This window comes from Akebia trifoliata, chromosome 7 (assembly GCF_017979445.1).
Source record: "Akebia trifoliata isolate Shusen 1 chromosome 7, ASM1797944v1, whole genome shotgun sequence".
NCBI classification, from domain to species: domain Eukaryota; kingdom Viridiplantae; phylum Streptophyta; class Magnoliopsida; order Ranunculales; family Lardizabalaceae; genus Akebia; species Akebia trifoliata.
Window position 1 is genome coordinate 3,806,296 of NC_141381.1, and position 72,089 is coordinate 3,878,384.

General features: G+C 33.4%; 3 protein-coding genes across 4 annotated transcripts; 1 reads left to right on the forward strand and 2 right to left on the reverse strand.

Moving 5' to 3' along the window:
• The first annotated feature begins 613 nt into the window (after positions 1 to 613).
• LOC147398025 (hydroxyproline-rich glycoprotein family protein) lies at positions 614 to 15,304 on the forward strand. 2 transcript variants are annotated; one of them, XM_086447142.1, is made up of 8 exons: positions 614 to 1,954; positions 3,681 to 3,794; positions 4,918 to 5,036; positions 5,161 to 5,278; positions 12,282 to 12,380; positions 12,513 to 12,625; positions 12,707 to 12,861; positions 14,273 to 15,304. In XM_086447142.1, the coding sequence occupies exons 1-8, from the start codon at positions 1,327 to 1,329 to the stop codon at positions 14,976 to 14,978; spliced, it is 2,052 nt and encodes a 683-aa protein (XP_086303268.1). In that variant the 5' UTR covers positions 614 to 1,326; the 3' UTR covers positions 14,979 to 15,304. The 2 variants fall into 2 exon arrangements, with proteins under 2 accessions (XP_086303268.1, XP_086303267.1); XM_086447141.1 differs by having other exon boundaries at positions 615 to 1,954; positions 12,282 to 12,401.
• Positions 15,305 to 16,671: 1,367 nt separating this feature from the next.
• On the reverse strand, positions 16,672 to 21,542 carry LOC147398026 (protein OBERON 3-like). The gene is made up of 2 exons (XM_086447140.1): positions 19,584 to 21,542; positions 16,672 to 17,413 (listed from the first exon to the last, which is right to left on the reverse strand). Exons 1-2 carry the CDS (start codon positions 21,424 to 21,426, stop codon positions 16,830 to 16,832), a joined length of 2,427 nt encoding a protein of 808 aa, XP_086303266.1. The 5' UTR covers positions 21,427 to 21,542; the 3' UTR covers positions 16,672 to 16,829.
• A 13,745-nt stretch (positions 21,543 to 35,287) lies between these two features.
• Positions 35,288 to 39,935, reverse strand: LOC147398027 (protein C2-DOMAIN ABA-RELATED 4-like). The gene is made up of 3 exons (XM_086447143.1): positions 39,693 to 39,935; positions 37,943 to 38,038; positions 35,288 to 35,845 (listed from the first exon to the last, which is right to left on the reverse strand). The coding sequence occupies exons 1-3, from the start codon at positions 39,858 to 39,860 to the stop codon at positions 35,555 to 35,557; spliced, it is 555 nt and encodes a 184-aa protein (XP_086303269.1). The 5' UTR covers positions 39,861 to 39,935; the 3' UTR covers positions 35,288 to 35,554.
• Between the last annotated feature and the right edge of the window lie 32,154 nt (positions 39,936 to 72,089).

A 72,089-nucleotide genomic window follows, 5' to 3' on the forward strand; every position in this document is an offset into this window, starting at 1 on the left:
AGTTCTCAGTTTGAACCAGACTAAATTGCACCCTTAATCCTTAAAAGAAATGAAGACTAATAATTATCAATTTTTTGATTGACTTGGATTCAATATGGTGTCACATTCCCATAAAATAGGTGTCTAGGTAACACATTTTAGTTGGTGTTTAAAACACCTCAACTCATAATCAAACCGTTCATGCAGCCCAACGTGTTTGAATTCTTAAAAAAGAAAAAAAAAATGCCACCAAACGTTTTTATTAATCATTTAAATAGTAGGAGGTTGGTGTGGCAATATAAAATTGACTAAAAAAAAGTCAGCAATGACGCCGATGCTCGTTTCAAAGTCCAAATTCGCCGATTGACATTAACCATTCTGCGCGAGCGCGTGGAACCAATACTTCACGTTAAAGAAAATGTTTTTGTTGACCGGCTATAACCGGTTACATTTCGAGATCTATATCGGGATTGAGATCTAGAATCCAGATCGAGTACTATTAAATCCTCGTGAACTAAGAAGATTAAATGTGGTTAAAATAAAGAACTACTTGTCTACCAAATTTCCTAAAATGCCCCTCCAACTCCAAGAATATTCCATTTTTGCTTCTATTTCACAGTTCACACACTAATAGTCTAATACTCAAAAACTCAAGAGCGAAGCCTTCCTTCCGCCATTTAAGAACCAGACACCGTGCTCAACAAGTCTTCATCTTTAACCCTAACTTCCTCTCCTCTTGACTCCACCTGAAACTCTAGATCTCGAATCAAGCCTTGTTACTCAAACTCGAATTCGAAGTTCTTTGCATTTTGAAATTCTGTTGTTGTTGTTGTTGTTCGAGATTCGACGATGATCCAGATCTGGAAAATTAACCTTTAAAGGATACGTTTCTCTTCCTGCATTTCGAAATTTTAACAAATATATTTCTAAATCTCTGCTTGTTTATTAAACATTTTAACTTATTTTTCGCGAATCTCGTCTTTTAGAAGTATCTTCATTTGATTCTGCTTTTGGCAATGAGATCGGATGAAGAAACTGCAGTATTTTAGATAGTTTCTTCATTTTGATTTTAATTATTTGTAGTTTTAGGCTTTTAGCTTGATTCGAGCTTATTTATTAGTTTTTGTAGATCGAAGTGTAGATTCATCTGTGTTTGTCTTTAAGTACAATTGCAAGAGTCGTTCATGTGTTTAATGGTTAATTTTATATGAGCATTGGATAGATCCTTCATTTTGAAATACTTTTCTAATTAAGAGGTTTCTCATTAGGAGTTTATAGATCTAAAAATATCCATTTTTAGCTAATTATGTGGTAACGCCGTAACGGAATCAAGATTGTGAGGATTAAATGGCGATGCCATCGGGAAATGTGGCGATCTCCGATAAAATGCAATTTACAAGCAGTGGCAGTGTTGGTGGTGGTGAGATCCAAAATCGGCAATGGTTCATGGACGAGCGAGATCGATTTATTTCGTGGTTGCAAGGAGAGTTCGCGGCCGCAAATGCCATTATCGATTCGCTGTGCCACCATTTACGGTCGATTGGTGAGCCAAGCGAGTATGATTTTGTTATGAGTTGCATCCAACAGCGGCGTTGCAATTGGAATCCTGTTCTTCATATGCAACAATATTTCTCGATCGCCGATGTCAATTTTGCACTGCAACAAGCAGCTTGGAGGAAACAACAGACACATTTTGATCATCGGGTGAAAGTTTCGGAGAAGGATTTGAAGAGATCTGGTTCTCAAGGTGTTGGGTCTAGACAATGGTTTCGTGTTGAAACAGCCAAGGAAAACCACAACTCCAATTCAGAATCTCGTAATCGTGATACCATCTCTTCTGCTCAATTGGTTAATATGGGTTCTGATAAAGGAGAAGAAAAGGGAGAAATAGGTGAAGAAGTTAAGCAGTGCCAGAGGGGCGATGTGGTTGAAAGATCAGATGGGAAAAGTACAGTACTTGCAGAGGATAGTGAAGGTAACAATGGGTTTTAATAATTTTGTAGTCTATTTTAGTCGAATGTTCTGTTTCTTTTTATTGTTTTATGAAGTATTTATTGTTTCTAGCTTGACATGCCAATGCCATCAAAGTTCCTAATTTCTCAAATGTGAGGGATTGTATTATTGAGAAGATAAATTCCCTTGTTGCTTAATTGGGCTGTGAAGGATGTTGCGTATTTACTCAATATGCATTTAATGATTAGTGGTTTTTGTGTAACAATGAAACTCCGTTTTCTTTAAAATTTATTTGGTTGACAGTCTGTGAACTTCAGCATGGCTATTAGGACAAGGAAATACTTATACGCAATTGTTTCATGGGATTTTGGATATTTTATTTATTAGCAAAATGCCAATTATGAGATAAAGAAGTGGGGAAGGCCGAGAAGACCATTGTGCATAGTACAAGATACAAATAATGAGAGAGCTTATCACCAAAGCAGGCCTAGAAAGACCTGAAACAAAAACTACAGCTGATGAATAATTAACCACTCAAGCTTTAAAACCGTGTTGATTTCTTTGGCTTTAATAATGCCTTTAGTGCTCTTGTTATAAATGCAAGCAATTTCAAAAGAGAGATGCTGAGGAAAAAAAAAAAACATAGGAGAACCATTATTCGATGAGGCTAAAAACACTATGCTTGACCCACCTCATCCCAAACTTAAGTAGAAATTCATCCCAATCTTCCTTAGAGAAGGAGCAATAAGACAAGGTGATCATCTGATTCATCATGACCTTTGCACAATGGCACCAGTTCTGGATGGAAAACCCTATATTTCCAAGTGGTCAACTGTAAGGATCTTATTGTGCATGGTCATTAAGATGAAGAAAGCTATCTTAGAGGGTGTTGGTGCTCCCTAACAATCTTTTTCTTGGAAAAAGAATGTGAGCCATGTTTGATCTCGTGTCTATTTTGACCTCTGAATGAATCATCTTCTACTGCATTGTAACCTGGCTAGAGATATTTGGTGTGGTTCTTCTTCATCAGTTTGGCATTTGTTGGACTATGACAACTTTTGTGAGGAAGCTGTTTAAAAAGTTGGCCCATTTCTGTCTTCTCTCCTAGAGGACGTATCCTTTACAAAATGCTTTCATTTGTGAGTTTTGGGGCATATGGGAGGAAACTACCATAAGGTTTTTAAGTAAGGAAGATGGCTTTCAAAACATTATTCTAACTTTTGAAAGGGCTTCTTTACTAGTGGTTGTCAACCTTTACAAAATTTAGAGGGATTTTTTTATTTATGATGACCATATTCATGTGGGATTATGTTCTAAATGAGGTGGGGTAATCTCTTCTAGACCTTAGCTTGATCTTGACCTATAAGTCCCTCTGTAGTGACATAGTTGATGAAATTTGTACGCGTGGTGTAAAAAGAAAATAGAAACCCCTTGAGTTAAACAACCATGGTTATTATGTTTTGAGTGGTTGAGGTGGAAAATATGACATGGGAGGATTTTACGGAGATACTTCTTCCAGTATCAATTCTTCATAGCTTTTTATGTTCACTTACTTTAATAAGCCTGATTGAAATGGTGGTTATTTCTATCTTTATAAAAATTCTATGTCGGCTTAGTTAAATTTGATTTTAACTCTCATCAAATCAACAAACTTGAAATTACTGAAATTATGGAAGTACTCTACCAAAGGAAATAATGCTTGGCATTAAGAATTATAAATCCACATTGATTTGTTGTGCTGGGTGCAGGGGTGGTTGGTACCACGAACTCTCATGTGGATGGTGGCTTAAGGAGTTCTGGAATTGAGTGTGACAATTTGAAGTCTGGGGCAGTGGATGGTGGATGCAGCACAAACTTGAAAGGTATATTTGCTTGCATTTTCTGAAGGAATTTGGTATCGAAATTTGTACTGAAGTATATAATATTTAATTCTTATTGCATCCTAGAATTTGGCAGTTACCATTTTGTTGACCATCTTTTACTGGGGTGATGTTTTAAAAGCTCCATGTCTGATTTTTTTTTTTTTACATTGCCAAATATCAAAGGCAAATATTACTTTTCAAAAAAAATATCAAAGGCAAATACAGTGGATTTGTTATTGGCTGATATGTCCGGAATGTGACTGCAATGCATTTAATGTTCTTGTTTATACAGAAAATGTTCTGGGGAATTTCTTTCAATTACAGAATATATGGCTCTGGACAGAGTGGAATGGAGTAACAATCTTTGGGGTAAGGCTTTGATGATGATGATGGTGATATGGAAATATCACCTCCCATATCATCACTGTCACAACATTTTCCAAAAATATAGAAAAATTCACGAGTAAGGGATCAGCCAAATCGGTGAATCGATGAATTAATCGGTGATTAGCCGATTAATTGTTGAATAGAGTAAATTGGTGAATCGGTGATCAGCCTAGTAAATCGTTGAATCGATGAATTAATCGGTGATTGGCCGATTAATTGTTGAATAGAGTAAAATATTTATTCTTTAAGCACAACATTTCATCTTCAACCTTAAAATCTCAAGAACAAGATGGGGTTTTTAGGGAGGTTGAAGATGAGGGGTGGGAAGAAACCCAAAACATCCAATTTTATGATGACTGGAATTTTTCCAATTTTTTTTTTTAAACTTTCCCAATTTATTTGAATAAACCGTACAGACCCCTTGCCGAATCTGAGCTTTGTTACTATGCATCTCAGATTTCACACCTTTGGAATTAGGATTAGCTTGAGATCATAGTTTTTCATTGCAAAATCTGGCATTCCCTTGAACTTCTAGAAAAAGCTAACTCTTCTTCTCTCTTGCATGCTTTGAGAATGTGCACCTTTTGTGTGTATATATAACATGAATTGTATGTGGTGATGTGCCATTTTTGTTGTCTTTTCATGGTTTTTAGTTTTAATACCAGTTATGGGCATATTGTCGTTTGCTTAGCAAGAAAAGGCACCTAATATAAAATTAATTTTTCCTTTGAATCAGAACCTTCTAATGCCCTTCTGAAGAGTGGTGGAGATGCCATCCAAAACCAGAATGAGGCCGAGAATGTTATTCCTTCTCCCAAACCTCTTGTGGGTACCGAGATAATTGATGGAAAGGCGGTAAGATCTTGTAAACTCCTAGGATCATTAATATTGTAGTTTTAGCTGGAATAAGTATCTTTCAAAAGAGGACATGAACGCTTTTGTTTATTCTACTTTTGAAGTGTGGATTTTCCCTCTGTAGGTTAATGTAGTGGAAGGACTAAGAGTTTATGAAGGACTATTTGATAGCTTGGGAATTTCAAAGCTTGTTCAATTAGCAAATGAGTTGAGAACTGCTGGGCGAAGGGGACAATTTCAAGGCAAGTTCACTTTTTTCCATTTTCTGTTTATCTACGTCAGAATTTATGAAGTGTATGTATGTGTATTTCTATACGATCCATGAATTTTTTTTTCACATTCTTAGGAAGTGTGTAGTTTATCTTACTCTATTGTTATTACTAACTATAAACTTTTAACTAGAAGCATTTCCAAAATGCCGCATAACTCACAAAACTAAGGAAAATTATTTTTTCAGAACTAAATTTATTAAAATGTAAAAATAAGGTTATTTCTCATGGTAGACGAAGTAGCATGGGACACAGAATTCTTATAGAACTTAGTAACTTTCACCTCTATCTCTTTCTCTCTCTTTCACACACTCTCTTTCATCTTAACATGTTGCTGCACAAGGAGTGTGGGGCAAAAACTTGCTACAACTAATAATGCAATTCAGAATCCCAAGTGTAGCGTGTGTAGCGGAGTAATGAAGAATTGGGAATCCGAGGTTGATCCATAAGGATTAAGTACACATAAAAACTAATGGAAAGGGAAAAAATTTGAATTCTAAGTTCTGAAAGTAAAGCAAGAATAACTTTAAAACTAACAATAATCAAGAAGGGTTAAGGCATAGAAAATCCACCATTGAAAAAAATGGAATGTTGATTTGTTTGACCAATATTTATCTCAACTAGAATCAAATAAGGATTCATTCTAGTCAAAATATCTGGCAATGGAATTCATACACAGTAGTCCAAAATTATGCATTTGATTAACTAAAGATTACGTGTAGCACATTGTTAGATTAACTCAAGGAATTCTAAGAATTTTATGTAGTCAGAGTTTACACCAAATCAAAACAATCTTACCTCAATTTTTTGATCAAATAAAATCAAGCGTACAATTCGTCGTTACTTCCCCTCTAGCCTTAACCAACAGTTTAGCCAATTATATGCATAGAATCCATGACAATAATTACCCTAGAAAACTAGAAGAAAAAGATCCAGAGAAGGAGAGTTGAAAAAATTAGGAGGTACAAAATTAGAAGATGAAGGAGAGAAGTCTAAAACCCTGGGAGTGAATAATAAAAATAGAAGAAGAAAGGTCAGAAAGAAAATAGAGGAAGAGATGAGGGTTAGGGATGTGGATAAGAGAGAATTAAGCAGAGAAAAAGTGAGTCTCGTGGGAGAGATACGAGAGAGAGGAGAGAAAAAAGTAGGGGGTGGGGGAGATAATATGGATAGAAAGAGAAAATAAAAGGAAAGAAAATATGAGAAAATAGAAAAAAAGAGGGAGAGTATGTATGGGAGAGGGGGACAAGAGAAAATAGTGAGGAAAGAAAATCCCTCTAGATTTTCTTTCCTTCCAAAAATTTCCCTTTCTTAATTCTTTTAATTCACAATATCTTTTTTTTTTTTGTTTTTTCTTCCGAAAATTCCCTTGCTTGAAGATCTTTTCGAAGCTTCTTTCCACAGGTTTGGGCTTTTCTTTGCACTGTGGACCTTAAACACCTAGAATAAAAAAATATCAATTATGCCCATGTAACTATGTCAATGTAAAGTAATGAATTAAGTAAAGAGAAAATATCGTCATTTTAATATGATTATCACACATGCATGGTTATAAATATGCTTCTTTTTCAGTTAAAAGGCTTACTTAGTTTAAGAATATAAACTTTATCTGAATGTAATGATGTGATCGCACAATGGAAGATTAGATAACAAGTCGCCTCTAGCAAGCAGTTGCTTTATGTCTGTCCAAAAAGCAAGGGATGCTTTGGTTGAAGAACATGAGAATGATGAAGTCATATTTTTTGTTTTGTTTTGGCAAGTAATCTCAAGTAAGTTATTAGAAATAACACTCAACATAAATCAATGAAGATATTAGGACACTTATTTAAATAATTAAATTTCTTTCAAGATTGTTGGTTAACCAATATAATCTCAAAACTAGTTTCTTTTTATTCTTCCTTTAGTAGATTGATGACTTAATCACTTAGATATTTATGAAAGATTGGTGTTAGGTCCCAATTATGATTTGTTGTTTGACATCCAAGTTTTCAACATCAACTGAATCCATATTGTCCATGTATTTTTCAAAGTTATGTGGTGCTCCCCGATCTTGAAAATTTGAAGATAGCCCAAAATGTGAGAAAAAAAAAAAAACAAGAGTATTCCGATCTGGCTAGTTACCTCAAGGTTAATAAGAGTATTCCGATCATGAGCACCTCATGAAACTTTTTCAATTCTTCCTTCTAAAGCTCTCGAAGAAAGACTTACTTTGATTCCACTTGATGTAGATGGGAATTGAATCCCTTTTATGTATCCCATGAAAGCCAAAACCATGATCTCCTTTGAAATTACGATTTTTAGGACTGAAATATGAGAAATCTTTTGCATAATGCTCATCCAAGCAAAATCCCAAGAGTTCCCAAGGAACTAAACAATCCTAAAGGCAAATATCATTTAAAAATAAAAAATTATCTCATTTACAACATTTTCATGCACGCTTTTATAGTAAAAACAAAACCTGGAAACCTAACTTAAGATGGACAAAAAAATCTCAACCATCCATCTAGGTTAATTTGCATTTTTATTAAAATGATTAAATAATTAACCCAAAATCTTGTCTATACCATTCATTATATTATTGATATTTCCTTGATTAACGCAAAATTACTATTCATTTTATTGATATTTCTTTTTTGTACATATTCGAAGGAAAACACTATTCCTTTTGTGGAAATAATAAAATTTCAAGTACAAAAATGGAAAATTTCAGCTTGCGTGATTAGATGATGCATTCTAGGCCTATTAGCAATCAATTGGATGTATTAATAATTTATTTGTAAATATTTTAAAAATATATAATAAAGTGTAATTATTTATTTATTTATTTATTTTTCCATTTGCAATGAAAATGAGATTAGTGTTTAGTAATTAGTAGGTGAAGGCAAGATTTGAACCTAGGTAATGATATCAACACCTACTGACCTTAATCAACTTAGCAAGTTGGCACCTTGATAATAATGTGTTGTGGCACCAAATAGTTTGTTCATTTAAGCAAGTGTCTTAATGAGAAGCTTTTTATTGTTATTGTGACATTTTATTCTCATTTTTGCATAGAACATTGTTGATTTTGTTATTGTGTTCTTAGACACCACTGTTAATGCATAACATAACACTATAATTCTTCATTTCTAAACTCTATATGGTGATTTAGTATAGCTTTATGAATTTTTTGTGTGTTTTCATACATAGTCATCATTTCCTACAATTTCAATAATATATATCTCAATATTTCTGTCACATCCCTAATTTCCATGATTTCAATTAAAATTGTAATAAAAATATTTCCATTTCCAGCCTGACTGAGATAGACACTGGAACCAAAATTTAACAACTTGCTACTGTTATATACATTGTTTTAAAATAGTATATGCGATATGCGATCGCACAATAGTATATGTGGCTGCATATCTTAAAAAAAAAAATCATGTGTTTTTTCAAATAAAAATAGAAAAAGTAAGAAAAATGAATTTTTTTGAAAAAAAAATCTGTAATTAGAAAGAAATGAAATCTTACTTCTTGAATGTTTCAAAAATATTTCAATTTTACTTTTTTTATTCTTGAATCTTGCATCTTATGTTTGATGTGGAGGATTTTTTAGTAGAAGCTGTAGAGGATACAATTAGATTGTAATAAAATAAATTAGAATTTAGAAGCGAGTTAAAACGTGAGTAGAGTTTTTTGAGTTAAAATGTGAATAAAAACATGTTAGAATGTTGTTGGAATGGGAAGGCGATAATGGGTTACTTATGAAAAAAGAAAAAATGTTTTGCTTGAAGGTCAAAATTTTGACCATTGGGCAAATATGCCATCACATACATGAGTTTACCATGGCATAACTACTTAATAGCATATGCCATGATGGCATATGCGATTATATGCCCAAAAATAGCTTATTCGACCGCATATGCATATATGCTGTCGCATTTGATAAGATTGACCAAAATTGTGAAATAATTTGTGGTAGATCCTTAAAGAACTTTCCTACACACTCCTCCCTCTCCCCTGCCCCCCAACCCCCAATTTTCTTTTAAGATGATGGACCATAAGCTAACGTCGTAGTGGACATGATTACTCTAGGTAAAAACTCTATTGTTCTTATATAATCGGGGAAGAGAATTGTACTACGCTTGAGACCTATGTTCAAATTCTAAACCAAGTTCATTTCTAATCCTAGCCCATGCCCAAAAATAAAAGCCCCAAAACTCAAAGCCCTTTGGTTTGGCCCATAAGTCCAAACATTTCTCCAAAAGAGGACACTTGTCAAACCTTTATAAGCCTCATTCTTTGATAATGCTCCAAGCCTATTGATAGGTCAACAACCCATGAGAAAATGTCTACATTGCCCTCCCTTGAGATCAAAGTCAACCCAAAAGTTCTAGGGTTTTCTTGTAAATTTGAAAAAGGCTTTGGGAAGTTCCTATTTTGCCCCCAAAAGTTGAACAACATCAAGTACATGTACTTGATCCTTGAGGACACTTGCCACACTCTAAGAGGGTCAATTTTGAATTTACAGCTTTGCTCATGCTTTTTAAGATATTTACAAAAGAACCAAAGTTTACTTTTTATCTACCACATCACCTTTACATATGTCATTCTCCCATTCATCCTCTTAAAATGTGTTTCTGTCTCTCACCATTCTACCCTTTTTTTTAGAGATATTCACCAAAAAACCAAAGACCACTTTTGCTTATAGGGCTTCATCTCCAAACTTCCATCTTTACCCTTGGGAATTTGAAATATCCAAGAAGAAACCAAACAAATCCCATGTCATTTCCTTTTTTTAGGTTTGGACTCTTTTAACCCTAAAGGTTGTCTCAAAACTCTTTAAAAAGGGAGCTCTCCCTTGAGTTGAGACACATCATCTCAAAACTAGTTTCTTTTGATTCTTCCTTTATTAGATTGGCGACTTAATATCTCTCTCTCTCTCTCTCTCTCTCTCTCTCTCTATATATATATATATATATGAAGATTGAGACACATCATCTCAAAACCATTCAATATATATATATATATATATATTGGTGTTGAGTCCCAATATATGACTTGTTGCTTAATATCCTAGTTTTCAACATCAACTGAATCCATATTGTGCAGATATTCGTCAACACAATTATCCACCACAAAGTTACGTGGTGCCCGGGATCTTGAAAATATGAAGATTTCCCAAAACACTTGTATTCTGATTAGGCTAGTTACCTCAAGGTCAAGGTCATTTAGAATCTTTATTATTCTCTTCCAGCATCATGAGCACCTCATGAAACTTCTTCAACTCTTCTAAAGCTCTCGAAGAAAGATTTACTTTGATTACACTTGATGTAGATTGGAATTGAATTCCTTTTGGCTGCGTTTGTTGCACTACTTAAAACTGTCCAACCCTAGGGTTGGATTGACGAAACCACACTTTTTTGTTTATCTCACATTTTTTTAAGTATTGGTGAAAATTGCGGGTCCTAGAGAAGATTTGCGTAACACCAAAAAGGGGAAAGTGGAATCCCACCAAAGACACAAGATTCCACTTTCCTATCATGACTTATCTCTCTGCCATAACAATCCTCAATTGCCGAACACTTTGCTTACTAATGAAGAAAGATTTCAAAACTTACTATGGATTGTTGGGCCCACATGGATAACCACATTGGCAATCCAACACCTCAGCCTTCTAGATTTCAGGTAAAAAATTCATATTCAAAATAAATAAAAAATTCTGTTTTGAGCTTCATCCAAGGTGTTGAAAATGTATGGCTACCGAATTCCCAAATTTAAAAATTAAACTCAGCGGGGAAAAATAACATTTTTTTTTCTCAAAATTCTTAAAATTTTGTCCTCTACATCCCTATGGCAATGGATCATGTTTTTGGATGCCATAATATGCGCTCATGACCCTTATTAAGATTGGAATCTTACTAAATTAGTCAGGCTAGACTGACTCATGTCAATTTTTTCACACTAATCCATTCAAATTACTATTTTTAACATAATATTTTTTTAATTGTCGCAAACATGCTTACTTGAGCTTCCTTTTCATTTTCACTTGAGATCTATTATTATTAGACAAACAATATGCAGACTAAACCCATAATAGGATCAATGTCAGACAAATAATATTGAATAGGAAAATCCTATTCAGCATATGTAAAACAATTTTTGTTGCGACCAAAAAGGTCCTTTATGTAGCCCATCGAAACTAGGATTTTTTGGAGTGAAATATTGATAAATCTTTTGTATAATGCTCATCCAAGCAATCTCAAGAGTTCCCAAGGAACTAAACAATTCTAAAGGCAAATATCATTTAAAAATAAAAAATATCTCATTTACATTGTTTTCATGCATGCTTTTATAGGAGAACAGGACCTGGAAACCTAAATTAAGGTAGACAAAAAATCTCAACCATTCATCTAGACTAATTTGCATTTTTATTAAAATGATTAAATAATTACCCCAAAATGTTGTCACTGCCATTCATAATATTAAATTCTGACAAATTTCCATGAAATAGTTGTGGTTGCATTTGATAACATTGGTTACATATGAAGTTTTAACACATTTTCAAGGCCTAACACATTATAAATTTGACCAAAATTGTGAAATAGTCATGGTAGATCCCTGAAAGAACTTTCCTACCCCTCCTTCCCTCCGCATTTTCTTTTAAGATGATGGTCCAATAAGCTCATGTCATGGTGGACATGATTGCTTTAGGTAAAGACTTGATTGCTCTTATATAAATGAGGAAGAGAATTTTATTGTGCTTCAAGCAATTTTGTCTTTCTCCTTTCATTTGTTGGACATATTTTGGTTGAATTAATGGAAATTTTGTATTTTCAATGCTATTCCAGTCACTCTTCAGAAATTGTGTGCATCTTTTATTACATGAAAGTATTCTTAGCTTTGTTGGAAGTTTCTCATTCTTCAAATTACTTTAGAATATCACTCATAATTGTTGTTAATAACTCTTAGTACTCTGGTGATGGGAAAGCAGGACGGACTTTTGTGAGCTCAAAGAGACCAATGAAGGGACGTGGAAGAGAAATGATTCAATTGGGAGTCCCCATTGCTGATGCACCTCCAGAAGATGAAAGTATGCTTGCGACCTCTGAAGGCATGTTTTGCCTATTACAATAAAGCTCTATTCAGCATTTTTTTCCCTTTATAAATTGTCAGTGATATTTTCTTGAATACCAAATGTCTTGGGCCTTGAATAAATATGCAGATCGGAAGATGGAACCCATCCCTGTCTTGCTGCAAGATTTTATTGAACGCATGGTTCAATTGCAAGTTACAACATCGAAACCAGATTCTTGCATTATTGACTTCTTTAACGAGGTTAGAACCTGTTAAAAAAGACTATCCGAAAAACATGTGATGTGTTTTCCAAGCCTAATTATGTTTGTTGTGTATGTGTAGGGAGATCACTCACAGCCCCATGTGTCTCCACCTTGGTTTGGCAGGCCTGTTTGCATCTTGTTCTTGACAGAATGCGACATGACTTTTGGTAGAGTTATTGGAGTAAGCCATCCTGGAGAATACAGAGGCTCTCTCAAGCTTTCTCTATTGCCAGGGTAAGCATTCACAAACACACTTCTTGTTCTGAATTGCATCTTGTGGTTTCTCAAGGGATTCTCATTTTGCTGGGTTTAGATGCATCATGATTTATTTATGGGTATTTTAGAAACACCCCCTTGCAAAAAGTCAACATTGCTTTTTCTTGATGATTTAACAGTGGAATTTTGATCTTCTCAAAATTTTGATTTAGTTATTGAAGTATTTAAAGAGCATTTTGAAAAGAAAAAAAAATCATGATTAAATCATCAAGAAAACGCAACGTTGCTGGGTTGGGTTCGATCATTTGAGCATAGATATCGGGTTGCCTGATTTGCTTGAACCCAAACTTAATATGGTAATAATTTAAAAATATCTTTCTTTCTTTCTCATTCACAATTCACATTTCAAACTTTAGTTAATCATCAACATCTTTTTCTTAACATTTGCTTATAATTTTATGTATGTAAACTTTGAAATATATTTTTAGGACAAATAATTGTAAATTATATATTTTTTTTACATACCACTTATCTTTATATAAGTCTTTATCATTAATAAGTTATCTGATATTAATGAGGAATGAACCAACCCGACTTGTTGAGCATTTCATACCCGAGGTTGGGTTGGTGTTTGCCAAGTGTTGGTGTTAGGCATATGGGTTGATGGCCCTACTTGTTCGAGTTTCAGCCCTAATCTCTGGGAACCCTTAACCTTATCACCTTAAGTCATCCCTCTCGAAACCCCTGAAATGGCCTTCCACAATGCCTCACTTATGCATCGGTTTTTCGCTTCTTGAGATTTTATATCTGGTTTTGATAAACTTTTGAATATTAATTTTAACCTTCAACATCTAAGTGTTATTCCAGCTATATGAGGTCACTATTAATTTCAGCTCTAGTTCCAAAGGCTTGAAAATTCCACTTAACTGTATTGCAAAATGGGCGTAATTGTCATAATTCACCATAATTCATACGTCGTTGGAGTTACTCAAGTTCTTGGTGCAGACTGCAGAGCGCATTGGAGATTTGTGCTGCATTTAGGACTTCTGAATACAAACACCACATGGATGTGTGTTAGGGCATTTTTATTTGCATTCAATGATTTTTGGCCATGGGCATTATAGTTATATAAGTAAGAATGTCTATTTTATCAACTCCCCTAAAATTTTTCTAATATTTGAAACATAAAAGCCAAACTTTGAACTTCCCTAAACAAAAATTAGAGTGAGTAGTTGTAGCTTGATGATGGGCAGGGATAAGCATGTAAAAAATTAATGGTTCGCTATTTTATATTTATTTTTCTCTCATATGGTAAAGAACCAATTATGTCAGTTGTTTTGTTGAAATTACTTGTTTTTAAACTGTATTGTAAATATGAAGAACCCATCAAGTGTATTTTTTTGATGAATGAATTACTTTGCTATTACAGATCTCTGCTTGTAATGGAAGGTAAAAGTGCAGAATTTGCCAAACATGCAATCTCCTCCATCCGCAAACAGCGAATCCTTGTTACCTTCACAAAGGCTCAACCAAAGAAAGCTACGCTGACTGATGGGCCGCGTATTCTGCCATCTGTTGCACCAACCTTGCCCTGGGGCCTGCCAAGTAGGCCACCGAGTCATGTCCGTCATCCTACAGGCTCTAAGCATCACGGACCCGTCCCAACAACTGGGGTATTGCCAGTACCATCCATCCACCCACAACATCTCCCACCTCCACTATTTGTAACCACGCCAGTGGCACCAGCCATGCTTTATCCTGCACAAATTCCTCTCCCTTCTGCGTCATCCGGATGGGCAACTGTTCCATCGCCGCGACATCCTCCACCTCGACTCCTAGTCCCAGGCACTGGAGTTTTCCTTCCTCCCCCGGGCTCTGGCCCGGTAATTTCTCTGCCACAACTGGCCTCAGCTACTGAAACCCAAACAAACTATGTGGTGGAGACATTGCCCCCATCGGAGAACGAAAATGGGAAAGAAAGATCTAATCGTAACAGCAATGGAAGTGTTAGTGCTGCTTTCAGTGGGAGTAGTGTGATGGAGAAGGAAGAGCAGAACACTGGCAACCATGGCAATCCAATAGAAGCTATTGAGAAGGAAAGTGTCGTGCAAGATGAATTGGCAGAAAGATCATAGGGAGAGGGTTTCATTAAAATGAACTTTGCGGAGACAGAGTAGGCGGCAAATGAGTTTGGGCCAAATGTAAAGCGCGGCAAAATGGGGCTTGACTTTTGAGTGGAGACTTTTTTTTACTATCTTCTTGTTTGATTTTTGTTCGTTATTGTCTTGAGTATCATTGTATGAACTCTCTAAGTGAGAAGAAGCGTGCATCCTCAAGTTCATGCAGATATATATATATTTTTTTTGGGGGATACAGGTTTACTTAGACACTGTTTCAAGTTTATATACCAAATGATGCTTTTGCTTCTGTTTCATGCCCATTATTATGTGAATTTTCTTTATTTCTCGTGTACTGTTAACCAATTTCTAACACATTAGGGAGTACTTGATATGAGAAAAGGAGGGATGGTTTCAGCCAATTAGATGTTTCGACAACTAAAATTTCTATGAGAAATAGATTTTTCTCGAGTGCCACTGACCTCTTCACTGCAACAATGGGGATCACAGGGTGGCAAGGGCAATAGGGTTTCTCTCTCTCTCTCTCTCTCTCTCACACACAGACACACACACACACACAGACTTTTAATTCAGAATAAAACATGGGGTTTCGTTGTTTAAAAATAGTCTTATTTATTCACTACTGTTTATAAATTATACTGAAGTTAATTTATAAGCTACTTTCCTTCTTAAACACTGGTTCAATCAAACAGTCTCTTTTCTTAGTATTTATATCTTGGCCCATGTCCTGGAATGATTCATGAAGAATTACTCTCTACCTCCAAAAGTTTATCTCATCTTCTTATCCTTTTTGTAATTTTCTGATTGAGAAGTTGAAGTTTGTAGTAGTATCAACATATCTGATCTTCTGACATCCTTCAATGTCTAAGCCACTAATGGAATTCGGAGGTGAAATAAAACTGGCTGGGTTATCGATCTATTTGAGCTCTTCCGAATTTGTTCTGGTATCTCGATGATGTTTCCATTGTCCTGGGCCAATTTGTTTAAATAGTTCACTACTCTCCAATTCATCCTTCGATTGCATCAATCCTGTAATAATCCAATCAAAATCAAATATGCTACATCGATATGCAAAAGGTACAAACAGTACTGACAATGTGCGCGGGGGACTCCATTGCGCCCATGAGCTAAACCAAACTCACACTTTTCGAGTAAAATGCATTGTGCTGGAGAATGTATTGTTCAATTGTAATGGTTCAATTGGTAAAGATTTTTGAGTGCCACTTTATTAGTATGACGTGTTGGCAATCAAGATACATTATGCTCACAGATCAAGCATACTGAGATTCATAAGTGGAAATACTCGAAAAGATCAAACTAAAAATGAATGCATTAAAGAAAATGTAGCCGTCCCAATATGTAAATAATTAAGAGTCAATTGAGATAGTTCGATCATTCGCAATGAAGGCCAATTGCAATGCTTGTTGAAAGGATACTGAAGTTGAAAGTTCGGAAGAACAAAAATACCAAAAGGAACGTGGATTAAGGTCATGGGAACGGACATGAAAACAGTATAATCAATCTGAGACATGACTTTAGGAAGAATTAAATTGAGGATAATATTTGTTTAGCCAACCCCAAATATTTGAGATAATGCTTTAATTCTGATTATGATGATGGACCATGGAAGAGGTACTCTTTATAATTTCTTAACTACTCAATAAATGAGGAAAGAAAGAACAAGATGAGATGTTCAAAAGCTCTTAAATCAAATCTCATTTGCATAATCCAAATGCGAGTACTAGAAATAACCAAAGGAACAACATACACAAATAACAAATCATAAGAGTTAAAAGACGTCACCGTCACCATCTCCGTTAACATGCGCACACACAAAAACACGTATCTCTAAACCCATTGTTGCTTTGTAGCCTCCATCCTTTCCAATAATCCTGCAATCTCAGCTTGCATTCTAATCTTCATGTTGTAGTAATCAACATGAGAGTTCTCCAACACCTTGAGCTCCTCGAGTTTCTTCCTCCGCTTCTCCTCTGTTTCCTTCAAACATAGTTTGGCAAGCTTGCTTGTGTACTCTTCCTCCAATTTCGCACTGCTTGCATGGGCCATTTGCCGATATCCGTCTGCCTCTCTTCGGGCATCATCCGCCTTGCTCTGGAACATCCTTGCCTCCGCTTGCTTAACCCGCACGATGCTTTCCAAGCTGTCGAACCCATCCTTTGACAACCTTCCAAACTTCAATTCTTCTTCCATTGGTCGATCTCTCAAGAGGGCTTTAAGGTCGTTCTGATGAGTAGCATCTCTAAGTGATAGTATATCCCGTTTTACACTAGAAGGGGTCATAGTATAGGGGATAGATTTGGGAGGGAGAGAATTGAGTGGAGGAACAGAGGCCATATCTCCCTTTGGGTTGATTTGAGGTGCCGTCAAGTCTTTGGAAGAGCTACCCGAACCAGGAAACTCTGACATTCCATCTGATTTTTACATAAAATTGTGATGGTGAGAATTAGTCTTTGTAGAGGATATATCTATTTATAACGAAGTACGCAATCACATTAAAAAAAATATACAAATATTGAAAAATTAACTTGAATAGCTGAAAAGTCCACAGACTAGAGGCGTTAGATGTAATATAAAATGATACCGAGGTCCCAAAAATTGAATGGTTCAGGCTGATTGCATAGGTTGGCATATGTGTGTGGTGCCTAATTTTATTGAGGATAATGAAGCCAGTTATGTTCTTTTCGAAAAAGAACATTTGCTTTCTTTTTCCTCTTATTTTGGAAAATGACATCGAAAGAGAAGTGAATAACATCTACATAGGAAGCGACTGATCACCCATCAAACATATGCAACCCAACATTATTACAATCTATAACAGAAAGTTCTAGGGCCTCTAAGGCAAATACATAAAGATTTCTATTAGAAATCAACAAAGATAAAGCTAGCGATCATCAACTCAAAGAAGTTTAACAGATTCAACCCGTATAGAGAAAAAAACATAATATTTTTAGTTCAAGGTTTGTTTTTCAAGGTAATTCTTATACTAAAATATTATTCTTTTCTTTCAATAAACAATAAACAAATAGACAACTTTAAACAAAACAAATATTTACAATCTAGTCTAGAATTTGTTCTTTTAGTTTTAAGGATAGGATTTGTTGGGATTTTGTCTACCAGTTAATAGAGATGAGTTCATAACTATACAATTAGTACAATTTTATTAGTTAAGGATTAAAAAATCAATAAATGTTTGGTTGTTCTCCAAAATGAAGCTCAAAACTATAGTTAATTCAACCCAGGAAAAAAAGCCAATTACATGCTTATTTTTAATTGCATTAAACAACAAAATATCAAAAAAACAAGGACAATTTTTTCCCAAGAATGTTGGACCTGTATTCAATTTTCAATCACAAATGTCATGCACCACCTATAAGTGGTGTAAAATGGACCAACATATGTACTACACAGATCAGACGCCACATGGCACCAAAATCACATCTTCAATGCTCATGTGGAACCTCTATGGAGAAAAGGTGGTGTATAAGGATAGCAACCTTTCCACCTCGACAAAGTAAATTCTTTCAGGGTAGGGGGAAATGATGCTCCTCGACCATGGGAGAAAAGAATCCACAAGGGTTCAAAAGAAGCTCAAGAAAAATAAAATGTCTATGCAAAAACAAGTGGACCCCCACAAGACTATCTAAGAATTTAATTTAATTTGTTTTCTACTCAAAATAGGATTTTATGTTGTTTACTAGTTGATATAGACGAGTTCACAGAAAGTTTCGTAATTAGAAGAATTCTAGTAGTTTAGGATTGAAAAATCTATACATGTGTGTGGTGTGGAGAGAGAGACTATAGTGGTGGACTGATTTAATTAGCTTTATAATTTTTTGTTGAACAGGGTCCGATTATTTAACATTGAACCCAAGCGAGATGCAACTACTTTTCTCAATTTAGAACTTATCTCCTTCCAAGGTCTTAAGATAGATGCCTCACTGCCTAACTAAACTTTTTCAATCTAATAATATAAACAGGCAAAAAAAAAAGATGTTTTCTAAAAGTAAATACCTTATATTAACCTAAAAGTTTGACACTATAGAAGAAAACCACCATTCGTCTTCATCATCATAAAAGGTTTATCCCAAAGAAGAAAACCACCATTAAGTACCCAAAAATCATACAAATTAAACAATCTAACTATCCGTAAAGATATTAGCAATATATAAACTAATTCATGTTATGGACCAGTAATTTAACCCAAATCCCCACATTGTACCTATAAAAAGTTCAGACCCACCAATTCTCACATGATTTCAATCTATAAGAAAAAATAACTATCACAAAGAGCAGAAAAAACAAGAGACCCACCAATTCTCAAAGACAAAAAACCACCTTTAAGTACCAAAAATCAAACAAATTAAATAATCTAACTATCGATAAATATATTAGCAATGTAGAAACCAATTCATGTAATAAACCAGCAATTCAACCCAAATCCCCACAATGTATCTATTGAAGTTCAGACCCACCAATTCTTGCATGGATTTCAATCGATAAGAAAAAATCAAAATCGTAGCGATAGCAAAAAAAAAAACAAACAAAAAACACCAAAGAAGATAATGAAATTAGAAGACTTACACTTGAAAAACTGAAGTATAGCACCGCAAGCATCCGAAGGAGAACTAATATTATTCTCAAGCTTGCAAAGTATCTCCTCTGCCTTACTCTGCAACTCCTTTCCCTTCGAATCCTCGCAACCCCTAAAGATCTTTCTAACACAATCAAGCTCCTTTTTCAAAGTTTCTAGACCCCAATCTTTTGCGCAACACATGAACACGTCCTTAACAAACCCAAACATCTCCGAAGCATGACCACATCCAAGGCAATGAAACTGCATTTCCTTGGTTCCTGATGGACCTCGCAAGCTTGGGCCTGGCTTGATGAGATTCCTCTGAATGCCACATACAGCGTGACACCAATGAGAACAAACATCACACCCAACCCAACTACAAGTGTTGGCGGCACAATCGAAGCTCAAACACACGGGACACATACATGCACTACAAAAGCCCTTTTTCGTCGAGCAAATCTTACAATCACAGTCATCGACGGGCAATAAACTCTTACAATTCACATTACGACATCTCGTATATAAGAAGATCTCAACGAGCTCGATCATAGAGAGATGATCCTTGTCAGATAAGTAGTTAATGAGACCTGTCCTCACCGCTACTAAGATATCTAATTGGGCTTTATGGCACTTTGAGAGCGACTCAAATGTGAGATCAGACCTCCTCTCAAGCCGATTCTGAAGGGAAACAAACTCCTCACTCTTCTCAGGAACACCAATTAGACTCTTCAAATACTCATTTACAGATTCAATTGTATCATCGGGAACCTCTTGAAATACTTGAGCCATTATAGAAATAGACTCTGAAACGACTTCACGTATAATCCTCTCCGGTCTTGTTAATTTACGGGCTCGCCCTCCATCTGAATTCTCGAAACGCTTTTGTTGATCCGAACCTCTTCCTCTTGAATCAACCGATTGGGTATCTTTCATTGGTCTTGCGGGCAATTCAGATGGGAAAAAGGACTGATTTTCGGAACCCGTTGCTCTATAAAGACTGTTGTTGTTCCCTTGCATCAACGGGTGATTGAAACCAACGTGATTTGACAAAGTCACACCATCACCAACACTGACTGGTTTGAATCGACTATGAACAGACCCATTAGTTCCCTCTCCACAATTCCAAATTGGGTCAGTCTCCCTTCGATAACTCCCAACTGAATACTCATAATTCTCAGTCGAATTCCTCGTAAGCGAGCAACTCGGATTGTGTGAAAAAGGGTGAGAGTACGAATAAGAGATTGACGCAGCTGTAAAATCATCGGTGCTCCCCGTTCGAGTAATATTGTTTGAAGGAACCAAAGATTGAGTACTTCGAGTGGGTTTTGGAAGAACAGATGAAAGAGGAGGATCAGATTTGGGCAAAGGGTGTGGAGATCCAAGAGAAAGGGACACATCAGGGAGAGATAGAGAAAGATTTAGGGTTTCTAATTTAGGTTTCTTCTCCTTCTCTCTTTGAAACTTTTCTTCTCCATCGATATCTCGTTTTAGTTGAAAAAAATCTCTTTCAACCCATCGATCATCTTCGTTTCTAGAATCTGAAACCACTTCTTTCCCCTTATTAAACCTCATTTTCTCCAAAGAATTTAACAAATTCGTACCTGTAATCTCTTTTTCTTGAAAATCCATCTTAGAATTATCGCATAAATAGCTTAAAGTCAGCTCTTGAGAACCCAAATTACCGTTTTTTGATGGTTTTAGGCCAAACCCATCACTACCCATCTCTGATCTTCGAAGGAAATCGGTACCCTTTTGAGAAAATCCGATTTTTCCATCTGGGTTTTCGAGGTTTTCTGAGTTTTCGATTCCGCCATGAACAAAACCATTTGAGAAGTCTTTCTCGGTAAACATGGTTACAGATAGTAAGTGAAATTACAATAATACCCTTGTTCTCTCTCTCTCTCTATCTTTTTCTTCTGTGTCTTGTTACTTCTTCGATCCTTCGTTTCAATTGTTGGATTTTTTCAGGCGTGTCTACACTTTACACGAACAAGACAGACCAGCAAATGCTTCCCTAGTTATTTGAGATTACGATAATACCCTTGACATTGTTGATAATTAATGGAGTGGTCCAATGGCGGCTCTTAATGGACCGGGTCAGAACCGAAATTCGGTCCGATCCCAAGGTCTAACTCAAATGCTCAATAGCAACCGATTTGATATTTTACACGAAGGGTATGTTTGATTGCATGGAAAGTCACTTTCCATGGAATTTGAAATCCATGAAAATTTAGTTGTGGAAAATAGGTAGGGTTGGAAAATCAAATTCCACTATTGATTTCACTTGGATAAAATCATGGAAAAATATGAGAAAAAAGAATAAGAGGAGAAGGAGGAAGAAGATGAGAGGAGGGGGAGAGGAAGAAGAAGATGACGAGGAAGAGGGAGGGGGGAGGATGTGGCGATGAAGGTGGCGGCGACGGTGGTGACGACGGCTGTGATGACTGCGACGGTGATGACGATGACGGTGGAGGCGACGACGGAGGTAAGTGAGGAAGATGGGGGGAGAACGTCGTGGTGGTGGTGGCGGAGGAGGTGAGGGATGGAGAAGAAGGAGAAGAAGAGAGAGAGAGAAGGTGGTCAGAGACGGAGCCGACGACGATGACAATGACGGCGAGGTTAGTGTAATGGTGGTGGTGGTGGTGGTGGTAGGGAAGAATTGAGGATGGAAAATATGGGTGGATTTCATTTTCCCACTCATATGGGTGGGAAAGTGAAATCCATGATTTAGTGGACTTTTTGAATGGGGTGGAAAATGAATTTCCATTTCCATGTGCAATCAAACACTTGAAAAATGTCATTTTTCATGGAAATTGATTTTCCACCCTATTTTCCATGTGCAATCAAACATACCCGAAGTTTATAATTTTTCCTTGGAATAAGTATCTTCGAGATGTGTATTATTGAGATATGCACAAATCCTTAATCGTTGGATTTCGTTGTTACATGATTGGGACGATGTGTTTTCTCATTAGTTGATGAATGAATCCTTTTCTATATTGGGTTTGAAAAACAAATCCTCCCTAAAAAAAGGTATTTTTTTTTTGTGTCAGATCTTGAATTTAAAAATGAACGGTCATTAAACTCTTTGATGTAAAATTTAAATCCTAGGGTAAAAAATCATTTTTTTTTTCAATTATGTGTTTTTGAGAGTTCATAAAATTTTATGTTCTCATACGTGTGACATCCGATGATATATTTGGGTGCCATGTTGACATATGACCCATAGAGATAGATGGTCATTTAATCCATATAACCCCCCCACCCACACACACACACCGTTTGTCTTATATGGGTAAAAATATTTGGAATGGGCTGATTTTTTGTGAGGATGATCTTTGTGATGAGGGGATCATCTTGGTAAAAAATCATCCCATTAAAAAACTTCTAACCCCATCAAAATTGATTTACAAAAATTGGACGGTCTAAAAATTTTCAACTTGTAAACATGGGGCTAGAAGTTTCATAATGAGCTGATTATTGGCAATGATGATCTCCTCACCATAGAGATCATCCTCACAAAAAATCAGCCCATTCCAAACATTTTTGCCCATATAAGACAAAACGGTGTGTCGCAATGTGAATCGTAATAGGGGTCGTAAGAACCCGACCCATATATATATATATATATATGGAATGGCCTGATTTTTTGTAAGGATGATCTCTATGATGAGGAGATTATCCTCACTAAAAATCAGCTCATTTCAAAACTTCTAACCTCATCAATAGTTGTTTATAAAAATCAAACGATCCACGATTCTTCAACTTATAAACTAGGGTTAGCAGTTTCAAAATGAGCTGATTTTTGGTGAAGATGATATTTTCATCATAGAGATCATCCTCACAAAAATCAGCCCATTCTGACACTTTTAACCCCTATTTTGAAAAATGTTTCACAATATATATTGGGAAAGGATCATAGGACATATGTAAAAATAATGTAATAATAATAAAATTTTAAAATATGGGTAAGCAGTTTTGGATTGAGCTGATTTTTTGTGAGGATGATCTCTATGATGAGAAGATCATCCTAAAAACAAAAATCAGTCCAATTTGAAACTTCTAACTCCATCAAAAGTGATTTAGAATGTGAATTATTGATTTTTTACTAATAATTTGTAAATTACTTTTGGTGGACTTACAAATTTCAGATTGAGTTGATTTTTTGTGAGGATGATCTTCTCATCATATTGACCATCCTCACAAAAAATCAGCTCAATCTAAAATTTCTAACCCATATTTTGAAAAATCATTGTTTTTACATATGTCCCATGATCCGCCCTCATATATATGGGAAGCGTTCAGAGGCCTTAAAGAGATTGTACCAAACATTTTTGAAAAATAGGGGTTTGAAGTTTCAGAATGGGCTAGTTTTTTGCGAAAATGATGCCTATGATGAAGAGATCATCCTTACCAAAAATCAGCTTATTCTAAACCTTCTAACCTTATTTTATAAGTTGAAGAATCGTGGACCGTCCGATTTTTGTAAATCACTTTTGATGGGGTTAGAAGTTTTAGATTGGGTTGATTTTTGGTGAGGATGATCTCCTTATCATAGAGATCATCCTAAAATAAATCAACTCATTCCGAAACCTCTAACCTATACATTGAAAAAATGTTTGACTTTCTTTAGGGCTTCCAAATGCCACCCCATATATATATATATATATATGTCCAATACTTCATAAGTATGTTAGTATTGTCCAAAACCTTTTTTTTTTTCAATAATACTCCTTCTTATTTTGTCTTTTAGTGAAAAAAATAAGGGCATGTTAGTCTTTTACACAATAAATAAATTTATTATGTCATTAATAAATGCATTTATTATGTTGGCATTGATTGCCAAAGTATTTACCCAAAAAATTTATTTAATTCAAAATAATTAAATACTCATAACATTTACTATGTAAATGAATATTTATTGTGTAAAAGACCAATACACCCTTGTCTTTTTTACTAAAAGATAAAACGAAGAGGGGTATTATTGAAAAAAAAGTGTTGGACAATGTTAACGTCTTCATGAAATATTGGACGGTAGCATTCCCCATATATATATATATATAGTCGTGCTGGAGTGACCTCTTATCGCACTTCTTGATGTGAAAGTGGATAGAAACCATAGATGCTTTTCATCAAGATATTATCATGCACGAAACCGATTTGATATTATACAAGAAAACACATAAATTGTTTTAATTTGATTGAATTCGATCTAATTGGTATTTAGTCAAATTTGGTCCAAAATTTGATTTGATTTGATTTTTTTTATTTTTATATAAAAAAAAAAGTATAATCCAATCTAATAACCTATTGGATCATGTCCAACTTAGTGACGGTCTGAGTGATGCTCGTATTAGTTATTTAAGTAATAACATTTTTTAATTTTTTTAGTAATTAAAGATTTTTTTAGAGATAAAAATAATAGAAAATTAAGTAATAGTATTGCTTAATTTTTAATAATTTTTAATATACACGATATCATGTCATTGGTTCATCAACTTAGCACAAAAATTTCTTAACAACTAATTCGTACTCTAGAAAATTAAATGGATATGATTATTTTTAGTGAAACCCTTCCCTTAACTAAGTAAGATTTTGAGCCTCACTAAGGGGTAGTTGTGCTAAAATGGATTACCACATTAGCAATTCAACACCACAACATTTTAAAGTTCTTCGAAAAACTTAAATTGATTTTTTTTTTTTTTTAAAACATCTCTTTTGGGCGTGATCCAAGGTTTTGAAAAAAGATGGCTATTAAACTTCCACCTTACTCTAAATTTAAAATTAAAATTCAACGATGAAAAATAACTTTTTTGAAAATTTATTTTTTCAAAAGTCATAGACTTTTGTCCTCTACAACCTTAAAGCATCAGATCATGTTTTTAGATGCAATAAGGTGAGTCCAATGACCCTTAGTAAGACTAGTCGGACTCTTACTTTTATATACATCCTTATTGATATATGAAAAAAAAAAAAAATCAAATTTCTTTGAATATTATTAAAATTTTATAATAATAAAATATAAAATATAATCTATATAATAAAACACAATTGAATTGGTATAGTTGTAAGATACAAATCTTTGTGTGAGACTCACTTAATTACTTTATTGCTTTTTTTCTTTATCCCCTTAACTTTAATTTCACTCATTTAATTTTATTATATATTATTCTTTAGTCTTTTAACATATGTTATTGTTGTTTCATTTTTTTTAATCCCTTTTACATCAAAATCTAGTTTTGCAAGATTCACTTTATTTCTTTTTTTTTTTACCCATTTAACTTAATTTTTTTTTTTCAATAATACCCTCAAATTCAATTAAGCTTGACTCAAACCCACTAATTTCATGTTGTTTTTGAGTTGCGTTCGTGAGTCGTGTTAAAATTGCCACCACCTACTCCAACTTTACTTTTTTCGCTTTTACCCCCCTTAACCCAAGAGAGGATCCCCGTGCCGTAGGCATAGGTGAACTCTAGTATTTTATATGCTAAGTAAAGATTTCAATGAGAGTTTTTTAATATTATTATTGCATCATGAACCAACTTATTAATTAAAAATCATGACATTTTGCAAAATATGAACAAATACAAAGTTATTTGAATTGTTAAGAGAGTCGTGTTGGAGTGAACTCATGGCATTTCACTTGTATCTCGATGAAAAACATCTATGGTTCTTAAACACTTTCACATAGGAAAGTGAGATATGAGGTACAATTTTGAGGTCACTTCTATGTTATTCTTGTTAAGAACATATCCTCCAAATAAGATCAATGATATTTTGGTAAAGTTTTTTTTTTTTCTTTTGGATAATCGGGTATTCTTGTAGACAGCAAACATGCTCGTATCTAGGTTTTGCCCAGTCCATAGACCATGGTCTTGTCTAAGGACTAGTTCCGAGACATGTGCAACGTTTACACATCACACACACTAGGTAAGCAAAGGAGCACCTCTTGCCGATGGCCCCTGAGGAATTAATGCTCATACTAAGTATTGAACCTAAAGTCTTTAGGTGATGATACTAAAGACATTGATTCAAATTTCACTAGCATCGAGTTACTAAATTCATTATAAATAGGCTAACCAATAAAAAAATATTATTAGTATTATTATTATTATTATGATGACGACGACGACGACACAGCCTTTAATGATGTGAAAGACATGTGGAATTGGAATAACAAAAAGTGTTATACATTAGGAGATTGTTGTCCCTGTTGAAAATTTGGTTTGATTAGATACTTTTTATATTTATTTTTTAATTCTCCACATGGAACTCATAGCATTGGAAGATCTTGCCTTTACTTTTGGGGAAATTCTAGTATCCAATGCCATTTAACTTTGTATGTCAAACAAATGATTGCGATGTTAATGGATTCCTATAAAAATTGATTCCCCCAAGACTTGTAAATCTTTTTCATCTCAATTATTGTTCTCGCATTTGTGTCCAAAACGGTTGAATATTAGAAAATTCATTTTTTATGTGTAAAAGTATAGTTTGGTAACCTCAAATAAAAAGGATGAACCACTAATGCTCCTCTATCGATGCATTTTTTATATCCCACAACTTTGACAGATCGTTTAACCTCGTTCATCTTCGGCACAAGAGTGGATTGGTATGGATTTTATTTAATAAAAATGTAATTCGGTCCAACCAAATCGAACCAATGTAGAACTAATTTGACAAATTTTTGGATCGAATCATTGGTCTGTTTTAAACATTGTTTGTAAACTTCTCATTATTTTATTTTTTGTGCATCCAATAGTCCAATGAATAGAAAAGAAATTGCTTATGCTGATTTTTGGTGGGAAGGTTGATCAAATGTTGGGCCAATGAGTAGGGTTATAAATGGGTCGGGTCAAATAGAGTTTGGGTCAGATAGTAGACCAAGAACCTAATACAAATCAGGCTTAAAAATCCTAACCCGAGCACAAGCTATCCAATGGTTGGGTTAAGCCGAGCAATAGTGACAAAGTCAAGGGGTTCGGGAATAATTTGACAAGAGAAAACTTTAGGGAAAAATCAACAAAAGTCGATAAGTTTGGGAAAAGATTGAATAAATTAAAATGTAAAAAATAATTATTTATATATAAAAATGTAAAAAAAAATGTATTTTATATATTAAATAAAAAATAATACTTTAAAAAATGCTAATAAGAAAAAGAATCCATATTCTTTTAAAAAAATGGGGATTAATCATGATTTTTTTTAAACATCGTGATTTTTTGAAAATTTCATGATTTAATCAATAATTAATAAAATCGTGATTTAGGCACGATTTTTAAAATAGTCACAGATTTTTTCTACTACGAGTCGAGATAGGCCTAATCAGAAATCACCTATGTCAAAGCCCACCTGACTTACGAGTATTGAGAACTATTTATGGATTGAATTGGGTCACCTATGGGCCCTGCTTGAATCCGACCCTAGCCTGATCCAAACTAAACGGATCTAGTTTGTGACCGGTGGATCTAAAAGATTATGCCACATGGAACTTTCTTTGCAGCTTCGTCGTTTTAACAAAAATCTACTCTATGGTCCTAAGTGTAAAGGTTAATTTTGTCTTTTTACAATAACGTGAATCACAGAATCAGTCGTTAAAATCGGTCAACGCTGTTAGCTATATGTTTTCCACGTCGTGAATTAGTCAGCAAAATGGGTCAACGCGGTAACAACAATGAGAATATAGTCAACGCGGTAACGCGTAGAAAGTCGGCGCCGCCTCCGATTATTACGTTAGCAGAGTAAATTTTCACTCTTCTGTGAGAATTTCAAGTTTTGAAGTCCCTACTTAAAAAGATGCCACGTATCATATATTTTATTTTAAACTGAAAAGATGCTCTCTCTTGGTGCACTCTGATAAATGATTTCCAACAGCAGATTTCCTGCATTTTCCTCTTTGGGTTTCAAACAAGTTATGGGCCTAGTGATTGTGATGTCTATGATAAAATAGTCTTAAATTCAATTGATGTAAAATAAGCAATCAAGCTAATTTTTTTGTGTGTGTGTGTGTGAATCCACCAATGGGTGTACAAAACATTAATAAGTGGGTCACAAAGGGTGTATAAAATATAGATGGGTCAGGATCCATTGACTACTAAGAATGACTCATGAAAAAACTTATGATCCCGACCATTTAAATGCAAAATCCAATGATTGAGATTTATCTTGGGATAAGTATTTTCTAGATTTGTGTTGTCAAGATGCTCATAAATCTCAACCATTAGATTTTGTATTTAAAGAGCTAGGATTATGTGTTTTTTTCACGAGTCATTCTTAGGAGTCAATAGGTCTCAATCCAAAATAAATTGACATGTTTGTGACATAAAAGAAAGAGTCCAACCTCTGGGTTGGGTCTCAGTAAGGGCCTCAAAACTCAGGACAAGTTCATGGCAAGGGGAATCAACAACACTCCAGTTGTTGTTTCTACAGAAATACTACTGAAAATGAGGACCCCATTTTCCTTGGATGCGATTATTCCTATAACATGTGTTAGAGAATTCTAAGGCCATCCAAAGTCCAGGAGCCAGCTAAAAAGACACTGTCTCGACAAGAGCATTCATGGCTTCATGGAACCTAGACCCAAAGTTCGAGATAAGTGTGCTAGTGAGATGCAGATGGAAAAAACCTCTAGAGGACTTCCATGTGTTGAACTCTGATGGGTCCCTTAGAGGTAATAGGGGAGAGGGTGCAATTATAAGAAACAACAAAGGAAGTACAATCAGGGTCCTTGCTGAAAATTCCCAAAGGAAATCGGTTCTTTTCCAAGAGTTGCAAATGATGATCATGGTTGTCGAATTAAACATTAGATCCTTGAAGGTCAGAGCTGATTCTAAAGTGGCTAGAGTGACTAAATTCTTCTGAAGGATCACATTCAGTTTCTACTTTAAGAAATGTAATCAAGCTGTTGATTTTTTTAGCCTCCTATATAAATTCTTTAGGTAGGATCATTTTAGATCCCATGAACCTCCCTAGCGATCTAATGAACATTTTAGGTAAGGATGCCAATGAGCATGTCTATGATAGGTTGTAGTCCTTTTTATTCTGGTTGGGGGTCAGCCTAATCCCCTCTTAATCTTCAGAAAAAAGAGGAAGAAGAAGGATAAAAAGAAAGAGTCGAACTAAGTTACTCACCTTGTGGCATGTGGTAGTTCTATGGACTTTTAAAAAAAATTGAATACCATTAAATTTTATTTTTAAATTTGAGAGTTTTGTGGAAATTTGGTAACAGTACATATTCAAAACCTTGGATCGAGCCTATTTTTTGTTTTTGTATGGATCTAAGTTCTTTCCATGAAATCTAGAGGTCTGTGGTGTTGGAGTTGCCAATGTGGTAATCCATTTGAGCTCAAGGACCCTTCGTAACAGTTAAAATCTTAGTAAATTAGTAAGGAAAGTGTTTTTCTAAAAAAGTAAGAAAAACAAAATATCCATGCAATAACAATTTTTTAAGGAAAAGTAGAAGAACAGGAGAAGAAAGGGTTTAGAGTTGATAGCTCAGCATAAGTGCACCATAAAAAAATTATGATATCCCAACTTTTTAATATGTTATTTGACGGTTGGATTTATTTTATCCTTTTTGAAAGGTTGCTTGGATTTCTTGTTTGAACAAAGAGATTTTTTGGTTTTATGTGTGGCTTTTGCTGAATCGACTAATCTTGAACCTCTAATAATAATAATAATAATAATAATAATCAACTTCACCTTAGTAATTCCCCCCTCTACATTTTAGTTTCTGATCTTATATCAAAGAATTGAGCCTTTTTTCTTTTTTTTTTATATCAGTTTTTTATGCTCCATATTTATTATAAAGAGATATTTACAAAAATGTGACCAACTTTTGACGAATTTATGATTCTGACTTTCTGTTCATTTTAATTACCAAAACGTGAACGATAACAATATCAAAGGTTTTAAGTGACAATCTCACCGGTTTCGCTACTTTTAGCGAGATTGTCACTTGGGGGGGTGAAGCTAGTGAATTTGTCACCTTAAACATGTGTACTCTCACTTGAAAAACTTGTGATTTCGCTGGATCACGTATTTGTAATTAAAATGAACAGTGAGCCGGAATCGTAAATTCATCAAAAGTTGGTCACGAAATGATAATTTACCCTATTATAAATTTCGATGTATTTGTCATTTTTCACCTTTCAACTATTTATGTCAATGTTATGAAACTTACCTTATAATTAAACTAAAAATTTATCAAATTGGTTGGATCATTGCTGGACTCTGGTTCAATTGTCTAGACCAATTTATATTTAATAGAAAACTGAAGTAAATATATTTTTACCTTAAATTACCTTCATTTATTTCCATAGAAAAATAACTGTAAAAATTGGTGGTTTCACTGATGGAACAAATTTTGTTACAAATTCTTGCCAAATCAGGTTGGACCATCATTTAGGTCTGATTTTTAAAACCCTGATTAAAGTATCTGAGGGTTAAATGAATCTAACGTTCTTAGACTAAGTTTTTATTTCCCATGGTGGTTGTGCAAATCTTTGCCTACCATATAGGATTTTTAGACCCTTAGTCATTATCAAAGTAACATAGATAATATATCTAGAGCTTTCATTTCAATCAATTAAACAAGTATAATGATTTTCTGACACACGCCCCCTTCACAGAATCGTAGATCAGTTGCCTTGGATAAAGATATAACAAGTAATATACCTTGACTTATTGAATTCTTGGTCTACATCGATCACTCCTCAATAATCCCCACCATGAATTATAAGGAAACAACTCTTCAATAAGGCTAAAATATGCATTGTGTAAGACCACATTAGAGGCATTAGGAAGTAATTAAATATATAAAAGGAGAATGCTAATGTCCAAGACCTCATGGGGACGGAAATCTCTCGACGAGGCATTGTCTTGGGTGGAGGCTTCCATGCTTTGGACCCTTAGCTGAACATCCCTGACAATGAAGGGTTCAAGGGGGCTAGGCGGATTAAAGCTATTCTAGAACATTCTTCTATACCTCTTGGCCCACAGATGGTGGATATAAGCATTTAATGCTAACCTCTTCACCACCGAGCTCAACGATTTACCCTTGAAGTTGTTGCTTGCTCATTCAATCTCTAGCCTCCCGTCACGATTTAAGTGGGTAATATTGGATTTCCTTAAGATCCTTTGCCATAGATCGAAGGAGAAGTCGCACCCAAGAAACAAATCGTCCTCATACTCCATAGAGTTCCTGCAAAAACAACATCTGGAGATCTGGATGATGCCTCTATCCTTCAACTTATCTTGGGTTTTGAGCCCTCTACTTAGGCAAAGCCACTAGGCTGTGACATCTGACCTTAGGGGAGGGAGGTTGCATTGCTAGATAGGCTGACTTCATAAAGAAACAACTTTTAGGGTCAGGAGTCCAGACTACTCTATCCTTCTTGAATCATACAGTTAACATGCTGTTGGTTGTTTAAGAACACCCTGTCTGCTGTCCATGGGTTTTGCCAAATGAATGTGTCACTCCCATCTCCAATTCTGTGGAAAACAATATCTTGGATGGTCCTCCTCATCTGCATGACTTTCCTCTACATCCAAGATGCTTCAACAACAGTGGTCATAGTCCAGATATGATTGCCCTTAATCAGATTCTTCTTGATCCAGTCCGCCCATACGCTTTCTTTGTTAGACGTAATCTCCCACACCTGCCTGGCAATCCTAGCCCTGTTTTGAAGCTCCAAATCATGGAACCCCAGGCCTCCCTCCCTTCTGTTCCTGGCTATTCTCTTCCAACTGATGCAATGCATCTTCTTAGACATACTAGGACCAACCCACAAGAACTTGGCACAAGTTTTTTCAACTCCCTTAATCACTTTCTTATGTAACATCAATATACTAATCCAATACACATGCATGCTGCAGATCACGGACTTGATGAACTCCATTTGACCAGCTAGGGAGAGGAATCTCACTTTCCAGGACTTGATCTTGGTCATTATCTTGGTGATGAGGTGTTGGCAATCCTCAACTTTTAGTCTTGAGGAAATTAGGGGCAACCCAAGGTACTTTACAGGCAGGGAAGGTTCCGAAATTTGCAAGATGTGGCTAATTCTAGCTTCGACATTGGAACTCATGCCCGCACAGTAGATGTTGCTTTTATTTAGGTTCATCTTGAGACACATGGAGTTGCTGAACCAATCCAAAGCTTCCTTGATAGCATTAGCTGAATTGGTAGCGCCTTTGAATAACAACATGAGGTCGTCCGCAAAAATCAGATGGCTAATAACATGACTCTTGCGCTTAACCATCAACTCAATTTTACCTTTCCTAGTTAGTTCCTCGAGCTCAGTTGAGAGCAACTCCATCACTAGAACAAATAGGTAAGGAGATATAGGGTCTCCCAGACGGATTCTTCTTTTGCCTTGGAAGTACCCTTTCAGGCTGCCCTTGAGGGCTACTAAATACATAGGATTAGATATGCATCCCCGAACCCAGGCAATGAATTTATCAGGGAAATTCATCACTTCAAGGTATTGGTCTGTACTCTTCTAGTCTCAGTCTCAGTTTGTAGATCTTCTACCCTTCCTATTGAGCCTAAAATGTTCCCATTGCTTCTAGGAGGTCCCTCCAAATCCTTCAAATCAGTCCTTCTCGTAGGCATTTCATCAAGTATACGCTGGGATAACCCCCTAGGAGGCTGTGAACCCCCGAAGGTGGGTGTCAGTAGATTTCTACTGTCTAGTAAATCCATCGGGTTTCCAGGGGAGTAGCCGAATCCACCCCTGCTACTGCCTCTCAATCCCCTGTGAACATAAGCACTTCTCCTACCTCCTCCCCCTCTTAACCTAAGGTTAATTCCCTCTGATGTCTTCCAGTGTTGCCCATCGTATCCTATTCCATTAATTTCCTTTGTCCTCACCAACTCGACGTCAAAGTCGTCTCCATACTAACTTCGAATACAGGTTGCTCCGACAGTTATTCCACAAACCAGTCGTCTCCAAATCCATGAATTTTTCAAAAAGCGTGAAAAAGTTCATCCAATGCTAGATTTAGATGTCTTCTTAACAATAAATGGTTTGACATATAATGAATGTGAACAAGCACTTATTATGTAAGAGATTAATATATCCTTATTTTTTAATTAAAAGATAAAATGAAAAAAAATATTATTCAAAAAAATGTGATAAATAATATCAATGTCCTAATGAAATCTTGAACGATAATATTTTCATATATATAAAATATCTTACATACATTACATTACTCACAATTGTATAATTAACTGATTTTTGGAGCCCAAGGACTTTAACATATCTAAAATCAATACAGAGCATTTACTATTAGGACTGCAACACGGGCGAGTTGGGCCGGATTAGGGATCAACCTATGCCCAACTCAAACTTGACAAATACCAAACCATGTCCTTGCCCAATCCGACCTTGGGCATGAAATGCTCAACCCGAACCCTGACCAAGTCAGGTTAATTCATTCCTCATTTTTTTTTTCAAATGTGTTTCAAAAATTTAACAAAACAATTATTTATCTAATGAAGATGGTCATACATTAATTTTGATAAATAATCACTTATATGAATTATGAGAGTAAAAGAAATCAAGATAAGAAATATTTTTAATTTATAATCATATTAAGTTTGGATTTGTGCAAATCTAGTTGGGCATGGGTATAGGTATCAACCAACCTGATTTGGGTCGGGAATTTTTTTTTTTTTTTGTTCGGACCCACGGCCAAACCCAAGCTAACTATGCCCAGACCTGACCCAAGGTTGGGTTCAACCCAATGGGTTTGGGTTTTGCCCGCCCAAGTTGCATCCCTATTCACGATGAAACTTTAGTAAGAACTAGCCCATGGAGAGTGACCAACAAAAATTAATAGTTTGGAAATATTCCCAGAAACCCCTTTTTCGATACTTCAATTCCATTGTACATATGGTGAAAGAAAAAAAAAGACGAGAGCATTTATCAAACTCCCCAAGGAGACAACTATATATCAAACGGCTAGACTACAATGGTGTATCTCATGCTGCCACCCGGTATGGATGATGCATCATTGATATTGTAATGGCTTTTGCAGCTATAAGTCCAATGTCAGGATGGAATGATTAACGACGACATTGCCTGCAAAATTATAATTGGGTGGTTATATTGGAGGTTTGCTTTTAGAGTGTTTTGTAAATCAATTGAAATGGTTTGATCATATGCAATGAAGGTCAATTTCATTCCATATGGAATGCAAATTGGGGTATTGAGAGAGGATATGAGCAAACGCAATAAAAACAGCTATGACTTCAGAATGAATTGAATATACAGGATTCTTTCAATTGACCAAATTTTTTGGGATAATTGGATAATGCTTTGGTGATGATGATGTTGATGGAAATTGGTCGCCCGCAACCAAGCACTGTGGATACTCAAGCCAACCCTTGTTCACTTATCACTGCATCCAAACACAATGCACCGTGTAATTTCCATAAAATGCCTTAGCAAGAATCAAATCAGAAAATTTGTATTCATGCTAAGCAATTTGACACTATTTTACGTGGGACATTAATCTAACGCAAACTATCCTTGATTTATCCAGGTTTGGGGCCAGCACTGCAAGCTTAATGCTCACATAAGTAGAGTTATGGCAAGCTGTTCTTAACAGATATAAATGAGATGGTTTGGGTCTAATTAGTTTGTAAAATTTTCAGACTTCATCTCCTGCAAGGATCTATCACAGACATGGTAAAGAAGCATCATATTTGAAAACGACAATACTGAAAGACATATTTTACAAAACACGCTTGCAAGTAATTGAAAGTTCCAACGGATTAAAACAAATACATATATATTTGTTATAACAAGTGAACCTAAAAAACCGACCAAAAAAAAAAGACCGATCAAAAAACAAGTGAACCTAAAACATAGTTCTAGCCTATACTTGTAAGCTATATGATTCATAGAAAATTAATACAAGGTAGGCAAATACTGCTAAATGAGGTCACCCAAAACATAAATGATGATCCCTATATGCCCTTGGAACCAGGGAGGTCAATCCACTGAAGCTGGATTTCTACTTCACCACATTCCACATTTCTAAGTCTCAGAAAAATATCTTGAACAACCTTGCCTTCGGTCCAAATGACGCAGCTCTCTTCAGCTAGACAGTTTTGCCTTGATGGTGCAACTCTTGTGATTATAGTACCACTTGGAAGTGCTGTCAAACGCATCTTAAGTGCCTCGAGAAATTGTTTAATGTCGAATTCTGCATCTCCCATTTTGTCATCAAGGCTGAATGTATCCTTGTCATATACCGTCTACAACCATAAAAACAAGGTATTCATAAACTTTCGAATGAAAAAAAGGAAACTTTTGTGTGCAAGCGTGTATGTGCGAGCGGGGGTGTGTGTGTGTGTGGCTCTCGTATTTAATACGTCCTTGAGCTTAACTAGTCAATTTATCCGCCACTTTCCTAACATGAATCCTGATCAAAATCTTTGGGATAAGATTTCAATGATGATTATGATGAAGATGATATAACAAACTATAGAGGCTAAGAATCCTCACTTTTCATTTCGATTAGCTTTATCTTTTAAAAATTTACACTTATAGGTTGTTATTATATCTAAGATAGTGGTGAATGAAGAAAAATGATTCATATTTAAAATATCAATACTAGGATAAGGTTTAGATGATGACGATGGTAATTTAGTTTCTTTGTAACAGATTAAATAATGGGTAATGGGTTATCCAAAATGAAAGTTTTGGAAAACATGTTTCTCCATGATTGCATTGAAGATGGTAATCTATTCCAGATATCCATATTATTCTGTTCTATACTATATGTTTTAGCAAAAAACAAACAAAAAAACAATAAAACAAAAAAACAAAACAAAACAAAAACCAAAAACTGAAAAACAAAAAGAAAAAGCGGTTGGGTGTCATGTTTATGAGACTAAAGGGGGAGTTAATGCTAAAAATTGGAACTAGAGAGTTACTTTGGAGTCCAAGGGCTCTAAAAAAGTAGGATGAAAACAGTATGTATAGTGCAACTTTAGTAACGATAAACATAGAGAGGAATGGCAGATAAACACCAATGGCCCAGAAATACAGTCCCTATTTATGCCTTGGGTTGGAATAAATTACTATAATTCATCCCCACCAATGGATCGGTTGAAATTTTTCACAAATTCTACGAATGGAGGCCCTTATTTTGATATATGTGATTCCTTACCTTAGTTCCGAATCTACTACCATTTTCGTTATCTTGGTTAAATAATCCATTAGGATGGAGAGATTGAGGAGGACATTGTCCATATAATTAAAGTTGGATGGTTAAAGTGAATGTTTGTTTCTAGAATGCTATGTGATTGAGGCACCTCAATCAACTTAAAAACAAAATATAATACAGAAGTACGAAAAAAACTATACCTTAAGGAGCTAAATTTTGGGCAGTTGAGAAACAGCGTGTTCGTAAATTGAGCTTAGAAGAGATGAAGGCGTTGAGATGGGTGAATTAAAACACGGAGATTCAAATCAATATGAATCGATTCATGAAAATGTAGGTGCCCCAATAGGTGATTAATTAAGGTGAAGTCGATTTAGATGGTTTGATATGCACAATGAGACTATTAGTAACAACTGCAATTAGAAGGTTAGTACAAGTTGAAGGTTCTAAAAGAACGAGATGCGGATTAAGGTAGGGAGCCGATATGAACACATTTGAAATAACAAAAGAGATGGCGTTAGACCAAATTTTTGAATAAGACTTTGACAATGATGATGGTATATGGCCCCAATTTATTAACTTACCATGTTTCCATGTATATAGCCTTACTATAGGCCTCCAAGATATTATTACATTTTTTTTCTACTCATTGTATTTTAGGACTTTGTAGGAAAGAGGATACCGATAAATTTGTCAAACCCATATCAATCAAATTTAAAGGAAAAATTTGTTTAGATGACGATAAGACTAACTATGCTTTATGGTGCTAAAATGTTAGGCTGTAAAGAAGAATCATGTCAGTAAATTGAGCATAGCAGAGGTTAGAATGTTGAGACAGATAAGTGGAAAGACTAGGCAAGATACAATTACAAAAATGTGCATTTGGGAAAATGTAGTAGTTCTGGTAGGCTATAAATTAAGAGAAAGTCAACTGAGATGGTTTGGGCATGTTCAACAAAGGCCGATTATGTAAACCAACCAACTACTCCAAAATACAAATCTGTTAAAGAGGGGGAGAACTATGAATATAAGAGGTCACGGGGCTTAACTGGGGTATGACACACCTGAGTGTGGAGGAAATTATACACTCAACACCCTCCCTCACCCACAAGGGTGGAAAGAATCGTAATCTTGAGCTGAAAATTGTTTGGAAGAAAATAATTAAAAAGTAGGCAGGAATGCTTACAAGTTTGATCGGAAGATCAGGATCTGCCACAGAAAGAGTTAAATCTTCATTCCACTCAGGATTGACATTCTTCTTCACTACACGAGTCTTCAACTTCTGCAACAAATTTTAACATTTATATAATGTCAGAATATAAAAGAATAAGCCAAATCAAAAGAATTAACAGAAACCATGGCTTTAGATAGAATTTGGGTCTTGTGTATTTCATTCTTCAAACTTTACTATAGTAGTCTGTTAAACACATCTTGTTTAGAGATTTTCCATCTCTGAATCTACCCATATTTGTTAAGTTAATGGATAACTCTATGGATATGGAGTTCATCTTATAGGTTCAAAATTTAGTGATTTTAAGGCCCTTTCGATACCCAAGCGCCAAGGGCTACCAAGAGAACTCCCTTCAAAGTCGAGCTTTATAACATAAAGATACCATCCAACACTATAATGTCACTCTGAATCACTCACACGGTGTCTTACACAATGCGTAATCGTAATCATCATCATCATCAAAGCTTTGACCCAATTGAAGTAGACGTAGAAATTGTATAGGCACCATTTAGTCCTAATCAGGACATTTTCAAGACATTTGAAGATAATACAACTCTTCAAAGATCCTTTGAAGAAAAAAGGTCAACCATAACGTTATTTCTTCGGCTTCAACAAAGGATGAGGACCCAAGTTGAATCTCAAACATCTCAAGCACATAATATATCCGCACGGTACATAACTAGGACAGTTTTGGTGACCATTCTTGTCAATAAACATCTAGGATATCAGCCAAGTAACAATCTCGAAGTAAAATAAACAAACACTTGTTAAAATTACCCAAATAGAAAAAAGAATATAAGAAAAAAAAAACGCGAATTTCAATCAGATATGAACAAATTTGTGAAGGGTTGAAGTTATTGAGAGTATCATATAGATCCCTATTCAATAGTCTCAATAATTGTAGATAACGTGTAACATAGATTTGAATGGTGAAATAGGATTCATATTGTAAACATGAATATTTAGGATGAGACACAGATGATGATGGTAGTATAGCTTTATCAGGTCAAAGATTAATATTTCGATCACAAAATTCAAAATTTGAATTAGGAACTAAATAAAAACCCAACAAGAACATAATCTGATGGATTTATTTGTTAATCAAGGTCTAGTAACCCATTTTATGATCTGGGCATCGCATCGATCCCTTAAGTTAATCAGATGGCACTTGTAAAACACAGAACAAGTCCACCAACCAAACGACAATTCGAAGACCCATTAAGCAAAATTCACCTAAATTTTGCTATAAATCAAACCAATCCAACCAATTGAGACTAACAATACTTGAAATCGAACAAAAGAATAAACCCAAGTCCACCAACCAATAAAGTCATAACAACCAAGCGACAATTCGAAGACCCATTAAGCAAAATTCACCTAATTTTTGCTATAAATCAAACCAATCCAACCAATTTGAGACTAAGAATACATGAAATCGAACAAGAGAATAAACCCAAATCATCAAACTATAGATACATGTTGTTTCGATCATGATATTCAAAATTAGATTAAGAACAAAAACGAGAACCAACAACAACAAAATCTATATGGATTTATCTTCGAATTAAGATATAGTAACTGAATCTGTGAGCTCAATGTCGAACAGAAAATGAAAAAAATTTATGACCCATGAAGCAAAATTCATAAATTTACACTCCATGAAGCCAAATCAAATCCAACCAATTCGATACGAAAAAATTTATACCTGTTTACCCATCTTGACGACGACGTAAGGATCGCTACTGCAGACATCGCGTATTGCAAGATTAATACCTCGAAGAACCCGAATTCTAAGAAGACCCAAGAGGTTATCCATCAAAGATGAAGAAGCAGAAGAAGCACCAAATCTAGGACTTGGAATTGGAGAGTCCATTTTTATTTGAACCAATTCTTCTTATATATATTAAAATCACAAAGAAACAGTAAAAATAAGAAAAAAAAAAAAAAAAAAAATAAATAAATAAATAATGGGTTTTAAACAGTTGTGCATTTCCTTAGTACCCACTTGGAAGAATCTTTTTTTAATTCTCAGAAGTGTTGAAAATCTGTATTATTTGTCTATTTGTTTTGATTCCTTTTTCATTGTCTCTTCTTTTGGGTTAAAATTTCAAGGAGCCTGAGAGAGTGGTTGACCCTGAAAATAACGATTCTTTTGTCAGAGATTAATGGTTCATTTATTTAGTTATAGTTTATTTTGCCCGTTTAGACCGGAAAATAAGGCGATAAACACGCTTAAAATCTGCCACGTGGCAACGTGTATTTAGTGGTGGGAGACGATTTCTTTGTTTTAGAAAACTTGTAAATTGTAATGGTAGGAAAAATTGGGAGTTGGGACCCACATTTGGTGCCCTTTCAATTTAGGATTGATTTTACTGGTGGTCTTAATCAGAACCAATTTTAAATAATAATTTTAGTTCATATCGGATTATTATTTCAATTGTGAAAAAAGGGTTCTGATCAAGTCAAGTCAATTGTATCTAGAATCAAAACCTATTGTAGTAAGATAACGTTTTTTTGACAAAATCCTAGACAACATTCTAAATAAAATTTTATCTCATATGACTAAAAAGTTTCGGAATGAACTAATTTTTGTGAGGACGATCTCTATAGTTAGTAGATCATCTTCACAAAAAATTAGTTAATTCTGAAACTTCCAACCTCATGAAAAGTGGTTATAAACTAACGATAAAAATTGACAATTCATGATTCTTCATCTTATAAACTAGAGTTAGAAATTTTAGAATTGACTGATTTTCTCATCATAGAGATCGTCCTCACAAAGAATTAGTCCATTCTAAAAAATTTAGTCCATATAAGATAAAATACTTTGTCTAGAATGTTGCCTAGGATTTTATCAAAAGAATGCCACCCATTGTAATATATAATAATTCTGATTTGTATATTTTACAATTTAAATTTAGAGAAAGGTGGCTTGAAATTGTAATATTAGACTTATAAACAAAACTAAAAAAGTTAGAAAGTTTTTGAGAAGGGTTATTTTATATTGGGTCTTGTTAATATGTGCCCTTAGGGCCAATGTTAAAGTGCAATAAACACACCTTAGGAATTAGCATGTGAGGGCATTTTGATATAAAAAAAACAAAATTTTGAAGGGTATTTTCGGTACAAAACCAAATTTCTAAAGTGTATTTATTAGGGCACACGTTAACCAAAACCCTTTAATATTTGACAATTAGAATCGATCATGCATACTGGTTTCAACTCAATTCAGATACCCAATCAACTTTATATAGAGTCGCGTTAGAGTGACCTCGAGATTGTACATCATATCTCACTTTCTTGACGTAGAAATATGTAGGAACCATAAATACTTCTCATTGAGCATCTACAATCTTCTACGTCAGGAAAGTGAGATATGAGGTACAATCTTGAGATCACTTCAGCATTAATCTTTTTTATATGAAATATATAATATTATATTTAATTATACTTGAGTTGGATAAAGCCGGGACGAGTAGTATTAAGCCCTATCTCAACTTTGATTTTAGGGGCTTGAGAATCAATTATGAGCTCAGACCTGCCTTGGAGATTCAATATCAAGGCCCTGATCCTTATTATTTTGAATAGGTTGAGTCAAGGTAATGGGACATCTAGGGCCCAATAGGCAATTCAAGAAGTGAAAATGGATATATGCAAGTTTTTTTCTACCATAAATTAAGAGAAAATGGTTTTTTATGAATCATAATAAAGCCTTTTCTCTTCAAAACATATCACCTATATATATAACCATAAGTGTTGGACGGAATGGCCAGGCCTCCCTCTAAAAAGGGAGGGGCTAGAGTTCAACCCCCCTCGTTGGCCATCCACAAGGATTTATCCATGCTTACATATTTTGTGTGGTTTGTGGCATATAGCATACACACAGGGGATTTGAGCGAGATATAGGCCAGTCACCTCACCCCTTAGTCGGATCTCATAAAAAAAATAAAAATACCGACAAAATAATTATAATTTAATCTAGTAAAAATATGAGTTAATGTTTTTTCGAAAATCAAAATTATTTTTCTTTACAAATAATAAACATCTAAGGTAATTTATACATTTTAAGCTTGATTACATAATTTATGTGCAAACTTGAAGAACTTTACTAATATGTATTAAATTTTAAAGATGAATTAACCTTCCATCATTTACGATTAAAAACAAAACATGTAACAAATAAGTTGGTTTTGGATACTCTGGTTACATGACAAATAGTAACGAATCAGTTCCGATTCCAATTCGTTTGGTTACTTTAAAACTCCACTCCAATCAAGCATAGAAACATTAGGGATATGGAACTTGAGCTCTCAGTTCTATTTCCAGTTAAATGGTTACCCCTCAACTCAACTCTAATGTCTCATGAGTCAGATAAATATATTTTATCAGAATATTTTTTAATACTTGAAATTAATATTTTTATAATTTTCGTTATCGAAAAACATTTAATGTAACTGCATTACTTAGCCATGTTTTTTATCTGGTACATTTCCAAGTTGACTCAAACGATTTCAAAGGCCATGTTTTGAGTTGACTCAACAAGTTTTAGAACTATGATAAGAACAAAATAAAAGACAAGAAGAGCATGTGATGTAAGACAACATTTAATTAATTAAACCACCACAATGGATCACCATTCCATTGTGTCATCGCGTTTCCTATGTAGAGTATTTAAATGTTGGAATCCGAGTAAACAAATTAAAATATCTTGAACAAAAGATGCAAGATGAGACTATGTAGGCTTATAAATGCAATTAATTATCCTTTGAGTGAGACATTGACAACGCCTGCAATTTCGTATAGAATAATGATTTTCTAATTAGAAAGTCTCCACTCAATCAATACTCGGCTGACGTAGCAAGGACACTAAATCATAAATCTTTTTCCTTAGGATACACAATTGCACATCTCTATAGTCGAGTATTGACCGAGTGGAGACTTTCTAATTAGAAAATCAGCCCTCTTTCCTATAATTGGGATCGTTGACCCTTGAAAAATGACTCGTGAAAAAATAAGAAATTCAAAATGTTAAAACGTGTAACCCAACTTTTGGGATTTACGTTTGTATATATAATCTATCCTTGGGATGCAAGTTTTATCCCAATTGTTCTTTTTAATCATTTAACCTATTTTTCATTAGTCAATGGATCCCAATGCTTTCATAGTATTGCTTAAGCTTGGAGAGGAAGTTCTCCGGTCCATTATTTTCCTTAATTAAATAGTTTTCTCATTTGGATAATATTTTAAAAAATCTTTATTCAAGAAGTTTTTTATTTTTTCTTATTCTAAAAATTGACAGTTTTTTATTTTAAACCAAATGAATATTTTTTTGTCACTAAAATATTAATTTAAAATATAATATTCAAGTCTCATCCGGTAGGTTCAACAAATTCTACATTAAGCTTAAATTCACATCGTTGTCTTCAGACATCTACTCACTATTTTTAATTCACGGCTCCTTTATATATTTATAAATGAGTACACATTCATACATATTTGTCTAAATACATGCTACATGTATACATATTTATATACTCATGAAATTATGATAGTTAAAACATGAAATTCAACAATCAAAATCTATCCTAAAGGTACATGACATAATTTGGACGCATCTTTTATTTTCATTGATTTCACGTTTAAATGGTTGGGATTTCATATTTTTTCATGAGTAATTAGATTCCAAACCCTTGTTTTTCTAGTAAGGCGTTGTGTAGGTGAACACCTTTGTGAAGTTCACTTAGTAATCTGATCAAACATCTAAACACATTTTATGCTACACCTTCCAAAATCTTGTTTAATAATGACATTGAAGGATAAACCCAACTAATAGTTGTAAATGCAAAGAAGACAAATAATCACACAAGGAAAAAAGTAAGAACACAATACCCACAACACGAAATTTTATATGGTTCACCTAAAGACTATGTTGATAGAGGTATGAGTGTTGGAACTCAATTTTTCTATAATAAAAAATAGGGTAGAAGGAATCATCTCTATCACTTAGCTACATCTTTTTCTAGATCTCAATCTTTCTAAACCTCTTGTCATTTGAGTTTTTTTTTTTTTTTCTCTCTCTCTCTCTCTACTCTCCCCAATACAATAGAGAAAAAAAAGAAGACAAAACCCTTTTTTTTAGAAGTGTCACATAAGTGGGATACGTACATAAGTTACAAGCCCAAACCCAAATTATCTTAGATCGATTTAAAATCAAATATACTTGGACTGAGCCTAATTGTTTTGAACCAGATTTCAAAAATCTCCATTTTGACGATTGTGGATATACTTCTTTTGAGATAACCACAACTTCCCAATTTTCCTATCTCTCGTTATCTTCATCCCAAAAATCTTTGTAACCAACCAAGATCCTTCATGTCAAACTCCCTACTCAATAGTGCTTTGAGTTCATCAACCTTTACAATATCCTTGCATGCTATGAGCATATAATCAACATACAACATCAAAAGAATAATAGTATCACCATCGAATATGTGAGAGTAGACATAGCAATCATACACACATTTCTTGTAGCCAATCTTCATGATATAGGAATCAAATCACTTATACCATTGTCTTGAAGATTGCTTGAGCTCATATAATGACTTTTTCAATCTACAAATAAGATCTTTTTTGCTGACTTCAATGAATCTTTCCAATTGAGACATGTAAATGACATCATCCAAGTTTCCATGAAGAAATGTCTTATTCACATCAAGGTATTCTAATTCCACATTGAAATGTACTACCATAGCCAAGAACACCCTTATAGATCTGTACATCATTACTAGGGAGAATATTTCATTATAATCAACAGCCTCGTTATGTGAATAACACTTTGAAACTAATTGCTTTGAACTTCTGTGCTTCATTCTCATACATTATCTTTATTTATTTATTTTTTTTTCAAATACCCGTTTTCAATCAACAAGTTTTCTTTCCTTGGGCTTAGGAATCAACTCCCAAATGGAATTATTATGAAAAGACCTCATCTCAACTCCCAAATGGAATTATTATGAAAAGACCTCATCTCCTACATCATAGCATTCATCCAACCTTCTTTTTTCATTTCTTATTGTTTGAGTTGTAGATGATGATAAAATAAGATCAAAGAAAAACCTTGACAAGCAAGAGTCGAATCATGGAAACAACGTTAATCCAAAATATTTTTACTTTCAATTCAATTCAAGTTTATGTAATCGATTAAAAATAATTTTCGAGATAAATTTATTTTGAAATAAAAACTTAAAAATATGATAGAGAAGTACTGAACAATTGGATCCACTTCAGAATCACATCCAACAAAGCCAATAATTTATCATAAATATGAATTACTTAAATTTAACATGCCAAACGAAGGTGCTGGCTTGCTAAGTTGGTGTAAAAAAAAATAAAAAATAAAAAAAACAAACATGACATACCAACACAATTGACCAATTCTAGCATAAATCCCAAATAGATACAAAAATGAACTTAACAAATGAGTTCTTAACATGAATTCATTCCTCAACAAATAATGAACAATGAGTGATTGTTCGCCCACGATCACATTTAACTTTGAAAATTCCAAAGAAGAGATTCATATCTATACATCGAGTGGGTCTCAAAATTTAATTCTATTCACTTTCTCAAATTTGAATGTCGTGAAGCTCTAAAATATATGTTTCTCATTAATATAATGCCTAGGATATATCTACATGTTATTTGTAAAAACTACGATAATCAAGGAAAATTCAAAATGTACAGAACTATTTCCCTCAATGGCATCACCAAGAAAAAGTTTTCAAGTGAACTTCTCATTATGTAATTAAGACTGAGGATTGCACACAAAGCTGATTAGAACTTATTCATATACCTTATGTGTACGACTGGTTTATGTAAATCTCAGTTCTTCCTTCAATTTTATTTTATAAAATAGGAAAATAAAATATGAGGTAAACAAATCAGTTAACAAATACAACAAATCTACCCAAAATACAAAACCAACCCATCGCAAAAGAAAAAAAAAATCCAGTATAGAAAATACAAAAAATCACCAACAAAAAATACCTCAATGCCAACATTCAAATAATAATATGATTTTTTTAAAACACAATTTTTCATTAAAAAAAATCCTAAAATATGATCTGTAAAATCCTATCCAAAATCCACCTAGATTTTCAGATTATAACTTCAGAAAAGAACTAAAACCCAACTCCATATACATCCAAAACAACTCAAATCTACAAGTTAAGGATTTTTAAAAAAAGATACCAAAACAATTAGACTAAACAAACAGAAGATATCTCCGAAAAAATACAAAAACTCAAAATCAAAGCAAAGATACCAAAAAATTCGTAGCAAAAACACAAAGATTATAAACCTATAATTGGACAAACAAATAAAATCTACCATAAATCTCGATTTTCAAAACTCAATGTAAATTTCTCAAAATCTACCATTTTTTAAAGAAAAACTAAAAATAAAGTAAAGCCCAACAAAAATAAAAAATCAAATTGGGAGAATAACTTACTATTGAAGAAACCCAGATCAAACAAGTGATTCAAACATCATTACTGCAATTTCTTAGATTTCATCTCTCCAATCGAAGCAATGAATAATAAAGTAACTTGGATTTTCAAAGCAAACACACTATATGCCTAAAATAAACTGCGTTAAGTTACAGGTCCAACAATCATTCGTGAAAACATCCATAATTAAAAAGAGATGAAGGTGGAGAGAAACCAAAATCCTAGATTTTCGAAGGTATCGTTCAGTGATGAACCTTTATTGACGATGAACCTCATTCGATGACGACAATGGGCTATTCTTCATAGAGATTGGGAATTTTAGGTTAAAGGATAATAAATGTAAATCTTTAAAATTTAAAAGGGCATACTTGTCCGTCCAGATTTTTATCGGTGCTAAGCGCAAATAGAGATCAGTGTTAAGTGAGAAATTTTTGCTTAAAATTTTGACCCATTTTTTAGTAATTTTCATTTAATTTTTGTTATAAACAAACATACTAATTTCGTAACATTGTTGAAACTGAATTGAGTTCAGCATTAAGTGTCGAAATAAGCGTTAAACAAACACCCCCTTAGTGTCAATATAAAAAATATTAGTACCACTCAAAGATAGTTGATCCATTGACAAAAGGGTTACCACCAAAAGTTTATAGAGAACATGTTATTAGGATGAGTCTTTTGAAAAAATCTTTTATGTATATGAAATAAATTATCTTGAAGTGTCTATGTAATTGATATTAATATTAGTTGTAAAATCCCAAGTTTTCAATTCGTATCTCAAGGAAAATAAATAGTGGAATTTTGAGAAAATTTTGAAAGTGAGACTTAGGGGTAAAATTTTAGGAGGTTTCTGATCATTTTTAAGAAAATCTAATCTCACTATTGAATTCAAAATAATCGAAAAATATACTTTAGCCTATAAGCACACTCAAATGCGAGTCTGAACATAAAAGTTACAAAATCCTCGATTATCGAGTCAGACCAGGTTAAAATAGTGACTTTTTACTAGAGAAAGAATTATTAAGATTCGATCATACCATTGGGTTCGTAATGAAAAATTATTGAATATGGACTATTTATTTGTCATTTTTGAAGACTAGAAAATCGAATTATCGTCAAAAATAAAAAATGACGTCAGTTTTAGGGGTCACTCAGGCAAAAAATGTAAATTTTTGTTAGAGATAGAATTTATATAAATTGACCACACTATTAGATCCAGAATGAAAAATTAGATGAAATTGTCAATTTTTGAATCCGGATGGTCAAGTTATCGTCGATCGAAGTAATAGGCAAAATATCGATTTCGTCCCAAGACTTTATATAAATAAATTTTTTTTTTTTTATTCTTCATCATTCCCAACCCGTCTAAAACCAGACAACAAATTTAAACAAAAATTTTATTTTTCTTTGAAACTTCAACCTCAGATTCACGACAAACGATTCGTCGTCGACGACCGACGCAGAAAGGAGAAACGTCCGCAGCCTCGTTCTCCATAAAACCCACCCAACATTTTTTTATTTCACTTTTTTTTTCACCCTGTATCATAAAAAATCAGCCATATATTATGTACGGGGGTTTCAAAACTTTGACCTCGGATTTTATCCGTTTCGGGATCAAACCGTTTTCCACCGCAAAAGGGAAAAAAGACGACGACATCAAAATCTTCAAAACCACTAGGTCAAACTTAAAAATCAACCGCCTCAAAATCCAGTCTATCTCGATTTTCACGCCAATCGTCTCGATTTCCACGCACGTACTTCGATCCTTTCGCACAAAGATTGTAATGAACTTTCAATTTATATTAGTAATCGTAGATTGTGAAAATTGCATTTAGGATTTTATTAAAAATTTGTTGTGTGTTTTCAAAAATATAGAATTCTTTTTGTTATTTCAAATTCACGTCAGAATTTGCATGTTTGATATGTTTAACTATATTTTATAACAAGATATACGTGGATAGGATATTTCACTAGGTTATTTTTGTCAGTTGAGTCCTGTGCACCGTTGGGACACCGTTTTGATATAAGTTTTGGTATTTTTTCAATGTTATTGATAAAAATAAATTTCATAGTTGAAAAAATGATTTAGTATTCAATTAACTCAAATTGAGTTGATGAATATCAGAAAGTGAATATTTTATTTGAAAGATTGAAAACGGTAAAAAAAATAATGGTATGAAATGGTAAAATGTCAGAGTCACACCCGAGGGGTGATGTCTGCATTTTACATTGTTGTGTTGTGTGTAGGTTGGTGAACGGATATTCAAGGATAATGTTACTGGTTACATGTTTATTTATTTTTTGTTAGCGCGATGCGCTGTTTACTTTTCCGTTCTGTTATTTATTTTAGGCCGGGTGACCACACTTGCATGGAAGGAAACTGGATATCCATTCTCAACCTTATATTGTTAATTTCTCTTTTATTTTTAAATGAAAATAATATATATATATATATATAACTACTTTGTGAGCTGTTAAAGAGTCTGTGAATGCCTGAAGGGATAGTGCGTCATATCATCCTGAGTGGTGTATTATCATAGGATGTACAGTAGGGGCCACCAAGCTCATACGTGGTATAGGACGCATATGAAAGTGGAGTCACAATTGGAATCCGGGTTATTCCTCTCATTCTCAACCTTGTATTGTTAATTTATCTTTTGTTTTTAAATGAAAATAATATATATATATATATATATATATATATATGTAGCTACTTTGTGAGTTGTTAAATAGTCTGTGAATGCCTGAAGGGATAGTGCATCATATCATCTAGAGTGGTGTACTATCCTGGGATGTACGGTAGGGACCACCAAGCTCATACATGGTATGTGATGCGTATGAGAGTGGAGTCACAATTGAAATCTGGGTTATTCCTCTCTATCTTTACCAGTGAACTTGTAATATAAAGGTGATTGTATACGAATGGTTTGTATATTTGGGAATCACATGCACGTCTGATAAGCATAGACGAAAATGATTAATCAGTGATTACTAACAATCTATAATAATCGAACGTTCTGACACATCAAAAAGAGAAATATTGCTTACGATCACGTCAAACGGTCAGCTTGAGCCGAATAAATGGTCCCGCAAGTGTGGTAAACAACAACCACACACAAAATTAGGAACTAATACTTTATCATGAAACATTATGTCTCGACTGGGAGCTATCCAGTCGTGAATCCCAACTCTTTAATTCCACTACTCCACCTTTCTATATTATGTATCTGTTGCCTTATTTTGATGTATAAAATGAAATGCATGTTTAATATTTTCATTTGATCAATTAGAATTATATAAAAAGAAAATATTATAGTAAGTACTGTTGATCGATGTAATATGAATTTTAAAATGTTTAGTTGCTCATCCCTAACTATATGTACCAGTTAATCGTAGTTTCTTCTATAAAATTTTGCATATTTTAAAATGATTCAGTATGTTTATTCATTCATGTTACGAGAGGTTATTAATAGAAATTATTGGCTTCTCTACTGGGTAACCATTGTTTCTCACCCTTTCCTTCTCCATTTTTTAGTTTCAGATTCAAAGAGCTTGGCGAGGCAAGTATAGAGTACGAGTGAGGATCATCTGGTGGGTCAGATAGATAACCAGAGTTCATCACCTGGTGAGTATTGAGGTTATTACCCCTAGTGGTGTCAGTTAGACCAAAAGTATTATATATTTTGTTCTAAGCGTTAAGAATTTTGTTAGAGTGAGGAATTTCTGTATAATCCTGTATATAAATTTCTTCTTCCGCACTCTGATCTATCATACACTATTAGATATATATAGAATTCTGCTAGTATTATATTTTATATGTATATATGCAGAATTGTATGTCGTTTATCAGGTGTAGGTTGATCGATTTGGAATACTAACAAAAACAGAGGAGACCATGCCTAAATTTCAAGGTGCCACCTAGTATCTCGAAATCTAACATGGGGATTTGTATTAGTGTTTGGCGAGGTGCCACATTAGTACTAAATAAAAGTTTATTTCTATTTATTTCTTGTCTCCAATTATATTATGTATATTTTGTTTGAATTTAAGTGATACAAGAAATGTCTTAACAAAACAAATGAAAGAGACACGATTAAAGACAATATCAGATAATGTATTGATAACATTACACATGGAAGAAAGTATGACATAGATGACATACAACTGCAATGACTAACATTAATATGTAATCGAAATATGACATTAAAGGATCTAATTACATATTGATAATATTAATGATTTTAAAAATCATGATCACGTATAAAATGTTTTCAATAATAGAATCCTAAAGTTGAGTCATTTTTAAAATTATTTTTTAAACTCACTATTAGCATAATCGATCTAATAGACCAAGTGGAGGAATGTTAGACCCATGTAACGTGTGGCCCATTGACCTACATGATTTTATTTCCGAATCGCACAAGGATTCTATGGTATTTAGGAATATCTATATTAATAGAATCCCAATATAATTATAACTCTATATTATTTAAGATTTAGTAGGAGAAGAATGATTCTAGACCCTCAACCTTCATCTATAATAGGGGATTGGGTAACCCATATTGAATACATTGAGCACATAAAGATTTGTGGAGAAACAATAAAATAAGAGAAGTGATGTTTATCAATCACTAACCCAACTGATCCACATAGAGAAAAAGGGGAAGATGAATCTAACAATAAAATGGATTAAATTCGATAGAGGTTTCGAAAGTTATGAGGAACGTGGATTGAAGTACGTACCTCCAATAAATTGCGATGGCACAAGTTAAGTAACTATACTTTGTTTTGATTTAACATGAATATGTATGTTTGAGATATGTATTGATTAGTTTTTATTGGGATAATGAAAGTCATGTTGTATGATTGAATGTTTAGATTTTTACAACAAAATCGATATAAATAATCACCTCTATCACTTAGCTACACCTTTTTTATATCTCAATCTTTCCAAATATCTTATCGCTTGAGTTTTTTTTCTTTCTATTCTTCTCAATACAGTAGAGAAAAAAAGAAGACAAAACCCTTCTTTTTAGAAGTACCACATAAGTGGGACACTTACATAAGTTACAAGCCCAAACCCAAATTAGCTTAGATTGATTTAAAATCAAACATACTTGGACTGAGCCTAATATTTTTGAACTAGATTTCAAAAATCTCTACTTTGACGATTGTGGATATACTTCTTTTAAGATAACCAGAACTTCTCAATTTTTCTATCTTTCCTCATCTTCATCCCAAGAATCTTTGTACCTGACCAAGATCTTTCATGTCGAACTCCCCAGTCAATAGTACTTGGAGTTCATCAACCTGTACAATATCCTTGCATGTTATGAGCATATAATCAACATACAACATCAAGAGAATAATAGTACCACCATCGAATATATGAGAGTAGACACAATAATCATACCCACATCTCTTGTAGCCAATCTTCAAGATATAAGAATCAAATCACTTTCACCATTCTATTGGAGATTGCTTGAGCCCATATAACGACTTTTTCAATCTACAAATAAGATTTTTTTTTACCGACTTCAATGAGCCTTTCCAATTGAGATATATAGATGATATCATCCAAGTTTCCATGAAGAAATGTCTTATTCACATCAAGGTATTCTAATTCCACATCAAATGTACTACCATAGCTAAGAACACCCTTTTAAATATGTACCTCATTACTGGGGAGAATATTTCATTATAATCAACACCCTCATTTTGTGAATAACACTTCAAACCAACATTGCTTTGAACTTCAACACTTCATTCTCATACATTATCTCTTTATTTCAAAATACCCATTTACAATCAACAAGTTTCTTTTCCTTGGGCTTAGGAATCAACTCCCAAATGGAATTGTTGTAAAGATACCCCATCTCCTCTATCATAGCATTCATCCAACTTTTTTTTTACATTACTCATAATAGTTTCATAAAAATGCGTTGGATCTCCCTCGCTTGCCACTAATGGAAAGTGCACATCATCTCTCTTGGCTTCTTCTTTGGATATAAAATTTCCATCAAAGACCGCATCTCTACTAAGGATTTTCTTCTTATTTATCAAATCTCAAAACTTGAATCCCTTCACTTTTTTCTCGAATCCGAGAAAGATGAACTCGAATGACTTTTATTGTTATTTATTTTTCTCATCACTAGAAATGAGAGCATATGCCTTGCATCTGAACATATTCAATGTAGAGTAATCCACTTTTTTTCGTTCTTACTTTTTCGGCACACTTAAATTCAAGTAGTTTTGATGGTAATCGACTAATCAAATAACAAACATAGTTAACCGATTCCATCCAAAATGGTTTAGACAACCTCGCATGTAGTTGTATTCATCTCTCCTTCTCCATAAGAGTTCAGTTCACCTTCTTGATCCTACCATTTTGTTTAAGATTTTTCTTCATGATAAAGTGCCTTGTGATGTCTTCTTCATTGTAAAACTTCAACAACTTGTCATCTTTATACTCACCCCATTATCACTTCTCATGTATTTGATTTTTTTTCCTATTTTATTTACTACTTCAGCCTTCTACTCCATTAACTTGGCAAACACATCAGATTTTTTCCTTTATTAAGTAGACCTATACATATCTTGAAAACTATCAATAAAAGTGATAACATAGCGAGCTTCACCTTTTTATTTAGTAAGTGCAGACCCGCAAATTGAAGTGTATGTGGTTTAACAATCATTTACTTTTGATTTCTTTATTTGTGACCTTAAATGACACCTTACTTTAGTATCTCATCACACAAAACTTATAAAATTCTTGCTGGCATGCTCTAGCACCCTTCAATAATTGTCGTCGGTGTAACTCTTGCATTGCTCTTTCACTCTTATAATCAAGTTGTAAGTGCCAAAGTTGAGTTTCATCATTGTTATAAAAAAATTCTATGGAGATTGCAATTTCATCAATAATTGTCTTTCCTAAAAGCTTATAAAGGTTGTTTACAATGTTCACACCTATCATTATCGCTATGGTTCTTTTAGACACCTTAAGTGTTTCATTCTTTGTCGAGAATGAACACCCATTTAGGTCGAGTATGCCCAAGGATATTAAATTCTTCTTGAGTTCTGGTATATGCTTCACATTACCCAAGATTTTAACAACTCCATAATACATTTTTATCTTTACAATTCCCGTTCTAATGATTTAGCATGCCGCATTATTAACCACCATTAAAACATTTTCACCATCATGTAGTTCATAGAAGTCAAATCAATCACAATTGGAAGACATATGGAAAGTACACCTAGAATCTAAAATCTAAATATTAAAGGTAAGATTACTCAAAGATGCCGCTAAGAGCTTTATATCGTTTTCCAATGTTATGTTTGTCGTGGAGCTTGACTCAATTTTCTTTCCTTCTCTATACCCCCACTTTGTACTTTCTACAAAAAAAAATTATAATGTCTCTTCTTCTCGTACTAGTAGTACTATGTTTTTTTCTTACTTCTAGATTTGGATCTATAATTTTTTCCTTCAGATTTTTTTTTTCTTTTATTCGGCCTTGCTTATTTGAATCCTTTGTAATGAGTCCTTCCACTTGAACTTCCTTTTCACTTAGCTTGTTAATGATCACATGAAAAATTAGGTCTTAAGCCACATCTTCAAATTTGAGGGTTTCATTGCCAAACATGAGAGTAGTTCGAAAGTGTTTGAAGGAATTTGGAAGTGATCTTAACAAAAATAATATTTTGTCTTCTTCTTCAAACTTAACTTCCACCTTCAACAAATCAATAAAATACTTATTGAATGTGTTCAAATACTCCATGATGTCTTGTCCTTCCTCTAACCCCAGGCTAATAGAATTGATATTTAAGGAATAGTTTATTCGACAAAGTTTTCCATATGTAAAGCTTCTCAAGCTTATCACATGTTCTTTTTACGGTCTTTTCTTTTATGACATTGTACATGACTTCATCGAATACACACAACTCAATAAAACTCATAGTCTTTAAATCCAAATCCTCACGTGTCTCATTGGAGATGCTTTTCAACTTTGCTTCAATGCCCCGAATACTATTATGAAACCCTTGTTGGATTAAGAATATTTATCATATTTCTTTGTCACAATGTAAAGTTTGATTTTCTATCAAATGACTTTACCTCAAACTTCAGCTCATCGGAACTTCTAAACATCGTTGTGCCCTTCTCTGTCAATGCAAACCCCCTCGATAACCTAGGCTTTGATATCATTTGATGTATGTGAAAACCGTTGTGAATCTCACTTACTAATTTAATCAAAGGTCTCTTAAGTATTTTACTAAACACGTTTTATGACATACTTTTCAAGATCTTGTTTGATAATGGCAATGAAAGATAAGCCTAATTAAAAGTAGCAAATGCAAAGAAGATAAAAAATTACAAAAAAAAAGTAAGAACATAATAACCACAACATGAGATTATGTAGTTTACCTGAAGGCTATGTCCATAAAGGTACGAACGTTAGAGCTTGATTTTAGACTATGAAGAAAATAAGGCAAATCAATACAAAGAATCACCTCTATCACTTAACTACACCTTCTAGAACTCAATCTTTTGAAACCTCTCCTCTTTTGATTTTTCTTTCTCTCTCTACTCTCTTCTCTAAAAAAGACTTAGACTCCCTTCATAAAAAAACAAAACATTTTTTTTAGAAGCACCACAAAGGTGGGCCACTTACATAAGTTACAAACCCAACCTCAAACTATCTTGGATCGATCTAAAACCAAATATACTTGGACTAGGCCTAATAATTTTGGGCCATACTTCCACATAAGGTTGATTGTATTTTTCATCACTTAAAGGAAAAACTTACTACATCATGTTGTGATGTAACTTCGAGATAAGTATATTATTATGGCAGTTGGATTTTGCATTTTAACGATTCAAGATTTTGTGTTTTTTTCTTGATATTCAAATCCCAACCCAATAATATATCTTTGTTATTAAAATTATTGAAGAATGAGTATTGTTAACTTGACCAACTTTAGTATTTTTCAATTACAAAAATATCATTATATTAACTTGAATGAAAAAACAAATTATAAAGCTAAACTATATATTTTTTAAATCTCTAAAATTAATTATAATTTCACATAAATACCAACTTTAGTATTTTTATCTTTTAAAATTCTCATGACAAGTAACAAAACATCTAATAAGAAAAACCCACAGTTATAAGCTTTTAACCTAGCTAGGAGCATTTGTCCCTTCCTCAATATATATAATAAATTTTTAATGCAAATTAAATAATAGATTAAAATGTGTTCAGATCCACTGGCAAAAAATTATCGATCATACTTGCATGACATGCATCGGATCTGATTCAACCCACGTGGCAGTTTTGATGTAACAGATCAAACTTTGTTTGTTTATTACGAGAACGAACTTTTTTTTTTCTTGTTTTCTTCCTTGGTCACATTTTCTTTTCGACCTTATTTTTTTATCTCAAACAAGCTTTCGCGGTTCTCCATCAAAAATAGGTTGAGATGGAAGGGAAAAAACATAGGTTTTCTAAAGATCAATATTGATTTTAAAAGAATTTTCTGGGAATCCCTAAGAGTATTGTGGGGGAAATTCTTAAACATGGACACGTGGCTCGAGTAATGCCCGGAATTAATGATTTTAAGCTCGGATAAATTGCTACTTCAGCTCAGTTGATTAAACTTTTCGGGTGCACCGATGTCTAGCTCAGACCTGAGCCACCGACCAGTTAAGTAGTGTGACAATGACAGTATAAGTCGGCAAGACGGATCTAACAGATGTGCCATTGATTGACAGCTCTAACAACCCACATCATGTCAGATCAAGTTTGATTATTTCAGAAGTGGCAGGGTAGCATCAACAACCCCTGCAGCTGACATGTCAGGGAGTGAGCTAACTGCCCTTAGTAAACTAACTGCCCTGGGTCATTTCAAAGGATGGCACAGAAAACGATCAAGTTCAATGCTTATAAAAGGAAATGGACTATGGGTAAAAAATGTTAGAATTCTTCTTCTCTCAAAAAACTAACTTGCATTAATCAACTTGTCTAACTTGATCGTCAGAGTGGGCTAATTTACAGGTCTGCCCGGACTAGGAGAGAGGAGAAGTATAGAGCGAATTCTTGCATCTACAAGTATCCTCACATCTCAATCATTCATTTGATAGAGAGTGAAATATGACTCCTAAGAACTCAACTCATAGGCCTCTAAGAATATGATAAGCAGCCTTAGTTATCTTTAGACTCATGAGTGAGATAGTTGATGTGAATCATCCATCACATTCACATTGACTCATTCAATATTTTCAAAATATCAACTGAGCCAATTGGATTTTGTATATTTTATACATACAATTATTAATTTAATATTTTATCTATATATGAATAAGATTTTGTGACTGACCATTTTCTAATCCATCTTATTATAGAAAAAATTTTAATTATTCAAATATAAATATAAATATTGGGTTTTAAAATGATGATCCATAGCATATAACCTGCTTAAAAGAATTGGTACCGAAGATGTACAACGGCAAACCCACTTGATCTCATCTTAATCTGCCTCCGAGTCAAATCCTTGTGTCACTTAACTTGGCTCACTACCACCAGGGGCATAGCTAGGATTTTCTCCATTTTGTTTTGTTTTGTTTTGTTTTTTTTGAAATTTTAAATAAGGGCATTTAGGTTATTTTTATTTAGTCTATTTGAGAGTACCTAAGTAAAGGAGCATTGTCACGAGTTTAAAAACATAGGGTATCCCAAATATTCATTAAAACGAATTCTCTCATGGAAGAAAACAAAATGACCTCATTATCTTCGTCTTCAACTTGAAGTTAAAATCAACCAGTTATCTTCAACCTCTCGAAAAAAATCATTCACCCTAAACTTCAACCTCAAGATTACTCGTACTTCAAATCTAAACAATAAGATAGGGTTTTTGAAATGAAAGATGATAGGATTTTATATATATATATATATATATATATAGAAATTTTTTGAATTTTCTGCAAGGAATTAAGGTGGGATTCAAAATGATGGACTGAAGATGAGATTAAGTAGATTAAAATTGATTTACTATATAGGATGAATAAGATCCTGAAGGTGACAGGTTTCAAGGAGTAAAATTAATTTTTTTATTATTAAAGATTGAAAAATTGAGGGTATTTAGGTTGCTTTCAATTAGTCAAGAAAGCAAGCAAAAAGTCAAAGGGGTATGTCATAAATTTAAAAAAATAATAATAGGGGATCTCAAATATTAATCAAAATGTGGAGGGTGTCTAAATCACCCCAAATTAAGGGACAACAAGAAAGTGATAGAGGACATGTTTAAAAATATAGGGATATTTCAAATATTCCTCAAGATTAGAAGGGTTTCTAAGTCAACCAAAATATTGTGTGTGTGGTGGTGGGGATGTGGGATACAAAATTGAGTGGAAATGGAGGGGCAACACTGTCAAGCCGTGAAGGGGGCATTAGTTAGGAAATATGCGGGGCACAAATAATGTTAATTTATAGCAAGGGCGGAATTAAGGTGCTTAAGGGTGTAATTGCCCCACTAGAACTTTGAAACAGTCATGTATTTTTAATTAAATACATGTCTCATTTGCCCCCACTCACTCATCTCCCTCTTTATTTACCCCCAGCCCCCTTACAGTCTTTGAAGATGACATTGTCTTTTGATTGGGTCTTCACTCATGGACTAATTGAAAAATATCTAAATAGCCTTTCTTCAACTTTCAATAAAAAATCTTTGAATTTCTCTTTAAAACTATTCGTATTCAAGCTTTTCAATTGTACCATTAATTATAGTTTGCCCCCACTATAATAAAATCCTCACTCCGCCCTTGGTTTGTAGAGGGGCAATTTATATTATTCAAATAGTTGAGGGGGGCATTAGTTGAAAAATATGGGGATATATCAAATAATGCTAATTTATAGAGGCGCTACTTAAATTATTCAAAAAGTAGACCACCACCCCTAATTAGAGATTTTATTATAAAAATATATTAATTTGATTATCTTTTGAAAAATAATATCTAAATTTTGCAGTGTTTTGCTGTTGTTGTTGTAAAAGTATGCCTACTGGGCTTATCGAATTCTTAATCTAAGTGTTGTGATGTAACTTCAGTCCCCATTATACAACACTTGTAGTCCAAGCTCTCACTACATTTGTCTAAACTTATGGTTGATATTACAGAGTCTTTTGAGCTTATTACGTGGCATTTTTTGATTGGAGATTAAACACATTGGGTTGCGTGCTAGATAGAAAATGACTTTTATACAAGGCGATCTGTTTTAAAGTCCAATCAAAATGTGTCACGTAAACATCGTTCCTATTCTATAGGAACGGGACACCATTCTGGATTCTTATCCAAGGAATAAGATTGAATAGATTATCCCAAATCTACCTCCGTCGTGGTCGTGGCAAATATGTTTGAGCTTTCATGGATTATTTGGGCTGGGTTCCTAGGCCCAATTAATTATCGGGCAGGACCAGTCAAGACCCGATTTGGAGATTGTTTGAGCCAGGCCCGGTAAAACAATTAAATGGTCCAGATTTGGGTTAGGACTTTTAGGCCCAATTATTATCGGGCTGTTTATGGCCAATTATCATCACCAAATATTGTCCCAACTATTTCTAATTTAAATTGTCTTTATATGCCCTTTAAGTGGTAAGAAAAACTATTTTTCCCAGTTTTTATATCTTACAAAGAGTTAAAATAAATTAAATTTTGTAGAGGTCTTTTAGGAAGAAACAACCCAAAACCATCATCTCCTAAGATAAGGACTGTAATAAAAAAATCTGAAATGTCCTGATTTAGAATTATTGGAAGTATTTACTCATGCATAGTTATTTGGTTAAATGAATCCTATTCGTGCATTGAAATTTGTCCAGAGTCATGTCTTCTATTTACATTGAGTGATGATAATCTGACTTAGGCACATGGCAATTCAATTGACTTACTTGACATGTGAAGCTCGGGAACCGTAGACATGCTCTTCTTTGAATATAGAACTACGGTTCCCCATAAAAAGGTGCAGTTTTGTATCCCAAGAAGAATAGATCTACGATTTCTAACTCTGTCACGTCAGGTAAGTCGACTGAGTATGCCACTAGCCTAAATCGGATTATCACGACTCATTTATATTCGATACCCAATACCAATTGATGTTGGATCAACTATCTTTTTTAAAAACCTTGCATTGAGTTTGATCAAGAACTTTGCACTTAACAATTATAAGAACCAATGCTTCTCTAGATGTGCCAATTTGTTGCTCCTATTAATATAAAAAAATTAATATTATGGCACCATTTTGGCCCATGAACCCCATGAATATTCAATTGGATCAATATGTTCAAAAAATGGAAAAATTACTTAAAGGACTCTGGCGGAGGGAGGGTTTTTTTTTTTTTTTTCTAATTAGTTCCTAAGTTTTAGGGTCTCTCTTAATTTCATTTAGTAACACTTTTATTTTTAATCAGTCTTGAAGCCCATTTTTCACAATTCAATGCCCTAATCATTTGAACTCACCATTTTCATCCAAAAAAAAATTGAATTTTTAGTAACCCAATCAAGTTTCGGAGACTCCATTCCATCGGAAAGTCATTATTTCAAGTTTTTAGTCAATCTTTCCATGAATTTTTAGTCAAAAAACACAAATGGGTGCATTTTACCATTCACAGGTTCACCACTTTTTATTGTCAAGTTTGACATTTTTTATAAATTGTCGAATTCGACAATAAAATGTATCGAATTCGATAATAAATAAAAAGTGGTGAGTACGACAATAAAAAGTAATGAGTTCGACAATAAATAAAAAGTCATGAGCTCGCCAATAATAAGGGACCATTAAGAAATAAAAAGTTTACTAAATGGACTATCAACTTACTGCCCAAAACTTAATAAATAAATCCCTCCGTCGGGGTCCTTTAAGTAATTTTCCAAAAAAAATTTATCAGTATATCAAGGTAAGATTTTCGTTCCATAAAACTAACTAAACGAATGACTAAGAATCAACATTTAGAAATGATCACTGAAGATCAAGCTGATTGGTTTCATATAAGTCCACCAAATGATCGGCCTATAGGATTAATGGAACGAAATGTACTCTACGAGGCATTGCAAAGGTTACATCGTATTCATTTTTCTAGAAATGTGATCTATGAATTTACATAGCTCACTTTAATTGTAAAAGAAATATTTTCAAGGAATTGAAAAAATAAATTCTGATGTTTGATTCTAAGGAAAATGTCATATAAGAGTTGGTTCTTAGTTTTTGGGGTGGGGTTATATTGAGAGTATAAAACTCATTTGTCTGGGGGTTGATTTGGAAAATATTTTCCCAACAAACAAGTTTTTCAGGAAAATGATTTTCTTTTGAAAATGTACAATCATAAACTCGTAAAATTTAAATTAAACCCCATTATTTTCTCCTTCAATCATGCAAGCCCTGTGTAGTTGAGAATTATATATGTAGGGGTAGGAGATTGTTGGGCCCACTGTGAGACAAACATGTTCATGAACCTATGTTTAAAAGTCCAAAACTCAACTTGAATTGGAACAAGTCGAGTCAACTTTGTAAGTCAAATAAATATATGTTAAAGACCTTTAAATATTTTTAAAGTTATATTTATTGAAAAGTGGCTGTTAAATATGACATATAAAAGTATCCAAATTTCTTAATCCAACTCGATAGATTAGTTCAATTAAGTGAACTCAACTCTGTGTCATTTCGAGTCAAGAAAACTAAAACTTTGGTATGAACGCATTGAAGAATGCTTTTTATTTTTGGACAAGGCTTGTGTGAAAGAGGAGACAAATTGTGATGGAAGTGATCATTCTCACCACACTCTTTGGTTTTTTAAACTTCAATTCTCCTTCAAAATCATTGTATTTATTTTCTCATAATCAAATCACATCAAATAAAGTTAGAAATTCATTGATCCAACACATTCACCTATTTTTATTTTTATTTTTTAGGTCTATTGATTGAGATATTCAATTGGTGACAACTGGATATAGGTCAAAGGAAAGTGTCGATCAAAAGAAGAAAAAAAAAAGAGAAATTAATCAAAAAATAATGTGGGTTCATCGATAAATAATAAATGGTTGGGGTCCATTATTTACTCATGAAAAATGAATTATTAAAAAAAAATACCATAAAAATATGAATGTTGGGAAAAATTAATTATTATAAAATATTTATAAAAAAATTAAAAAAGAAAAAAAAGGATATTGAAAACTTTAGTGATATAGGTTTACTTATTTTTTTTTTTCTTAAAAACTTTCTATCTTACAATTATTATTCCTACATCTCATCTTATTCATAGATTTTTAAAGATCGTGACAACCATTTTCATGAATCTTATTGTTAGTTACGCACAGACATATAACCTCAGGATATCATCTTCAAGTCTTATTTTTGCATTGATGTCAATCTTTTCAAGAGCTGGCATTTTTTCACATCTCTCATATCCATATGGTGCAACGAGACGCTTGACTTAGGATTGATATCATTCTCATTCTTTAGATCGGATAAATAAATTACTCCCCCTATTAATCTTAATTTGATGATCATGAAGTGCATACTTTTTTTTTTTAATTGTGCTCACACTCAATACAATCTAAATATTCATAACCTCATGAAAATGTATGTAAAATCTTGAAAATTTAGGTTATCCAAATAGATTTTTTTTTTGCCAGAATTAAAATAGATGGGTAGTATAGATAAATTCATAAATTATATTCAAAGTTTAATTTTCTTTTAATATAAAAAAATAAAAATAAAAAAAACATACATGTACACACCATCACTATGATGGGTGAAGGTTCCTTGAATATGGTAAGAAATATTGGAAGATTAAATTGATGTGACTTGCTTTCAAATTATATAATTTAATATGGAGAAATGTCACTCACGTCTATAAGTGTCCCTTTTCTTTGGTTGTTTATTGCTGTATAAGAAAATGAGTGACAGTTGGGGTCGGTGGGTGGGCATTGGGTAAGCGCACTTGTCATTTTCAGTCCTCACGCTTTGCCCCTCACTTATTCCCACCACTCGAGATCATCCTCAGTGCATGTAAACTTCCAAAGTGAATTCATTTTGATGCCGATGTCTATGTCAAAAAGTTTGATACAGACGTCTTTTTGTAGGTGTAACTTGTGAGTGTGACAATAGGTTGAATCATGTCGTGTTATATGGTTAAAGTGTTCTGCATCCAAACCCGACCCATTTAATAATCGTGTTAAAAACTTAAATCCAAATTTAAACACATTTATCACATAGGTAACATGATCCGACATGTATAATGTGTTCGATAAAATTCTAACTTTAAGGTTATGTAAAGATTTTAAATTTCTTTTTGAGGACAAAGTTGTCCAAAATCTTTAGATTTTAGAGATGATTTTTGAGAGAGTTCAACTTGCTAAACTAATTTAAGTAAGATGTCAAATCTTATTAAAGGTCAGCGAGCCCACATGGATTATCATATTGACAATCCAACACCTCCTTCTACATTTCATTGAAAAACTCATTTAGAAAAAAAAAAAAAAAACATTTATAGCTTGAATTAAGGTGCTGAAAATAGATGGTTACCAAACTCAAAAAGTAATTATTTTTCGAAAAAAGAAGAGAGAGAGAGAGAGTGAGAAACTTCTTAGAATTTTGTCCTGTACATACCTGTAGTATTTAATCATATTTCAAATGTCACAAGGTAATGTAATCAGGAAACTTGATTTCACACTAATCCTCCCATCAAGTTATAATTTTGTAGGATCCATTTTATTTCTTTTACACTTCACTCCTTATAACTTTACTATATTTCATCTTTTACCTATTTAACTTATTTTATTATTTTTCATCTTTTACTTATTTAATCTTAAGTTTATTTAATAATACCTCAAACCAAATCAGACTTGACCTAAACTTACTAATTTCGTGTCGTTTTCTAATCGTGTTTGCAGATCGTGTTAAAATTGCCACCACCTACTACAGTATATTTTTTTTTTCACTTTTACCCCCTTAACCCAAGAGAGGATGCTCGTGTTGTAGGAATGGATGAGCTCTACTGTATATGTATATATATAATGAGAAAGTTCTATGAAATTCTAGCAAAAAATGGATAATTTTAAAAATATTTAAATAATTTTTTGTATTTGAGATTTCTCCTACGTTTCATGATTTAAAACGATTAATAGCACAATAACTAAATGTGTCAAGATAGATTAAGTGGGTTGACTATGCTAACCTAGAAATGACCCATTTACTAACCGTGTTAGACATATCAATATTTTTATGAATCAAACACAATTAGGCTTGACCAAGCCCACTAATTTCGTGTTGTTGATGAGTCATGTTAAGATTTCTATCCCTACACCCTCGTAATTACCTCTTGTAGAATTGATTCAGAAACAGCGGTAAATTTTCAAAGGAAAAAAACCCCTCTAGGTTTTCGTAAATGGTTGAGATACTCATTGTATTCCCAAACTGATAACAAGTCCTCCTTGATTGTGGTCTATTATGAGAGACTAACATAACATAACTGAAATGCTCTCATCATAGATTTGATGCAGTGAAAGTTTTAAACTATTTTTATTATAAATGCCTGTTGTATTTCTATTATAGCATATACATTTTTAATAGAACTAAAAAGTGTATTTGAGAAACTTTTTTAAGGAATTACCATAAGACAAATCTTGGGTATGGGATTTTCGTAGGGTCGAGTGTTTAGGTCTAATTATAGTGTTTATGCTTATAAGAAATTTGTGATCGACTCAAAGTCCATCCTAACATTCCCATACCCACCTCCAAGGGAGTGGGGTCAGTGGAAAAACTAGCTAGGGGCATGGATTTGCTCCCCCTAATCATGTGTTTGAAATAGGGTGACTCTTGAATTATCTGTTGTTCATTGGGAAACTTCTATAGGGTTGGGGTGTGTAATCGTAGGGATTAATCCATATCTCAAAAGGGATGTGGAATATCTTATATTATCAAAAAAAGAAAAAAAATTCCCATACTCAATGATGAGGATTTAAGTGAAAGCTTTACCAATCTAGATTCTTGGGTGATATATATGGTTGGGGTGTAGTTTAAGGGGCTTTAGGGCTTAAATCAGAAGGCAACATTAACTTTAGTTTGGTGGAGATAAGTCATTTGTTGGATCGACATATGTATGATGGGTACTACGATAATGCTTTTGAGACCTCACATGTAGTGTGGGGATGGCACATTGTGTTAGGGTAGTGAGGATGATCGAAGATAGTAAAAAGGAAATGATTCTAAAACAAAGTAAATTGGGTCTTGGCTAGGGTTGAAATCATAATTGGAATGAAAATTTTCAAAATTGATTGGACCATAGCAGACTTAAGTCAATTTATATTCATTTATTTACCACAAATGTTTATTTTTATTATTCCCCTGAAGTACCTTCATTCATTTTTATAAGGAGAGAACCTTGACAATATTCGATAATTCACATAATCAAATCTAGTAAAACCACCGATTCAATTTTTAGCACTAACCAAAATTATTTATTGTCTATTTTTATTCAAGGGTCAATCCAGTATGCTTCAATTATTATTATTATTTATATTTTTTTATGACAAAGTTTCTAGACCCGTAGGCCCAAGCGGCAGGAGTGAGGCAACTAACTTCTTAGATCGTCATATCTTGCCCAAATCCCTCAGGTACATGCAATACCCCACAAATCGCACATACCAGGTAAACAGAGATAAATCACTAAAGGTGGCCAACGAGAGGGTTTGAATTCAAGAGTTCTACCTTTTCGAAAGGATGCCTTGGCCACTCAGAAAACACTAATTAATTCAATATGTTTCAATTACGTGTTTATAAAATTGCCTACTTTAATTAATTCTATTTTTAAAAAAATATTTTAAAAATTCTATTTCATTTCATCTTCCAATAAAAAAAAATATCTACTTTTCAGAAGTCATATCATATCATAATGGTGTGAGAATAAAACATGACTTTGGTAGGTTTCATTTTGTATGAATAGTCGATTCTCATCACTGTATTACTGTGTGAATCTTTTTTCATTCGTTAAATATGATCGTAGTGCCTCCATTTTATGTGAGCAGGCACAGAGAGACTTGTTATATCAATGCCACTTTTCTGTTTTATTCTTCCATCCTTGAGTATTCAATTGAGTAAAATATATGAAAAATTATATTGATCTTATCTAATGAAATGTTGGAGGAAATTAAAAAGTAAATCATTCAAGAATTGCTTCTTAATACTGTTTAAGAAGTTTTATTTTTTGGATTTAATTTAATAAAATTGAAATGAAATTAGCCTCATCATACATTGTATCAAATGCTTTTTGTAGATTTTAAATTTATGGATAACAATTCTTTAAGTTAAAAATGTTACCGGTTTAATTTGAAATTAGAATTAACATAGTTCATGACTATAATATTTTACCCTAAAATATATATTGTTTAAGGTGGAGATTTAACCTAGGAGTTCAAATTTGACATTAAGAAATTTTTGTGCTAATCTGACGAACGTATGATGACACGACACGAATATTAAAAAAGTATTTTTAACTCCTAACCTATCAAAAATTGCCTCCCTAAATAATTGTATATCCACAATCATGTTGCTTATTATTTCCTTTTCATTTACGACTAATCAATTTTATTTACATTTTAATAAATTAATTTACTTTGGTATGGTTGAATAAAGTCATTTGTTTTACTTTACGAGTAAACTGGACTTTGAACCATGACCTTAAAGTTGTTTTGCAAAGTCTCAAACCAACTGAGCTATGGTTCTAAGCCCAATAAAATCAAGAATTCATATATTTTCATTAACACAATAATCTAAATATTTCTTTAAGATAATTATTTGGAAAAAAAAAAAAAAAAAACAGAATCTTCCAAGTGACCAATGTTTTAAGGGTTTTGTTAACCTGTGCCTTAAGGGAACATGATTAAGATGCATCAGAATGCCTTAAAAAAAATATACCAAATATACCCTCAAATGCTTATTTTCAAGGCATATTTAATGGATCTTAACGTGTGCCATTAGGACAAACATTAACAAAACCGATGATTCTAAGGAATTTTTACTCCAATAGTGTTAGTATTGCATAACATGTGTCTCTGACATAGTATATTTAAATTATTATTAATATTTAAAAAATTAAATTATTTTTTAATAAAAGAATATAAAAGGTATTAGGGCTGCAACTTGGAGCCCTCAAACTAGATCCGTGGGTTGAACCCAACCTTATGTCAGGTCTAGGCACAATTAGCTTGGTTTCAGGTTCAAGCTCAGGCATAGGCATCAGGTTGCCTGATTTGCTTGAACCCAAACTTAATAGGGCTATAATTTAAAAATATTTTCTTATATCTTTATTTCTTTCTCATTTATTGTTCATATTTTAAGTCGTATGCAATTTTTTTATATATCTATAATCAAAACTAATGTGTTATTATCTTCGTCAAATAATTAGGGGGTGCGTTGACATCGATTTGAACACCAAATGTGGAGGGAATGCCCCAGGATTAAAAATAATCCATAAGATAACATGATTTTATTTCATTATCGAATTAGTAAATTTTGTATTTTGCAATATATCTACTTATTTTTCTATAGACGGGATTTTCTCATTCTTCCATGGTAAGAAAGAAAAAATAGGAAAAAAATTGACGAAAAAAATCCACTTCTAATAAAAGGATGGGATTCCAGAGAAATGTAGATTACAAAATTTAAGAACTTTCAAAAAACAAAACAAAAATAATTCAATTCATAACTATTCAAATTGAATTTCAAATTTGGGAGTTCAATGGTCATCCATTTTCAAAGCGTTGGATTTGGATGTATAAAAAATTAAATTTTTTTGTCCAAACCTTGAAACCCAGACGAATATGGTGTTATTAGGCCAACAAGATAACTCATGTGGGCCCAATTAGCCTTACTAATTTTTTTGATTAAAATTTTTTTTACTTATTTCCAAATGATGAAACTTATTCTGGCCCTGCCTCTTCCAGTCCCCTTAGTCGGACATAAGTTCGTACAGCCCCGTCTTAAGAAGGAAAAAAAAACATATATAATTTGAAGTTTAAATTTCTTAATTATAATTGGACATTGATATGTGAACTTGGGATTAGAAATATCTTACCAATTTAAAGTTGAGAGATTTAGCTGGTAGTTTTATATGTTGCATTTTTATTACAAAAATTCTCTTGGAGTTCTGACAACTACAAACGAATCATATAATTCTAAAATATTAAATACCTATAATACCCTTATTTAGTTATATATAAAAAATATTTTTCTTACTAACTTCAATAAGTTAAGTTTCCAGAATGCATCACCTTTTGACATCCAAAAACATGATTTGTTGTCACAAAGTTATAAAGAACAAAATTTTAAGAATTCTGAAAAAAAGTAATTTTAATAAAATAAAAAAATTAATTTTTATCATATAAATTTAATTTAAAATTTGAGAGTTCGATAGCAATCTATTATCAACAACTTGTGTCAAGCCCAAAAAAGATTATCTTTTCTTTTAGAAATTTTTTGAATATGAGTTTTAACTAGAATCTAGAAGGTTGTGGAGTTGGATTTAAGATGTTAACTCTTGCTAAGGATTCTTGAGCTGAAATGAATTACCACATTGGTAATCCAACAGCCCTCTAGATTTCTTGGAAAAGTCAAATTCAAAAAAAAATATTGAAATAGTTTTTGGAGTTTCATCAATGATTTTGAAAATGGATGGCTATCGAACGTTCATGGAACTCCCTAATTTAAAATGAAATTTTAACGATGAAAGAGAACATTTTTTCCAAATTTCATAGAATTTTTTCCCTTACAACCTATGGCATCAGATCATGTTTTTGGATGCCACAAGGTGAGCTCAACAACACTTAATCGGATCTGAAATTTCGCCCTTTAGATTTCATGGAAAACTCAAATAATAAAAATTCATACTATTTCTTTGAGTTTGATCAATGGTTTTGAAAATGAACAGTTATCGAACTTCCATGGAACTCCCTAATTTAAAATTAAAATCAAATTATGAAAAATAACATTTTTTTTAAAATTGGTTTTTCCAAAGTTCGTAAAATTTTATCCTCGTCAAAAGTGAGGCACCATATCATGTTTTTGGATTCCACAAGGTGAGCTCAACGATGCTAAGTAGGATTTGAAATTTTACTAAGTCTAATCTTACTCAAGTATTAAGAGGTGGTTTCAATATATAGGAACGTGTGTTGTACGCAACTATTAGCTCAAGAATCACGATCCAATATGGGGAAGTGGATCCGGTGTAGCACACGGTTCCTCTAGCAACCATGTAGCATACTTTAAACGGTTGAGGGAGAGGTATTTAAAAAAAAAAAAATTAATATCTCAACCTCTCGTGATCATGACTTAGATCTAACTTAAAAACCTAGTTTTTTTATTATTATTTATATGTAGATCCATGTCTTTAAAAATGAACGACTACTGAACTCCCCAGATTTTAAGCCTGAGATCTAATTTTATCATTGATGTGGCACTCTCTCAAGTGCTACAAAGTTGTTATAGGAACCGTGTGCAACAGAGGATCTGCTTCCCTAATACGATGTCTTGTTCTTATAAAATAATTTAGGTATCTATGTGGCACATTTTACTTGGTGTTTAAAACACATTGGACTCCTAACGCATCCCAACGTGTTTATTTTCTAATTAAATTGTGTCACGTTGATTCCGCTCGTATCTGTAGAAATAGGATATTGTATGGGATCTTGACTCCTAACTCAAGGCGCCTAATAATATAAATAAAGACGCATGGTTAAGTGTGAGTCGTTTTTGTTAATATTTAAAAAAAAATTAACAAAAACTTAAGAAAAATAATTTGCTTTTAAAGAGGTAGAGGATATTGGATAAGTGATTATTACTTTTTAGAAGGGAGTTTTGGTACATATTTTCAAAAAATAGGTCTTTACTTGTCCCATGATTTTTTCCAAAAGATAAGAACTTATCTTATTTAAAAGTAATAAATTTTAAAAAGAGATTGATCATTTTAAGCTCCAATCAATAATTTATATCAAAAATTAAAGAAATTTATATAACATGCATTAATTTTGACATAAAATAATACCTTACATCATCCATAGTATAAAAAGTAATGACAAGATAGATCGATTCTGACCACTCATGGGTATTCGGTGGATAGAACCTACTGATTCTGATTGCTATCGATTTGGTTCCATTTTAAACTCAATTCTAAATGGTTCCAATCAAAGGGAATTAGAATTAAGATTTTCGATTCCGATTAAATGGATACCCATGGACACCCTTAGCAATTGGGTCTAGTGATGTTTACTAATTTGCACAAAGGGTGAGGGTTACGATCTTCTCACCTACTTCTTTTCCTTTGATGCAGGACCAGAGCTAGTAAGGAGACATTAGGGGCAATTGCCCTCACTCAACTTTTTTGGGCATTTTAGATGCACTTGAATTTATGCTTAAATTCGAGATACCCTTGCATTTTGAACTATTGATATGCCCCGTTTGACCCTGTTGCCCCCACTCTTTCTCCCTCAAAATTTTTGCCCCTTACCCCTCCAATTAACTATAAGTTTGCCCCCACTTAAAGAAAATCTTGGCTCTGCCCTTGCTTTGATGGTTGAGAGGTCGCACTACGACGACTTACTTAGAGTCATGTGTTGAACGAATGGTTGAGAAGAGAACTAAATAGGAATTTCCTACCGATCAGAAAGTTTCTATGTGCTAGCAGTTCGTCCACTAGTTAAAAAATCAGTTATAGATAAAAGAAGAAAATGATATTGATTGCATCTAGGCAAATCCTTTTCACCATTTGAGTACCTCATGGAAAAATTATGAAAATTTGATATATTTGTATTTTAAATTTTTAAATAGTATTTTATCATTTAATATATGAAATACATTTTTTTTTTTTACATTTAAAAAATACTAAAATTTATTAAATGATAAAATAAAATTTTAAAAATACTAAAAATAAATTAATATGTGATTTTAAATGATAATATTCACTCATATATTAAATATGAAAAATGTTCAGCACCCTACTATTTTGCCCTACGTGTTTTGTCCTACGTGAGTTAGAAGTTTTGGAATAAACTGATTTTTGGTGATGATGATCTTTATGATGAGACCTTCCTCATCAAGAGTCACCTTTTACAAGTTGAAGAATCGTAGACCGTCAATTTTTTGTAAACCACTTTTGATAGAATTAGAATTTTCAGTTTAACTGAACTCGACCACTATAAAAAAAAATTGCTTTTCACAACTACACCAAGTGGCATTTTGGGGCCACTAGCTAGAAATCTATAATAGTGTTTGACATCAATCGTAACAAAAAAAAAAATTCTATATACTTTTTAAGATGGTGGATGATTTGCATTTTTTCTAATGACGGACGGACAAATAACAAAATATGCAAAGTCAATAGAAACCACTATTTTAAGGAATTTATACCCAATATTGTTAGTATTGCCTAACATGCGTCCCTTACATAATGTATTTTATTACTGTTTTAAAAATCAAATTAATTTTTAAGAAAAGAATATAAAAAATATTAGGATTGCAACTTCGAGAGGGCCAAATCAGAAACTGTTGGGTTGAACCCGACCCTAGGTCAGGTTTAGGCACAATTAGATTCAATTCGAGTCTCAGGAATTGGCAAAAAATTGACTGAACCAAATCAGGTTGAGTTTGAGTTTGAGTATGAGCTTCGGGTTGTCTAATTTTTTTATTTTTTATTTTTTTATAGCAAGGGGGGTGAAGCATTTTAAAATACCCACCGGTTAAATTTGTGACATCTTTTCCATGAATCATCGGAACCTGACCTATTATAAATATGTTCAAGATTGTACTTCATATAGCACATCCTGACATGACAGTGTAAAGGAATCATAGATGCTTTTGCACTCGTATCTCAAAGAAAAGCATCTATGATTCCTATACACTTTCAGGTAAGGATATCCTATATGAAGTACAATCTTGAAGTCACTCTAACACGACTCTATATATATATATACATCATTTATTTATCTCCTTCATATGGAGACATAGTTGATCTAAAACCAATCAAGTAAGTTAACAAATCAGTTCCTTGTCGAAACCCAAACCCAAATCCTTGATCCAGACCTGGAGTGATCTTGATCAAAATAGATCAAATTTTGTATCTGATCATAACCATTTTCACTAGGAAATGGGCCAAAAGACAGTCTTGTCGTCAATGGATCCTTTAGATCATTCCCATTTCCTTTGGATCGTCTATATCAAACTTTCTCTAGACTCACCACAGAGTGGGTAAAAAACATTCATATTGTCAATAATTGATTCTTAGATGATTCCAATTTTTTTGGGATATCTGTATCAAAATTTTTGAGATTCAAACGAATTAGAATTTTGTGTAGGGCAACCAATGAGTGGGTAAAAAATTCATATTGACAGTGGATCCTTAGATGACTCCCTGTTTTTTGGAATATCTGTATCAAACTTTTGTGTAGGACCACCAAAGAGTGGGTAAAAAACATTCATATTGTCAATGGTAAAAAGTATTCATTTGAGGTGTCTTTATCAAACTTTTAAAATTCACAAAATGAATTGCATGAATTGGAATTTAGT

Bases quoted from the DNA above. Each gene is read 5' to 3' on its own strand.
- LOC147398025 (XM_086447141.1), top strand. From the start codon at position 1,327: ATGGCGATGCCATCGGGAAATGTGGCGATCTCCGATAAAATGCAATTT. The intron at 3,795-4,917 runs GTATATTTGCTT...CCTTTGAATCAG, and splicing joins ATGCAGCACAAACTTGAAAG to AACCTTCTAATGCCCTTCTG. The intron at 12,626-12,706 runs GTTAGAACCTGT...GTGTATGTGTAG, and splicing joins TTATTGACTTCTTTAACGAG to GGAGATCACTCACAGCCCCA.
- LOC147398026 (XM_086447140.1), bottom strand. From the start codon at position 21,426: ATGTTTACCGAGAAAGACTTCTCAAATGGTTTTGTTCATGGCGGAATC. The intron at 17,414-19,583 runs GTAAGTCTTCTA...TGTAAAAATCAG, and splicing joins TATACTTCAGTTTTTCAAGT to ATGGAATGTCAGAGTTTCCT.
- LOC147398027 (XM_086447143.1), bottom strand. From the start codon at position 39,860: ATGGACTCTCCAATTCCAAGTCCTAGATTTGGTGCTTCTTCTGCTTCT. The intron at 38,039-39,692 runs GTATAAATTTTT...AATTTGTTGCAG, and splicing joins TCGTCAAGATGGGTAAACAG to AAGTTGAAGACTCGTGTAGT. The intron at 35,846-37,942 runs GTAAGCATTCCT...TTATGGTTGTAG, and splicing joins CTGATCTTCCGATCAAACTT to ACGGTATATGACAAGGATAC.